The following is a 60,948-nucleotide window of genomic DNA, read 5'->3' as shown; positions in this document are numbered from 1 at the left end:
TCACTGTTCTTCTCATTGAGCTCCTGTTGTTGCCCAGGGCCTGATGCAGTCAGAATTTCGTGAGACCCAGGCCATAAATACGGTGCATCCTACACCAGTGCCAAGGGCAAGATCTGTGAACGGTGTATGAGGTAGTCTTTCTTGATGAGAGGAGCACTGTAAAAAGGGCACCTTGATCCTGAACACCCCAAAACCTGAACCAGCTACCTACCAGACTCAAGGTTCAGCCTTGTTCTTTGAAGCTGCATCAGCAATCATTGTCCCCCAATCCTGATTCAGTAGAGGTGAGCAGGGGCTGTCACTGATTGTGTTGTTGAGAGTTGGTGGCAGAGGCTTGAGATAGGGCTTCATATAGTCCAGATTGGCCTCCAAATCACTAGGTACTAAAGATGACCTTGAACTTCTGGCTCTCCTGCCTCCACACTGGGAATACATCCAGAATGTGGAGAATTGTAAGCATGTACCACCCTAGCCACTTTTCTGTAGCACTGAGGATTGAACCCGGTTCTCAGGGATGCTAGGCAAGCCGACACTACAAACTGAGCTATATGCCAACTCAGAAGACAGGGAGAGAGTGGCCGTTCCAAACCAGGCTGTGTGCTTTGAACTTACTATCCACCTGCTTCATTTCCTCCACAATCCGTGCCATAGACAATGGGTTATTTTTTCACCCATTCATGTGTGGAGAAACAAAATCATGGAGGCAGAATGACTTGCCCAAGGTCACCAATAAGTAAGTAGAAAATTACTGTCTGGCACTCACTCTTAACTGGGGTTCCAAACCAAGCTCCAGCAATGCACCACATACTCCAGCACAAAGGCCCCCCAAACTCTGAAGTGCAAAGACAGTGTCCTCTTAGGAGTGGAACTTGGGATCTGCTCACCAAGAATGCTGTGCACTGTGCTTCCCATGGCACATGGGAAGAGGTGGCACTCTGAGCCAGACCCAGAGACCAGCCTCACACCGACTCTCTGGCCCTCAGTTTCCATTTGTCGTGAAGTGGCAGGGCTTTTGAGTCTTGGCAGTCTTCTTGTGGCCTGAGCCATGATCCCCTGTGGACATCCCCAGCCCAGAATAACAAGCACCCACCCACCTGCACACACCTACACACACCCATCCACACTCACACATGCCTGCACTCACCCTTACACATACACACACACACATACAATTCTGTTCATAGTTTGGGGACTCACAGGACCCGGGACCCCAGAGTCCATGACCCTATGCTTTGGTGCAGCCCCTAACATACAAGTTGGAGAGGGGCAGAAGATCTGAGAAGGAGGCTGTGTGGAGAGAGAGCAGAGACCCTGTCCCAAAGTCCTAGTAATAGGAACAAGGACCCTGTGAACTCACAGCAGCTTAGAGGGGGTCCTGATTTCATTCTTTGGGTCAAGTAGACTCCTGAGACTGGTCCTGGACCAAGTCCACAATGAGGGGATCTAAGGTTTTCAGTTTATGCAACTGGTAAGTTCCATCCAAAGGCAGGGTTGTTGTTGTTGGTGGTGGTGGTCCTGCAGGAGGGAGACAGAGGCAAGTGTCAGGGCCAGACTCAGTAGCAGGAGATAATAGCTGTGATGTGGGTAAGGAACACAGACAGGAAGGAGGCATCAGGGAGGCCTGGCAAGTAGAAGCAGCCAACATGTTAGGATGCAGACCCTTAGTCTGGTCCTTGGGGTTGGGACCTGGCTACTAGGGTGTGGGAAAGGATACAAAGCCAATGCCCTCCATGGCAATACTGAATCGCAGTGGCCCTGGTTTTATCAGCCCCTGCCTTGGCAAATGTTACAAACTGGCAGGCTGGCAGGAGAAGGTGGAGACTGGCAGGGGATGAGGCCACTTGGGGAGGCCAGGTGAGGTCCCACAGATGGCCCAGGCTAACATGAGGCATAGAGGGCTTTGAAGATGTCAAACGGGAAAGCCAGGAGAGCCAGGCCTCATAATGACAAATTTTCTGCTGAACAACTACAAACATTGGCGGTGACTTTGGACACAGTCTGGAAAAGACTTTGTTTCCTCCCTTGGCGGGATCATTTGTCTTGTTTTGAAGCCCCAAGATTGCAAGCAGGAACTTACAGACTAAAGTTTGTCTTAATTGCAATGGTGTCACCACCTCTCTGGCAGATAACAGCACAATGAACGAGTCGATGGGGCTGAGCCCTCCAGGTCCTTCTTCTAAAGTGAGACAAATGTCCCTGCTTTGAGCCCAACAGTCCATCGGCAGCTCTGTCATTTATTTATCTCCCTAACAGCTTGCATTAACTTGCAGGGGATAAAAAGTCTCTCCTTCCCGCAGACTTAGTTAAAGGCAGCCAGTCTCCCTGTGTTGTTGGGCCCTCCTAGGACCTAATTCATTCTTTCTGTCTTTCCCCCGACTTCTGGGGCAATGGGGACAGCAAGAGCAATGGCCCCCATGTAGGAATGAGAGTCAGGTGGAAGGTGAAGGCGTTCTGAGAAGCAGGGGCTGGGGAGATGCTCAAGGTAAGAGCACTTGCTGTACAAGCATGAGGACCTGTGCTAGGATTCCCCAGCACCCATGTAAAGGCCAAGTGTGGCTGTAACCCCAGCACCACGGGGACGTGAGGCAGACAACAGGGTCATTACAGCTTGCTGGCCAGCAATTCTGACTGGCTGGAATTCAATGGGAAGTCTTCCTCTAGGGATTAAGGACACCCAGTGTCCTCTTGCACACACAGGAATATGTCACCTGCACAGACATAAGCACACACAAGCATCACAAACACAAGCACTATGCACACAGAGAAGTTCGGAGAAACAGGAGAAATCCCGTTGGTCTTGTACTGCGGGCTGAGCACAGCAAACTCCCTTCGTCCTATTCCAATTTGGTTCTCTGGCTCTCCCAAAAGGGCCTGGGACAGCACCCCCACCTCCACGTTCCCTTTATGAGACTAATGCTATGTTCCCTGGCTGTGCCAACCCCTCGCTTCCTTGAGCTGCTCCATCAGCCTGGGACATCTTCTCTGCCTTCATCCTCCAGTCCCTGCTCCACTGCACTTCCGCTAGGGCAGCCTCAGCCACCTGGCCTGGCCCTATCCCACCTGGAGGTAGAGGAGCCCTGCCCATGGGCCTCTCCCCACTAACCACGGTGTTGTTTCCTCACACCAGCTGCCTAAGGCAGAAGCTGGGAAAGAATCACAGCTGGAGAAACTGAGCTCAGACACAGGTTGGCAAGGCAGCTAGGGCTGCAGAGCACTTCTGCCCCTCCTCCTAGCCTCCCCAGAGGCACTGTGTGTGGATGCCTGCACGGCAGGGCTGTGGCTGCTCTCCTCTCTGGTTACTAGTCTGCAGGTCTCAAAGCTAACAGGATGAACAGGTGCTGTTTTATAGCAAAACGCTTTGGGTTTTGTTTCCTTTTCTATTTTTCTTGTCTTTTTCTCTTCTTTTTTTTATTTTCTTTTTTTCCTCATATATTACATCCTAACTGCAGGTTCCCCTCCCTCCGCTCTTCTCAGTCATCCCCCCAAACTTGCCCTCTCCCCTAGATCCATTCTTCCTCTGTTTCCCTTCATCAGAAGAGCAGACCCAACAGGTATAACAAGTTAAAACAAGACTTGGGCTCAAACCCTCATATCAAGGTTGGATGAAGCAACCCAGTAGAAGGAAAAGGGTCCCAAGAGCAGGCAAAAGAGTCAGAGACACCCCCACTCCCACTACTCAGTACCACCAGCCCAGTTACACAACCATACTGTGTATGCAGAGGACCTAGTTCAGACCCATACATGGTCCATCGGACTCTGTGAGCCCCTATGAGCCCTGCTTAGTTGATTCTGTGAGCTGTGTCCTGACCCCTTGGGCTCTTGCAATGTAATCCTCTCCAACTTCTGTGGGGCTCCCCTGGCTCCACCTTGAATTTGACTGTGGATCAAAATGATTTGTTTTTTAAAACAAAAAAAAATTGTTTTGAAGTAGGGTCCCATATAGGCCAGGGTGGCCTCAGATTGCCTGGAGCTGAACTTGAACTTCTGATCCTGCTGCCTCTACCTCCTGGGTTTACAGATATCAGCCATCACACTCAGCTTCAAGCTTACATGGTATTGGCATGGTGCCCAGGTCTTCAGGGTCACTAGGTGAGCACTGCACCAACAGAGCTGCATCCCACCTCCTTTATGGTTTTCTGAAAGAGGGTATTGCTGTGTCATCCTGGCTGGCCTTCAACTTAGAGTGGTCTTCCTGCCTCTACCTCTAGACTGTTAAAAGGACAGATAAGAACCGGTCACACATGATTCTGTTTTTAAACTATTTTCATCTTCCCAGCCAGATCACTGGGGAGGGGCAGTTTCTACGTATATTGGTGTAGGAGGGCCTTCTGTGTTTGTGTGTTGCTTTCATTGGTTGAATAAAGAGACTGCCTTGGTCTTTTGATAGGGCAGCCCTTAAGTGGGCGGAGTAGACAGAACAGAATGCTGGGAAGAAGGGAAGTGTGGCAGACGCCATGATTCCCCTTCCTGAGACTGTCGCTGGTTAGACTCATGCTGGTAAGCCACGACCCCGTGGTGACATACAGATTATTAGAAATGGGTTAATCAAGATGTGAGACTTAGCCAATAAGTGGCTAGAGCTAATGGGCCAGGCAGTGTTTTGATTAATACAATTTCCACGTGGTTATTTCAGGGGCTAAGCTAGCCAGGCGGCGGGACACAGCCCCCACCTCCCTACTACAGTGTACTTTCCAACACTTAAATGAAGTCCTTCTCTTTTGTCCCAAGGCCTCCATGTGGGCAGTGATGGGACAGAGTTCTGAAGGGAAGGGACTTGGAGTTATGCAGCCCTGAGTTCCAGTCTTGCGTCTCCGTTGACTCCCTATGCAACCCTGGGCAGAATGCCTAACCTTTCCGGGGCTCAATTTCCCTGTTGGGAACATGAAGTCATGATAGTTTGGGGAGGTTGCTGATGTCATTGTCAAACCATCCCTGCCACACAGTGTGACATATATAAACCGACTTCTAAAGAGTCAGTTTCCCCACCTTCCTCCTGCCAGACCCACAAACCTGTCCATATGACAGCCCCTATTGTTCTCATGGTCCCTGGGGAAATGAGAGGTGCAGCAGAAAGACCCTTCCCTGCAGGTGCTCAGGGGCTGAGGTCATCTGAGCTTCCCATCACTCCCCCCACCACTGCAAGCCTGCTCTCTTCCTCTGTGCTGTGCTGTCTGTCCAAATGGCCTCTGCTGCCATCCTCCTACGTTAGTGTGACTGAGGAAGACACAGACCGAGGAGAGGGGAAGCTGCTGCTTCAAGATGTGCCTGTGCTCTTGATGGCCTTCACTTCAGTCATGGGGACCTTAGTCACCTCTGATCTGAAACCCATGCCCCAGCTGGGGCTGCCCAGTTGCTCACTAGGAATCCCAGCAAGACTGGTCTACCTCTCTTGGGAAGGGAAAATAGCCCTTTCTTCCGACTAGAAAAGCCGGCAGGGTACCCTGACCACTGAGAGAGTAATCTATGCACATGCAAAAAAAGTGAATGTGGACCCCCGAGATCTGGTCAGTCATCCTCATCAATTTAGACCATGAAACCCAATGTGGACAAGTTCAACAGAACCGCCATACATGGGCGGCCCACACGTGCTTCAGCATTGCCAGGGCTTAAGTTTCATTCACTCATTTCATCCACCTCACATCACCAAAACTAACTCAGGATGGGCGGAAGGTGGACGAAGATGAGGAAGATGAAACCATAGCCCTCTGTTCCCAGCACTGGGAGGCAGAGGCAGGTGGATCATAAATCTCTGTGAGCTTGAGGTCAGCTTGGTCTACAGAGTGAGCTCCAGGACAGCCAGCAATACAGAGAGAGATTTTGGTCAAAAAGAAAAAATAGGGGGCGGGAGGAAGAAGAGAAAAAGCAAAATGAAAGTAAGAATGACTCCTATAACAAAATCTTTTTAAGATTTATTTTATTTTTAATCATGTGTGTGGGGGAGTGCAGATACCTTTGAAGTCCAGAACAGAGCTTTGGATCCCCTGGAGTCGGAGTTACAGATGGTTGTGAGCCTCCATGTGGGTACTGAGATTTGAACTCAGATCCTCTGCAAGAATCATAAGAGCTCTTAGCCACTGAGCCAGCTCTCCAGCCCCTAAAGCCTTCTTATATGTGATGCCAAGAGTAAAAATAAAAAATAAATTGAGTATCATCAAAACTCAAAATGTTCATATCTTAGGGGATGCTGTTAGAAAAAGCCTGGTGGGTCTCCAGCGCTACAAAGGGGAAGTTAGAGGAAAGAAGAGAGTGTGGAAAGTCAGCTCACATAGTGAGAAGCGACTGCCACTCACAGCTGACAGCGGACCTGTGTCCACAGAACACCTAGAGGACTCTTACAGCCAGGGAAGGCAATATAGCTCAGCAAGGAAAAGTGCTTGCTGCCAACCCCGACAACCTGAGTTCAATTCTCCAGAACTCGGAAGGTGGAAGGAGAGATCTGACCCCAAAAGTTTGTCCTCTGACTTCCACAGCACACTATAGTACACACACACACACACACACACACACACACACACACACCTCTTTTTTAAAAAGGTGTAAAAAGGCCTGCAGTGCCACCAAGAAGGCAGAAGCTTGCCCAAGGAGAGATTGCTTGCTCCACCGGGAATGCAGGAATGCCTCGGTCAGGAACACTAACATGATTTCAGCAGAGCTCCCCGGGCCATTTCTGCTGGACGCTGAAGTGCCCAGCTGGATGATGCTGTGCTATGTATCCACTACTTGGGTTTGTTCTTTTTCTTGCTACATACTTAATAAACTTGCTCATTCAAAACCAAAAGTATGGCTACCATAGATCATTCTCCAGACAGAACAGACCCTCTCCAAAAACATATGGAACTTTTTGAGATTCCTTAAAAGGCAAACCATAGAGTTACAAGACCCAACACGTCCACGCCTAGGTATATACCAGGAGAAATTAGGACATGAGACTCACACAAACTTGCACAAAAAATATCCATAGCAGCATCACTCAGTAAAACCCCAAATAAAACAATCGAAATAACCGCCTACATCAACACAATGTGGGATCCAGGCAGCAGAATATTGTTTGTTAATAAAAAGGAATGGAGAGCTGACGAGTCATCCCAGTTAGTAAAGGTGCTTGCCAGCAGGTCTGATAATTCAAGTTCAGTCCTGACTCTCATGATGGAAAGAGAAATTCATCTCCCACAAGTTGCCCCCAGACCTCCACGTGTGCATCATGGCAGACACGATGAGTGAATGTGTGAGTGAATAAATATAAAGTAAGAAAACTGTTAAAGGAATGAAATTCTGATACACACTATAATATAGATAAACTTGAAACCACCATACTAAGCAAAAGAAGCCGGTCGTGAAAGGGCCCTGCACTGACAGATTGGCGCCATCTGCATGAGATGTCCACCATGAGCACACCTACCTACAGAGACAGAAAGAAGACTAGAGATTGTCTGGGTCTGAGGAGTGACAGCATGAGACTTTTCTTTGGGGTGAAAGAAAATCCTAATGTGAACGGTGGTGATGGTTGCCCAGTGCTATGAATATGTGAAACTTGATGAACTGTTTGCTTTAAATCATACATGTATGCGAATGACGTGTTGATTTTGCTGCCTTAGGGATCACTGAGCCCATGTTTAGCTGATTGCCTAATCCCAAATCTTCCTCCAATTCATGTGGCATCTGGTGGTGTGCCCAGCATCCCAAAACCTGGGCACAGATTCTCTTGACCTGTTCCAGACAGGAAGACTGGACTCCAAAGACAGCCCCGCCCCCATAGAAAGTCTCAGAGAAGAGAGGGCTCAGATGTGCTGAGTTACCACTTTTGAGGTATATTTACATGGAGTGCGGCCTAGGGAAGAACCCCAAAATTTAGGAAGTACCTCCAAATTTTGCCCTCTAAGCACCTCCCTGGAGGCCCTATACTTGGCTATGTGTCACACACCCAGGGACTTATTTAGTCCTTATGACATCCCTGCAAGGCTCCGTACCAATACTCAACATTGTCTTAGTCATTGTCCAACTGCTGTGAAGAGACACCATGACCAAGGCAGCTCATGAAAGAAAGCATTTAATTGGGAGCTGGCTTAAGTTTCTGAGTATAAGTTCATGATCATCATGCCAGAGAGTATGGCAGGCAGCAGGCTGGCATGGTGATGGAGAAGTCACTGAGAGCTTACATCTGATCCACAAGCAGAAGGCAAAAAGAGAGAGACACTGAGCCTGGCATGAACTTTTGAAACCTCAAGACCCACCCCCTAGTGACACACTTCCTTCTAACAAGGCCACACCTCCTAATCCTTCCTAAATAGCCCATCACAGGGAACCAGACATTCAAATATGAGCCTTTGGGGGCCATTCTCTTCAAACCACCACAGACAGTAACAGATCTCTTTTGTTTGGGAATGGCCTAGAGTTTACTGTGTAGTCCAGACTGGCCTTGAACTCTTGACTCAGCCTTCCAAATGCTGGGATTATAGGCTTCCACTATCACTCCCAGCCCCGAGCAGATCTTACTGGTTCCAAGCAGATTCCTCAGGAGAATAAATGGAGGTGCCCCTGGGAAGGGTGCCTTTTGCAATCACCAGAAGCTCGGCAAACCTTAGGGTATCTTGCTCCAGAGGCCTTGCCTGAGTCCATGTGGGAGATGGGAAGCCCAAGACTCTCAAACAGCGCCTGAGAAGGCAGAACCCCAGTATCACATTGGGCATTGGACCCCCTACAGCCCTCACCATCGAATGTTGTTTACTCATTCATTCAACAAACATGCTGAGGGCCTACTGTGTTCCAAGCCCTGTGCCATGGACCTGGTTGCAACAGAGAATGTTGCACTCCAGTGTGAGAGACAGAAAACACAGGTAAGTGATCAAGAAGCATTAACCTAGCAGGGCTGTGGCAGCACACACCTTTAATCCCAGCACTCGGGAGGCAGAGGCAGGCAGATCTCTGGGAGTTGGAGGTCTACAAGAGTTCATTCTAGGACAGGCTCCAAAGCTACAGAGGAAACACTCTCTCAAAAAACAAAACAAAGGAGGGGGAGGAGGAGGAGGAGGAGGAGGAGGAGGAGGAGAAGAAGAAGAAGAAGAAGAAGAAGAAGAAGAAGAAGAAGAAGAAGAAGAAGAAGAAGAAGAAGAAGAAGAAGAAGAAGAAGCAGCAGCAGCAGCATTAACCTACTCACTCCTGGGTCAAAGATGAAAATAGAACAGCCAGCAGCAGCAGACAGTTTTGAGGGAGACCCTGTCACAGGGAGGGAGAAGTTAAAGCTTCTGGCTTTCTGGGCAGGAACCTCTGGGTCATACTAACTTCCTGGTGTTTTCTTACAATGGAGTAAACTTCTAAGTACAAAGAATAAATTCTTCCAACTCAAAGAAGGAGATGGAGCAGCCTGGTGGATGGCATTCCTCTTCCAGGGTGCCAGCTGGACTATGGGCTGGAACCCAACCCAGAGTCCCGAGGAAAGGGAGAGCCCCTTGGGAAAAGTTCAGGCCAGCCGGCTGCTCCTACACTCAGTCCCAACCACCTCTCCAGAGGCCTCCCAGCTCGCTGTCTGCTGGGGCAAAGGAAACCGGTCCAGCATGCCCTTCTTCGTCCCCCTAGCCTAAACTGCATCTCTACTACAGAGGAAACCTTGGGACCCAAAACCTCCAGACCATTCCCGGGGCCTCGGAGTGCTCTGTCCCTTTCTCCCCAAGCTTAAACTCTCCACAGGGCATGCTACTTGTAAGCAAATCACCCCTCCCCCCAGCTCAGAATCCCACAAGTAAGCTGCTCACAGAGGGGTGTCTGGGTAGGAATCCCTGAGAGCCCCACACTACCACCGAGTGTTGGCCAGTGCCCACCAGCCAGAGATAAAGTCTGCTGTGTGTAAAGATTTGTGGACAAATTTAACCGGACCCCACTTTTCTCCCATCAGTCTCCTGCTCTCGCCCCTCCCTGTTCCCAATGAGCAAGGTTTGCGTCAGAACCTGGAGCCTGAGCAGAGACTATCTTGTGGCCTCAGTGACACCAAGAATAAAGTGGGCCACCAAGCAGCACCTCTGTGGCTTCTTCCTCTGCATAGATGCTTACCTCTAGTAGGGGCCCAGAAGGCCCCGCCCAGTTGCCTTCTCTTTCTGGGGCCAAGGCTGAAGAACTAGGCTAGGCTGTGTCTGGCCATTGGACTAATATCCAGATATTAAGTAAACAATAAATTAGCAAAACTACAAGAAAATTCTACAGCCCTTTACATTTGGCAATCATTGAGTGTTAATTAGAAATTCATTACAATTAAAACCCTGCCTAAACAGGGCCTGCGCGCCTTAATTACATCTGATTTTTAATTCAGAATACGTGTTTACACAGAAAGCGCTACGTACCCCATGATTATCCCCAATCCTCTTTATACTGTACTAATTATGTAAATTAAACCTAATTAACTGACGAAAACTGCCGTTAATTCAACTGGTAAAAGATATGTGCTTGAGATGAGGCGCGTCAGCACAGCCCGGCCCAAGCCAGAATCCGAATGGGCGCTGGAGGCCGGGGCCTGTGTGGACCCGACGACGCCTGGAAATAGGGGGCAGCGCGGAACTGACGAGGGGCTGCGGAGAGCACAACCAAGAACGGATAACAGAGACAAAACCCTAATAATAAGAACTGGAGAAAGATGGGTCAAGGACAGCAACTCCCTCAAACTCTCCCTGCCCTGCGCAGGACCCAGAGACACCAATGGAAAAAAAAAAAAAAAAAAACAAACCAGGGTGTGTGTGTGTCACATTTCGCTTCTGAACCTGAGTTCCAGTGCCAGTTCTGCCCACCAATTGGCCTTCTGAACAGATGACCTGGGCCTAATAGGCATCTTTCCTCCACACCCAGGCCGAGGTTGCACATTCCTCCCAGTCCCTCTGCAGAGTGTCAGACAGGGCACGCTGGGTGTAGCTCAGCCTGCGCGTCGGTTTTACTGAAGGAAGAACCTGGCTCTGTTGGCTTCCAGTGCCCGACTCTTCCCTTCCTGTGAAATGGGAATGCTCGGACGGTGGCTGCTGTGAGAACAAGCTGGCGGATCTTAAAATGTGGATGACAGTAGTGTTGCTATGGAACTGGTTCGTTCTCGGGTCCCCAGACAAGCACCCCAGAAACCAGTCCCAAGCAGCGGCAATTCCCCAAGCCTCTCCATCGGAAGGCGGAAGGCCGTAGTTTATCTGGAGCTGCCACAAGGAAGACTGGGACCGGGCTGGGAGCTGTCCCTAGCTTGGTGCTGAACAGGGAGCCAGGGCCACACCGGTCGTCCGCAAGTGCAGTACCTAGAGTAGGACCCTTTGTAAGAGAGGTCCCCAGGGGCTCTGTCTCCTGGCTACCGGCACTGTCTAGAGGCCAGTCCCGGAGACGTTATTAACCCAGGCAGTACAATAGAGGCAAAACAGGCAAGCGCCCCTAGGGAAAAGGACTTTTCCTCCTCCCCTTTCTATTCCACCACCCCGGGGGCGCCGGACTTCTCGATCGTCGGCACCACCATACCGAATTCTGAGGGTGCTTTAAAAAATCATTAGGAGTCTAGGAATAATTATTGAGTGGGATTGTAATTATGGGATGGGGGAGCCTGGGCCGAGGAAGGGAAGAGGAGCAGAGGTGGGAGAGCTGAGGATAGCATCTGGTGCAGGGACGGAAAACAGGCTGTTTCCCGCCAAAAGAAGATGGGAAGGGCGAGAGCCCTGACTTGGAGTGGGACAGAGGTAGCTCCTGGGAGAGATGCCGGAAGGGAAGAGCCAAAGGAGAGGTCCTGAGAAGGTTCAACGCTGAGGAAAGTGAGAGGGAGGAAGCAAGAGAGAGGGAGAAACTGAGGGAGTGGAAAGCGAGACCTCCATCTGGAAGAAATGGAGCCTTCAAACTTGTTTGGGTGGCTTCCGAGAACAGACTGGGACCCCGACCCAGGCCTGGTACCTCCTGCCTCTGAGGGCAAGGCCTGAGCCATCTAACTGTACCCCAGGCTCCTTTCGTGGGGTCTCCTCGAGCCAGAGCGAAGAGCAAGAAAAGAGCAAGTGAGAAGTGGAAGAGAACGGGAAGTGACCCCACGGGAGCTGAAACACTGGAGAAAAGAGGACCCATAACCCAGAGCCAGAAGGAAAACGAGAGGGCGGGGGCGAGGGCGACCCGGAGCCGCTACCCGCGGAAGATTTATGGAGCCGCTCAGGTTCCAAGGACAGGCTGCACTCGCCGCTGCTGCCACCGCCAGTAGCCGCTGTGGCCGCTGCGCCCCCTGCTCCGGCGGCCCGCCGCGCCCCGGGCCATCCATGCCATTATTAACTTCTGTTTGATTAGGGTAATTGTTCAAACTTGGGTTGGACAGTATGATTAATTACAGTTTAATTAACGTGTCCATTAAGGACACTTAATGCCACGGGGGCAGGAAGAGGAGGTGAAAATGACCGAGGGGGTACCCGAAAACAGGCGAGGGGTGTGCTACTAGTAACTCATAGATTAAGATAAAAAGAGACCGGATGGGAAGAAGAGTCAGAGAGAGAGAGAGAGAGAGAGAGAGAGAGAGAGAGAGAGAGAGAGAGAGAGAGAGAGAGAGAGAGAGAGAGAAAGAGAGAGAGAGAGAGAAATGGAGCACTGTGGGGTATAGAGAAAGTACCAAGGGCGTCCCGGCGTCCAGAAAACGAACCCCTCACCAGTAGAAACCAGCAACATCGAACCCCCAGTAATTAACCCCAGTCCCCGGCCTCGTGGGCCTCGGTTCCAGGCCTCCCCCAATTATGATTTAGTTCTTGCCTTAGGCCTGTTAGAGATGATAGGAGACACTGGGGTTGAGGCACAAACCCAGTTCCCCAGTCCCTTGCCCAGTGAAGAAAGGAGAGTGACTTTCTCTGTAGTGCGCCCCAGCCTGCTCCCACAGTCAGGAGCGGTGGGGGCGGCACTGGCCCCTTCCGCCGGTCTCCCCAGTGCTCTGTACCCTATGCCATTCTTGACCGCCAGTCCGGGTCTCCAGGGCCACTCACGGTTCCACGGTCCCTGCAGCGGGAGAGTGATGTGACCCTCCCCACTCCCCTTTCTTTTGAATCACCCTCAACTCCATCACCCTGCCCCGGCCTGCCCGGCTCAGGGTCCTTGGATAGCCACGGACCCTAAGCACTTGGTTCTCAGGGGCGAACTTTCTGGTTCTCCGGCCCTTCCTCCCACTCGGCCTCTCTGGCTTGCGCGGGGCCGCAGGTGCGAGCGGCGGGCCGCAGGTGGGCGGCCGCTTACCTGGGGCGCACAGGCCCTGGGGCTGCGGTGAGGCGGCGGGCTCGGCACTTGGCCCGCGGGCGGGCGCACCCGGGGAGGGTGCAAGTAACTGCTAGGGGTGGTGGGTGTGGCGCCCCGGCTCGCAGCTGTCAGGCGCTCTAGCCTAGTGCGGGCCTCGCCACTCCCGCCAGTGACCGCGACCATGCCCGCCGCCGCGCCATGAGCTCAAGGCTTCGGCCTCTCCTTCGGGCCAGTCCCCGACCTCGGGGGCATCGGTTCCAGGAACGGGGCTCCGCTCCGGGGACCCTGGTGCCCCACGCCTGTTGAGAGCGGGAGGGGCCGCGGGTGGCAGTGAGGGGAGCGGGGTTGCGCGGCTGTGCGCGCGCGCGGGGAGGGGCCGCGCCGTCACCCAGAGAGCCCGGCGGATCCCGGACTCCCGCCCGCCGCTCCGCCCGCCGCGCACCTCCGCTCGCCGCTCGCCGGCTCCAGCCGCCGCACGGTGAGTACCCACGGTCGGGAGTCCGCAGCCCCTCGCGCCAGCCGCCCCAGCGCTTCTTTCGTTGACTTTTCCTTTAGACTCTGTGGCTGTTGTTTTCTATTTTACCAAACGACTCCACAGCCTCACCGCCACCGCTGCCTGCCTCCCGCCTCCTTACCCTCGCCAGGCTCGCCCCTCAAGCCCCGGGAGCCCGCCAGGGGGTCCCTGAGCCGCCCTGACCGCTGCTTCTTGTGGCTGAGTGGGGTCCCTTCGCGGGCGCTTTCTTCTTTGGCCCTCGAAATGCTGTTTCGTTCTTAGGGCTCCCCACTTCTCCGGGCTCCAAGACTGGAAGCCCTCTGGGAAAACCCTTTGGGGACCCAGGACCCCCAGCTTCAGGTGGACGCTCCTGGTTCAGGGTGCCCTCTTCACTGTATGCAGGCCGAGTACATTTGCCCAGAAAACCAAGAAATCATCGTCATTTCCCAGAGCTGCACGCCCTCCAGCCACCTCCGCAGCCTGTCTGAGAACCATTCCTGGGACGCCTGGCTTGCCTGGTTGACCCCTTAGCCAAGGAGTTAGGACAGTGGTTTGCCTCCTAAAATGTTACCAGGGACTTCAGTGGAAAGGGAGGATCAACTTGCTTCAGTTTGACTGGAAGACGTGAAACAGATAATAGATAAATTGCTTGATACTTGAACAAGACACAAGATAGATGGGAGAAAGGAGTGAGCTGGCAGGGACAGACAGCTCAGGGACAGATAAGATCGACAAATTAGGAGCATCTAAGCAAACAGAGAGGGTGAGAAAGAGACCTACAGATAAAAGATTCCAGGTTCTTTGCTTAAGGCTTTGGAATTCAGGCCCCCCTCTTAGGTTGAAGCTGCCCCCACCCCATGGATTTGCCTTCCCAGCCAAGTTCCGGGGAGGGAGTCCTAGGGATTAGACTGGGCTGCAAAAGCACCTGCCGCCTTGCACTGGGTTGGAGCTTTGAGTGTATGAAGACACGTGGGGTGACTAGGCGACCTAGAAGGCCCCACATATCAATTGCTGGGTCCTCTACCAGGCTAGTCTGTGGACACAGCTTCCTCTCTGTCTTCTCCAGAGATCGAGCGGGGGACCACCAGCAACTTTTTATGCCTGGAGTTTTACAGTGACTTTCAAGAGTGGCCAAGATTCTTCCTAGCCCCTATGAACTGGGCTATCAAGGCATGAAGAATACTCAAAGAAGACAACCCCACCAAAGGAGCAACCCAGTGCCTGGGGAACCTCTGTTTGGCCTCAGGAAATCAGGCATATGTGAAGGAGGAAGGCTCAGGGAATGCGTTTTCAAAAGCTGAGACTCCAGAGAAACCTCTCTGAGAATCTCTCTGTCCCAAGCGCTGACCCAGACGGGAAGCCAGCTTGAGTCTGGAATGCAGCTAAAAATGCAGAAAATGTGGTTAAAAACTGTGTGATCCTGGCCCAACTGATGGCTGGCAGGAAAGCTTCCTGTAAATCCAGCTGGACACTTTCTGCTCAAGGAACACGGGGCGCTAGGCGTCAGAAGAGTAGTCCAGGTTTGTGCAAGCCGGTACTGTTGTTCCTGGAAGCCCGTCATCCCGAAGCTAGGTGCAGTGGGGGCCACCCGAGGTCGTGGTGCACGCGACAAGCTTTGGAAAGGATAGGGTTCAGCACCGCGAACAGCGATGGCCTCCTCTAACGTTCTTCTTCAACCTACAACCCTCCTCCTTCTCCCTGCCCCCACCACAACATCCTGCAGTTTGGTGATGGGCAGTGAGTGCCCCTCCTTTGCCTCCCACCTCTCCCCTCACTGCCCCCGCCCGCACGCGTGCACGCGCGACTGAGCAGAGGGGCCGCTGGTCCGGGCTTGAGGACCCTGTCGGGCAGGGAAGGCTGCGAGGTAGCTGAAAGCAGGCGAACCTGCCTGCCGGCCGGAAAGCCTGGATTTAACTATGGCATTGCTGTGTGGTCTTGGGCAAGTCATTTTCCGTCTCTGGGTCTCACTTCCTTCCCAATCTGAAAACAACAGAATTGAGTTCCTGGCAGTCGGGGCGTTCCTGAGGTTTCTATTTTCCCTTTTTCCTCCCTTAGCACCCCCCGCCCCGTGCTTTTGTTTAAGCGCAGACACGGGTCTGAATAACAAAAGAGGCCAGTCAAAGGGACGAATGAGCTTGGACTCCCCACTGCCAAGTAACCCCCTCGCACCCCACACGTTGCGCCCCGCTGGGCGGTCCTGAACCGAGGTAGAGGCGCTAAAAATGGCTCATCTGCTCTCTGCTCTCTCTATTTCGCAGGAGCGGCGGCATGGAGACTCTCACCACTCAGCTGGGGCCGGGGCGCGAGGGCAGCTCTTCTCCCAACTCCAAGCAAGAGTTGCAGCCCTATTCAGGATCGAGCGCTCTGAAACCCAACCAGGTGGGCGAGACGTCGCTGTATGGAGTGCCTATCGTGTCGCTGGTCATTGACGGGCAGGAGCGCCTGTGTTTAGCCCAGATCTCCAACACCCTGCTCAAAAACTACAGCTACAATGAGATCCACAACCGCCGCGTGGCTCTGGGCATCACGTGCGTGCAGTGCACGCCGGTGCAGCTGGAGATCCTGCGTCGGGCCGGGGCCATGCCCATCTCCTCTCGCCGCTGTGGCATGATCACGAAACGAGAGGCCGAACGCCTGTGCAAATCATTTCTGGGTGAACACAAGCCACCCAAACTGCCCGAGAACTTCGCTTTCGACGTGGTGCACGAGTGTGCGTGGGGTTCTCGGGGCAGCTTCATTCCTGCTCGTTACAACAGCTCTCGCGCCAAGTGCATCAAGTGCGGTTACTGCAGCATGTATTTCTCACCCAACAAGTTCATCTTCCATTCGCACCGCACACCCGACGCCAAGTACACGCAGCCCGACGCCGCCAACTTCAACTCGTGGCGTCGGCACCTCAAACTCAGTGACAAGTCGGCCACCGACGAACTGAGCCACGCTTGGGAGGACGTCAAGGCTATGTTTAATGGCGGAACGCGCAAGAGGACCTTCTCGCTGCAAGGAGGCGGCGGAGGTGGCGCTAATAGCGGGTCCGGTGGTGGAGGGAAGGGCGGCGCTGGTGGCGGTGGCGGTGGCGGTCCAGGGTGCGGCGCAGAGATGGCCCCAGGCCCACCGCCTCACAAAAGTCTCCGCTGCGGTGAAGATGAGGTGACTGGGCCTCCGGGGCCACCTCCACCGCATCCGCAGCGTGCACTAGGCCTGGCGGCGGCGGCTAGTGGCCCTACAGGACCTGGAGGGCCTGGAGGCAGCGCGGGAGTTCGCAGCTACCCGGTGATTCCAGTGCCCAGCAAAGGCTTTGGCCTCTTGCAGAAACTGCCCCCGCCTCTTTTCCCACATCCTTACGGTTTCCCCACAGCCTTCGGCCTATGTCCCAAAAAGGACGACCCAGTGTTGGTCACCGGAGAACCCAAAGGCGGCCCTGGCACCGGGAGCGGTGGGGGCGCCGGCTCTGCCGGTGGTGCCGGTGGTCCGGGGGCTGGCCACTTGCCCCCGGGAGCAGGGCCCGGCCCTGGCGGCGGCACTATGTTCTGGGGACATCAACCTTCCGGCGCAGCCAAGGACGCAGCGGCGGTAGCTGCAGCAGCGGCCGCCGCCACTGTGTACCCGACGTTTCCCATGTTCTGGCCAGCAGCCGGGAGCCTCCCGGTACCGCCTTACCCGGCCGCACAGAGCCAAGCCAAGGCCGTAGCGGCCGCGGTGGCTGCTGCTGCTGCGGCGGCGGCGGCGGCGGCTGGCGGTGGCGGCCCGGAGGCTTTGGACGGTGCAGAGCCAGCCAAGGAGGGCAGCCTCGGTACGGAGGAGCGTTGCCCGAGCGCTCTATCCCGCGGGCCCCTGGATGAGGATGGCGCGGACGAGGCGCTGCCTCCGACCCTGGCTCCCTTGCCCCCTCCGCCACCGCCACCCGCCCGCAAAAGCTCCTACGTGTCGGCCTTCCGACCCGTGGTCAAGGACGCGGAGAGCATCGCTAAACTCTACGGCAGCGCGCGCGAGGCATATGGCTCGGGGCCTGCTCGTGGGCCAGTGCCGGGCACAGGGACGGGAGGAGGTTACGTGAGCCCGGACTTTCTGAGCGAGGGCAGCTCCAGCTACCATTCTGCCTCGCCCGACGTGGACACCGCGGACGAACCTGAGGTGGACGTAGAGTCCAACCGCTTCCCCGACGAGGAGGGCGCCCAGGACGACACAGAGCCCAGCGCACCCAGCACGGGAGGTGGCCCAGACGGCGACCAGTCCGCTGGGCCCCCATCTGTCACATCCTCAGGCCCAGACGGTCCCACAGACTCTCCTGATGGCGATAGCCCTCGTCCTCGCCGCCGCCTTGGGCCACCGCCCCCTGGCAGAACCGCTTTCGGGGACCTGGTGGCCGATGATGTAGTGCGGAGAACTGAGAGGAGCCCACCAAGCGCTGGCTATGAGCTACGAGAGCCTTGCGGGCCCCTGGCAGGCCCTGCGGTGGCCAAGGTGAGCCAGGCTTCCCACGGGTGGCGCCTCCTCCCTTACTCGGTCCTGTCTGTGCACAGAAGCCCGGGCCGGATGCGGGAACTGGGATTTTGTTCTGCTCAGGCGTTGGAGCAGCAGGTCCCAACTGCTCTTCGCAGCCCCAGCTTAGGGCTGTGAAAGTAGGCACTCTGGTCCCCCCCCCCCTCTGCGGGATTCGGAAAATCCGGGGGAGGGAGCAGGCCTGAGAAACAGCGAGGGCATTTTGTTTTCGTTGATGGAGTAGGGAGGAGATTTACAGAGGCCGCTATGCACCCAGAATGACAAACAAAAGAGGTCTGAAGGAAGAATAGAAGAGAAAAGGGACCCAAAACTAGAAAAAGGCTCCCTGGAGGCCGGGCCCAAAGTGTGCCTGCATGCATGAGGATGACACCCAAGGAACACCAGACAGTAGGGAGAGAAGAGAGCAGTCTCTTGCCAAGAAGTCTCTAGACTCCTCCATCCTCCTAACTAGCAGTTTTCAGAGTCTTTTCCAGCTTGGGCCTAAGGAACTCCCCAGCTCTTGGCTGGAAAGCCTAGGCTCGCGGCCTCTCTGATTGGCAGGGAAGTGACTGGGGAGTGAACTGTGACTAGGCCGTACGGGTTGGCTGTTTTCAAAGTAGATGCGCACACCTGTACGTTGGCATTGAGTTTATTAAAACAGGAATTGTTGACTGTGTGAGAAAGGCGTCGTTTATGCAGGGAACGACCTAGGGAGGGAAAATAGCTTTAAAAAAAAAAAAAAAGCGAGCACTGAACGTGGGTGGATTTGAACAGCCAGAAGCTTGAGAGCCGCTTTGTGTTTCAAGCCATTTGCTGGCGCGTACCAAAGATTATCCCAAATCAACTACGATGTGTCACTGCTGCCCTGGGAGCCCAGGTCTACAGAGCCCACCAACCTCTGCCACCCCTTCGGCCTTCCATTTAGCCCCTGGGCACGATTGTCCCCCTAATCTCCTGTCATTTTCGGCCGCCGCAGGTGTATGCGCCTGAGAGGGACGAACACGTGAAGAGCGCAGCTGCTGCGGCGGCACTGGGTCCCACGGCTTCGTACCTTTGCACCTCGGAGGCCCACGGTAATGCCTCCCGAGGCCTCTGGCCCTTGTGATCTAGGGAGCACAGCCAGAACCCAGGGCCAAGTCGGGCCTTTCAAGGAAGGGAGGGAATGAGGGGAAGGGGCCCGGCGGACTTGGGGGCCCCGTAAAGAGAGAAAGAGGGGGGGAGAAGAACAATAGAAGAAAAAGGAAACTGTGGACTCCCAATGCTCTGGTTTTGGTTAGTTAACAACAATCACGACCCATCCTCCTCACTTCCACCTGCACACACAGTCCAGCACACCTCCTCCGAGATTTAAACCTTTCAAAAAACAGCGCCTGGAAGGCCTCTCCTTCAGGTCCTTCATTTATCCAGAAACGCGCTCAGTCTTAGATTGCGTTGTGGCGAGGCCTGAACTGGGCGCAGGGTGAGGGCTAGTGGCTGCGTGCTTGGGTACCCCAGAAGCTCAGGCGTAGCTGCGGCCCCCCATCAAGGAGCAACTCTGCATTTGCATTTGGGACTCGGTTGTTAGCGGGGGAAGAGCAGGTGGGGGGGGGGAACAACAGAAATCCAAGCAGGCCTCTGCAGCCGGGTGCCGGACAACGTCCCCCTAAACTACCAGCACCCGGAAGGTCGCCCTTGGAATGCGCTCTCCTCTGGAGTCGCGCACAAACCCGGCAGCTACGCGCTCTCCCGGTGCCCCAGTATCTGCGCGCGCAATGTAGGTCGCTCGTCCCTGGTGGGCTCAGCTGCTAGTCTTGATCTTTTCCTGGGGGCCAGGGGCTAGGGCGGGGGCGTGAAGCTGGGATGGAGCAGACCTTCTGCGGGGGGAGGGGGTGCAGAGCACAAAAGCCTCAGGGCGCGAGCCTGGGCGCACAGCCGGGAACCAGAGGCGGCCACGACGTTTTTAATTAGGGCTTGGGCGCCCCAACCGAGGCCGTTCTGTAGTATCCGGGTCACAGTTTCTTTGCCTCTCCTTGAGACTCAGTCTGCCTTTTAGAGCAAGACAAGGAAGACAATCACTCGACGACAGCCGACGACTTGGAAACTAGGAAATCCTTTTCAGACCAAAGGAGTGTCTCCCAGCCAAGCCCTGCAAACACAGATCGAGGTGAGCCCCAACAGACCTCGCCTGCACCCGTGGCCTCGAGCTGAGATCCAACTCATCCGGGTCACCACAGGCTTGGAGGAAGGTTTTAATTGTAAGCAAATGATGCCATTGAAGAGATAGTTAATGTCGTGGGGGAGATGCAGACCGGCTTTCAGGACCTGTTTCTCTCTAGTGGGCTTTCTGAGAAAGGGAGGGGGCCCTACTGAAAGGAAAGGGAAGAGGGACCACTCAGTCACCTAGAATAGATCAAAGGGTGCTTCCTGCCAGGGCTCATCTTCCTGAACCCACTTTCCTTCTTCCCGGGTTAGTGTCTTGGAAGGTGTTCAGGTCTGGCATAGGTCCTTAATTTGACAGAATTCCCAGTCTCTCTCCAGGACAGAATCCCTCTTACCTGCCCTTGTATCCTAGGTGATGATGGGCTCACTTTGGATGTCACAGGAACTCAGCTGGTGGAGAAAGATATTGAAAACCTGGCCAGAGGTGAGGTTCAGTCTGGGAAATGGAACTATGAGGTGCTTAAGGTGGGTGGGTTCTTAGAGGAGAGGGCCTGTATTCTTGTAGTGGGTGCGTGCCCAAGGCACCACTGGGGGAGAGGACATTCGTTTTCATCTCACCCAGCAGAAAGGATAACCCTCTGGGTACATGGTACAGAGGTACACTGTGAGCGTAGAGAGAGTTTATTGGAAAATTGAGTTCTTACAGTCTAGTCTTGAAGGGCCCAGTGAAAAAGAAGAATGAGCTTTGATTCTCAGAACTTGTCACTGGTGACAATTTGTTTCTCTCTCTAACCCCATGAAAACCCAGAACTTTTTCTGAAGAACAAGATGGTGGACAGGTATTTATTTCAGGAGCGTGTCAAAGGCTACTTTTCCCTCTGGGATCAATGCATAACCCTTCACAAAATAATGTAGCTGGAGCTCATTTGCAGAACAGGACACTCCTCCTCCTGTTGCTTTAGTCTGACAGAGGAAGATGGCATAAGCCACAGAGAACAGTGGCTTTGGATCCCACTCTGGCGCTTCACTTACAAGGCTGTGTTGCAAAGGAGCCTTCCCATGGGAGGACCTAGATACTTGTGGCCTCCTGTTGGGGGCAGCTTGTCCTTCCACTTCCCAGAACAGGCTTCTGGGGATATTGAACTGAGCCTTACCCACACTGACCAATGGCAGGTCTTAGAAATTGCGCATGGGATGGGGAGGAGGGGAGTAGTCTTCCTCTCCTCTTAGTTGCAGATTTTACAGGATATGCCCCAAATTGAAAGCTCTGGTCTCTTAATCTGGTTGTTCAGCACATGGATTTGGGGGTCTACATACCCCTTGAAATTGTAAACAAACTTTCTGTGTACCTCTTTATCTCTAGGAAGGCTGTCCTTGAATCTGATCAGATTCTCCCTGATTTATCTTTAAAGGGGAGAGTAAGTCTCATTTGAAATGGGGAATCATGTTTTGTGGGTCCTCTTCTGAGGTTGGAGAGTTAGGAGCAACTTAAAGTAGATGTCAGGCTCCATTTGTTTCTTGGAACCATGGTCCAGAAATGCAAAATAGTTTCTACCTTCTTGTATTTGAATATTCTGGGACTATTCCCTAGGCCCTCAGCTACCATCAAAGTTTTGGGGTTCAAGTGAAAAGTAAAAGACCAAGTACTCAGGGGTCAGGACCTTTGGCCAGGGCAGAACCTTGGGCCGGTGGGTCCCCTGGATTTCCTCAGTCTCCCCTTTACCTCTCTCCCAACCCTTCACAGAAGAATTGCAGAAATTGCTTCTGGAGCAAATGGAGCTTCGAAAGAAGCTGGAGCGGGAATTCCAGAGTCTCAAAGGTACTTCTTTCCTTTCCCGCCCCACAACACCACTTCCCGAACCTGCTTCGGGAACTGGGTGCAGACGGTGGAGGCCACTGGCCCCGGGGGAGAAAAGAACTCCAGTCTCCAGTGTTTCCAGCGAAGGGAAGGACTGGGTGGGGGTGGGAGTAGGGGCGAGGACGGGAGGGAGCGGAAAGTGGAGCTGGGAGAGGAGGCTGTGCTTAACAGCTCTCACTTAATCAATTTGCACAGATAATTTTCAGGATCAAATGAAGAGGGAATTGGCTTATCGGGAAGAAATGGTGCAACAGCTGCAGATTGTCAGAGGTAAGACGGGAGTCAGGTGAGCGAGCGCACGCAGTAACCGCCTCTCGTCTGGCAGGAGCCGCAATGTTGGCTCAGTCATTTGGATTTAAATTGAAGGTAATTTAACAATTATTTTTTTATTTAATATCCTTTGTATAGTCTGATTAGCCTCAGAATGGCAAGCGAGCCCAGCAAACGGCTTGCAGGCATCATTACATGGAGTGATTGAACTTCTTAGCGCGGCAATTTCCATGGTTTCTAAATTAAAAATCGAGGCGTAAAATTACCTGGGAAGTAATGCCTAAGTTTGCTTTAATTTTGGTTAGATCCGTCTGCCTTTAAGCGCCATCCCAGGCCATTTCCTCCCCCACTCTCAGCCTGCAATTTGAAGTGTTAGTGTCCCCTCCCCAGTTTCCGGAGTTAGTTCTGCCGGGGAAAGGCTGTGACCCTAGCCACGACTTCAGCCAACTGGCTGGAGGACCGTCTGGGTTTCCTCAAAGTACTTCTGTGTCTTTCAGATACCTTGTGTAACGAGCTGGACCAGGAGAGGAAGGCGCGCTATGCCATCCAGCAGAAATTAAAAGGTGTGAACCCAGAAACAAAGATGAATGTGTGTGTATGGAGGGGGTTGGTTTTTGATTGGATGGATGGATGGATGGATGGATGGATGGATGGATGGACGGGTAGATGGGGTGGTGGATGATGGATGGGTGGGTTTGTAAGAAAGGAGGCCCTGGGCCCCCATGGATCAGAAGGGAACTGGGAACTGAATGAAATGAGGGGAAATTTCCATACTGTGAGTAAGAAAAAAGGGTCCCTTGAGCTCTGGGCATCTGAAAATTTGCTTTCTGGTCCAACCCTGGCTTTGGACAATTAGATCTCTTTGTGCCTCCGTTTCCCCTTCTGTAAAATGGGACTAATGGACCTTAGAAATGGTTCTGATTGGCCCAGGTCTCACTCTTGCCTCCCTGCCTCCCTTCTGCCCCACTGGGAATTCCTGTGCCCAAAGGGCTGAATGGAGCCTGCGCGGGGTGGGGGGAAACTGGTGCACCTCGAGACCCAGCGAGGCCGGCAAGGCGGCCAACGTGGTTGGTGCAACTCTCTCTCCAGAAGCTCACGACGCCCTCCACCACTTCTCCTGCAAGATGCTGACACCCCGGCACTGCACTGGCAACTGCTCCTTCAAGCCCCCGCTGTTGCCCTAGCGCAGGCCTGGCCGCGCCCACGCGCCCTCAAGCCATGCTGCTCCTTTCTGTAAATACCCGCTACCGTGGCGGCCCAGAGCGAGGAACAAGCCATTAGGACCTGACCGTTGTAAATACAGCCGCCCGCCCGCCGGTCCCTACTCGGGCCCGGCTCGGTTTCCCACTGTAAATACTGCCTCGCCCCTCCTTTGAACTCCAGGGTATCAGACCTCAAGTGGTAAACTGGAACTACCTGGGGAAAGAAACGGGAGAGGGGAGACCTCTTCCACACACACCCCACTCCGGCCCGAGTAGGTCCTGGGACCCTGATTGTGAATATAATGTAGTATCTTCGCTGGCTGCAGCCACGCGCTCCCTGTCCCGTCCACTTCTGAAACTCTTGTTCCTAACGACAACGTGGCTATGTGCAATGGATATAAACGGACTGTGAGTCTCTTGGTTCAGTATTAGGTTCACTTTATTTATGCTATAAGTTATTTTACTTCCTCCGGGCCCCTTTCCAGTCCTCATTTTGCATTCATTTCTCTTTGGATTTTGTTTTGTGTTTTTTTTTTGTTGTTGTTGTTGTTGTGTAACGTAACAGCACTTTAAAAGGGCGACAACTGACTCACGAGATGGCGACCATCTTGAGCCTATTTGGGGAGACCTGTATCCGTGACTTTTGTTTTTAATAAAAAGAAAAAAAAATTGTCACTCTTCGGGGCTGCGGAGTTGGGAATGTGCTCAGGTGGTGGTGGAGAAGGGGGAGGGGCCGGTGAAAGACACTGCCTCCCAAAGATGGGGCGTGAGGACGCAAGAGCGAGGCGTGGTCAAGGTTACAGTGGTGGTGCTCTCCCCGGGCTCCTGACCTCTCCGCAGACCCACCTAGACACACCCAGTTTCCCCCACAGGCCTCGGGGGTAGGACCCTGGGCCTCTGGGCTTTAGTTGCGGAAGAAAACTGCCGCCTGGTTCCTTGGACAGCGGTCCCTTCTTTCCCAAGCTTTGCCAGTACAGCCGGAAAGTTTTTTTTTTTTTCTCCTTTCGATTCCTGTGTATGAAGTCACCTGCGGGGTTTGGGGTATACTCATCAAGGGAGTCTTCTAGGCTCCCAGGCTGCTAGGAATCTCGGGTTCAGTCGGAATATCCTGCTTGTTGGTGCGGGCCCCACAGACCTGACCCGGGAGTGCTGGCAGGGTGGGGGTAAGGAGTGAGGGCCGTAGATTAGATCTTGGCTGGACAAACATGGAAAAGACAGAGGAGTTCTTGAGGTCGCTGCAACAGACAGATGCCCTGCCACCGGCCTGTCGCTATCCGGAAGGATAGCTCTGTACTAGTGGATTTGTGCAACCAGAGGACCCCAATGAAAAAAGGAAGGAGAGGACTGCTGACCACAAGTGCAGAGGCCTGGACACCCTCCCCACCCCCCAGACTGTGGCCCAGGAGTGTGAAGTCTCACCTAGTGGCTGCAGGAAACATACCCCTCCCCCAAGCAGTATGGAGGATGGAATGGAGAAAGCGGGTTCTCTTACGAATTTTTCAGCCAAGACTGGATTTCATGCCCTCCTCTGGCTTGAAAAGACCCTGCATTGTGCACTTTATTTTTTTTCCAGGGCCTCGTTTTCCAATCTCCATTAAATGATATTCGTTTGTGCCCTGAGGCTCAAGGAAGCGCTCCAAGAAGGAAGTCCATCTACAGGCCTCTGCCAGGATCATCTCCTCCAAGACCAGGCTAGCTGAAGTCGGGTCCCCGAAGTTCCAGGGATTGTTTTGGGCTCTGAGCCCTAGCTGCACACACCAGGGAGCTTCACTGGAGGCCTCTTGAGATGCGGGCTAGCTAGGACAGTCTGGGCGGTGGGGGAAAAGAAGCAGCTGCTGAGCCCCAAGCTCAGATGAGCCAGGCCAGTCCCTGTGTTGGGGCTGCAAACCTTCAAGCCTGGGATACTGTCAGGGCCGGCAGCTGAGAATGAGGTGAAAGCGGGGGCGGTGAAGGCTCCAGGCAAACTGTGAGGCTCCACCTTGCTACTCCCTCTCTGGGACCCTCCAAGGGCCTGGAATAGTTCACCTAAGGGTGAGGTGAAGAGGGCATGCTTACTAGCCCTTTCACGTCTGGGGCTGCACCCATCTTGAAAGTGAGATCTACAGAGAAAGCGATTTGCGTTCCCACGGTGCGCCAAGGACAGGACCCTACAGCTCACGCAGGCTTGTAGGTTGCTCGTGTGCGTTTCCCACGGCCCAAACGCACAGTTGGAAGCCGCGCAATCCTTTTAGGTAAAATGGGCAGGAAGGTCCTTGGTTACACACCAACAAAGAAGACTGGAGAACATGCTTTTCTTGCCTTTCCCTCCAAACTTTCCCAAAGCGGAGAAAAGTATACAGGGACCTGGGGTTGGCCAAAAGGGGAGCCTCGGGTGGTATGGAGCCTCTGAGGATTGGACGTGTAGGCGGATCCGACCTAGAAAGTTCTATCGCACAAAAAATAAAAATAAAAAAACACACACACACAAAAATGGAAACCCTCCTGGGCTCCACATCACTCGAAATGGCTTGTTCCCCCCTCAAAATGTTAATAACCAAACGATTGGTATGGATGTAATTATCAATAATTATACGAATTATTGCTGATTGCAGGGCTCGTAGCTACTTTAATTAGCTTACCAGATTCTAATTAAGTTAAATGAAACATTAATAGAGAAAATATGCTTTAAAAAAACACCCAGGATTTTTAATGTCTATTTCTCGCCACAATGTTGCCACCTTGCGACAAAATATAGGCATTACAGCCAGTGCGCAGGGCCCAGACTCGGACTCCTTCACTTTGCATAGAAAGTGTGGGCTTGCAAAATTAAGGGAGACTGGGCACAGAATATCTCACAGGAGATTTCCTCCGGGTGTTTGGCAAGGTACCCATGTTTCCCCGAGTTATCTACAAGACTCTGGCGCTGGAATACAGTTCTGGAGGTGAGGAGCCATGTAAACATGCCCCACCTCCCCACCGCTCTCGCCGGAGGAATTCCATCCCTTCTGAGAGCAGTGTGGGACAGATTGCCTTTCTCCACCAGTGCGGCAAACCCTGCAGGAGAGTCTGAGTAGATAGTTTATCTTATGCTCCTGAGACACCATACATTACATCCCACCTCTGCTTCCTCTGACAATGGGTTCCTCACCTCCTTGGTCACAGGTAACTTCTGTGTTCTCTACTTGCCTCCACAACCGAGGTCACACCTTGTCCTTCCTTGCCACCTCCAAGGGTACACCACAGACACAGAAGTGCCCACGTGGAATAACCACGTGAAAGGGTAGTTTATCTAGGTGCTGGAACCGTCTGAGGGAAGGAGTCCCCAGGTGCTTCTGGACAACAGCCACTGAGAAGCAATTATGTTCATTTACATAAGGTTAATTAAACACAAGCTTGCTGCTCACAGAGAAGATCCTTCATCAATAGGTTTAGTGTTGGGGTAGGGTATCAAGTCATTTATTGTCAACCCAGGAAAGGAAGACCTTCCTCCTGTCCCAATTGTGTCTCAAAGACACTACCTCATCCATGCATTCCCAGCTACCCTGCCCTACGGTGTAACCTTGATCCTTTGCAGATATGTAACTGCTCCCCCAGAACCCAAATCACTAGGAAAAGCAAAACTGCATTGCACACCCTCTCTATGCTTCCATTCTTCTAAACGGCCTCATCTGCCCTTCCCCAGCCAGAGGAGCCACAGTGTGTACTGAGAGCACAGATTCTGTAACCGTGTTCACTGTCTCCACTGCTTCTCGTTGTTCAGTGTGGGATCTGTTGTTGGAACTCTGTGGGTTTCTGCTTCATCCATAACATGACTTCATACAACTGGTTTGAGCATGTAGTAAGATAATGCATGTAAAGCCTGGAGTACCGCCTGGAAAATGAAAGCCGGCACATTTTCCAGTCTGTGGCCTTCCACACCTCCAGGGTCCAGGAAAAGAGACAAATCAGTGCTCCCTCCAGCCCGACCTTCTGGACTTTCTGGAGACAGCTGAAAACAGCCACCAAGGCTGGGTTGGACAGATATCCTAAGTTATCAACATTGGTTGGCTACAGGTGGCCAACGGGGCAATGGATTGGCCCAAGTTCTTGGAGCAAGTTAGAGCAGAGCCAGGAAAGACATCCAGGACTTTAGATTTTTTTTTCTAGCCCTAAGGAGTGCATGCCCCAACAGAACGACCGGTCCTGTCGTGAAGAATGAGGGATTGCCTTGGAGCAGTTGGGTTCCTATACCATTTCCAGTCCAACATAAAGATCCGGCCAGTCTTTACTACAAGAGAAAGCGCCAATCTAGTATCAGCAGTGTCTTTGACTGGTGGCACTCCGGGAGAGAATTTAAAACTATTGACCCAAAGAACGGGGTCATCTGATTCCAACAGAATCGGACATGCAAGGAGTCCCCACAGATCTTAATTCGCCGCTGTGATCAGGAAAGGGTCATGTCACCTGCATAGACGAAAACAGAAATAGTTACCGAGCGGACACTGCTGCAAAGCCTGTGGCGGCCTGAGGAGTCCACCCAGTCTGCCCGGCCGTCCGAAGCCAGGAGCCGCTGGCGTCCCAGGGACTGCAGAGCCCACGCGCGGGCTCGGGAACCAGCGAAGCACAGACACCATTTTCCTTTGTGGGGAAGAACTGGACATTTTAGAAAGCATTGAGTAAGTCAGCCCAGGAAACTTGAACTTGGGGAGGGTGGTCCCTCCTCCTTGCTCTTGCTCATTAGGGTTTCTGTGTTATTCGTTAGTTATTTGGCAGGTGAATAATGCGAGGACCAGGAAATTCTACTTTCGCAGTTAGTGTATCTTCAAAGGTATCGGGCCTAGTTTTCAAACCCTTGCTAGTCTTGCCCAGGGGACTCCACGTCATTGTGGTTTGTGGGTTAGTGAGGAGGGAAGCAGAGGCCAGCTGGAGCTGGTGTGGAAGTGCACATCTGTAATCCCAGCAACGGGGAGGTGGCGGCAGGAAGATCCAATTTGAGGTCATCCTAGACCGCATAGCAAATTCGAGGCCAGGGCGGGATGTGTGAGACCTATCTCAAAGATAAAATAAATCACAACTGCAACCGAAGCCCATGGATAAGGCACATTGCAGAGATGGGTCTGTCTAGGCCCTTCTTATTTCTCCCTTAAGGACTATAGCTCCACTGAACCAAGCAAAAGGTAAAACATGGAAGGAACGTGTTGGGGATGTTGTGGACATGAAATTTAAGAATAGAAAATAAAATATGGAACGCTTCACGAATTTGCGTGTCATCCTTGCGCAGGGGCCATGCTAATCTTCTCTGTATCGTTCCAATTTTAGTATATGTGCTGCCGAAGCGAGCACAAGTATGCGCTTTTCTCGGGAAGTATATAAGGTCAAAACTGTCATATCTTTTACACTTACGGTGAGAATTCTGTGGCTCATGTTTGCAAATCCAATATCGCTACAAATTAATACCGTCTTAATTCTATATTTTAAGTTTGTAATTTTTAGTTCAGATTTAGAGTAAATTCAATTATGTCCTCAGCTTCTTTTGTATATTGTATATGCAAATGAGGGGACGATGGGAAACAGACCCGTTCCGGCCGGATCTGTGCGCGGCCCCGCAGTCACAGTCCGCCACGTGACTCTCGCTGTGCACGCGCCTGGCCGCTGGGGGCTGGCCCCGGGGTCTTTCAGCTGCGGCGCGGGACATCGGGGTATTCTGGGGACAAGACGCCGAGGTGTCCACCAAGGTCCCTTGGAAGGATCACTTGGAAGGGCGGGGCAGAGGTTGCGCGAAAGGCTCATCAAGCCGGCCTCGCCTCTGAGACGGCTGCCCACGGGGGGCCTGGTCCGGGTGTATAGGGCTGTGAACCGCCTTTGCCTCAGTTTCCCCCGGGCTTGTAGAAAACAGCGCCCTGCCATTGGAGCCGAGGGAAAGAGAGGCTTCCACTACTGAGCCCTGACTTTTCCGAGTTTGGCCCGCGGCTGGCGGTGGTTGGGGGAAGCGCACGCTCAGACTCCTGCGTTTACTAAGGGCCTGGCACTTTAATGAGTATGGTTCCCCCCACTTTGCAAGATAGGAAATCGAGGCAGATTTGGATGCCGGCCCAGTTCAGAGGCCGGTCTTTTATCCGGACACTGAAGGAAGAGCCCACCCCACCGCTCCCGGTTAGACTTTACCCCCAAGCTTAGCCTACTCTTCCTCCCTTCTTCGCTCTGACAAACCCGGAGCGGGGACGTGTCGCCACCCGCTCTTTAAGGTGTGAGAGTGAGTCGGAGCTCGGGTGCCAGCAAGGACAAGACAGAGATGGAGTTAAGAGACTGTCGGGGTGTGTACGTCACTGGGTGACGGCCCCTGGGGTGGGTGGCCACAAAGGGAGGCGACCTTTGAACAGTGACTCGATACACAGGCAGCCCTGAGAGGACAGGGACAGAGACTCCCAGGCAAGAGTCACCGGAGTCACTTCCACTCACCAGAGCCAGTACCACAAGGGAGCCACCAGCGTGGCTTTAGGAGAGTGCACCCCCTGCGAGCGGTCAGACAGAAGGACCCTTCTGTCCGTCAGCTGCGGCAGAGAAGCGCCAGGCCTGGCTTTTGGAGCTGAGTCCTCTCCCTCCCTACCTGTTTTCAAGGAGATGGAAATCAGGTGCACGCTGCCCAGCTTCTCACGTGACCTCTCTCTAAATAAGCAGTAAGCAACTGCAAAACTCGGAATGCTAATAATGGCCTTTATTGAGTGAAAAGAGCTAATTTGGGCAATGATGTTTCCCTCCGATTTGCAAAAGGGAATTGCAAATAACCACCAGTAATAGCATTGATGGGAGATGATGCTAAACTTCAATCAGCATCCGCGTTTGTTATTCACGTATTTAGAAGGGGAGCCTTTCCGACACAGTGGCTGCGCACACGTGTCACGGTGACAGGTACAGCCGGTGGGTTCATAACTGCCTTATTGTGCAAGCCAGCAGGAGACAGACCCGGTTCTTGCTCACCGTTCCTGGCTATTTTAAGCCCAAGCGGTCTGTTTGGTTTGCTGTGTGTTGGCCTTTTCTGGTTCTGAAGCAGAGGAAACTTTCCGGGTTCTAGTTCCACACTCTTTCTGGCTCTAGTCCTGTTTTAGCTTCTGTTAACTGCTAATGTCTTGTTCCGCCCTGACATGCTGCTCTTGTATAACTGAAGGGCTTTCTGGAGAAAATACAATTAGCAAGATGCAAAAACGCCAAGATGGCTCAGGGGTAATCAGGCTGATGACCTGAGTTTGATCCCTAGGACCCACATGATGGAACAGGAGAACCGACTCACTCTGGCAAGTTGGGTTGGCCTCTGACCTCCACACACAGGTGCCACGGAGGCACTCACCCAAACGCACACATACACAAAATAAGAAGGGATAAAATTTTAAAACCAACATTATTTCTGTGTCCTGCCTTACAAGGGTGCAAACATCCTGGTCTTCCCGGAAGTGTGACAGCCTCAGAAGGTTCTGCAGTGGTAACGTGGTAATGGCAGACCTAGCTCTCAGGCCTGCTGAGAACAGTGCTCCCCTCAGCCTGGAAGGCCCATCATGGAAGAAAGTGGAGGATACTACCGTGATTTCCGACTAAAGCTTCATTTAGAGGCGGGGAGGTAGAAGGTAATTCAGTCACAGGGCACCACCACGCCTGAAGCGATGAATGTTTTCCTCCTGGAACTGAATGATAGCTGTGATGGGTGGGACTGGTGAAGGGCTGGATTATTTACCTTGAGAGAAGGTTGTTCTACCAGTTTGGCGTCCTTGGCTTCCTGGCACCACGTATCTTTTATTGCAGATCATGGAAGCCTGCAATAAAAGATGCAATAAAGGATGCTGCCCACTGTGTGGTGATGCACCCAGATCCCTTCAGCAAAGACCAAACAGTGGGGCTACCCAGTCATGGACTTCAACGCTCCAAAACTGTAGGCTGTATAAACCTTTCCTCTGTACAGATTCCCAGCTTTGGGTGCTTTGTTATAGCATCAGAAAACAGACTAAGATAATGGGCCAATGGAGGAGATAGAATGGATACGGAATGAGACTGGAGGAGAGATCTCATGAAAGGGACCCCTTAAAGGAAGAGCCAAGTAGATCATGACTTCCCAGGAAGTCCCAATCCCCCAAGACAGAGGCATAAAGCAGAGGAGTGTGGGTGCCACCGAGGACTGGCTCTGACCAGCCATCTCGGAGCTAAGGTGGCAGCGGAGCTCCTGTAACCTTCAGGGTTATTGGCTTCTCTCCACTCTGCAGACCTGAGGGGACCTGGCTGTCTTCCCTGAGTGTCTTGTGCCACAGAAAGGCAAGAGATAAGGTATGGAAACTTGGTCCTGTTGGGGGCAGGGGTTCCCACGACTTGTGTGAGAGAAAGCAGACCAGGTTTGGTTTTTGTTCTGGTTTTTTTTTTTTTTTTTTTTTTTTTTTTTTTTTTTTTTTTTGAGACAGGGTATCTCAGTGTAAGAACCCTGGCTGTCCTAGAGCTTGTTCTGTAGAGCAGGCTAGCCTCCAACCACAGAGCTCCTCCTCCCTCTGCCTCCCAAGTGCTGGGATTAGAGTGGTACACCACCACATCTAGCGTTATTATTAGATTTTAATTATTTAGTGTATAAAGATCACCCCCAGTTACATAAGACCCTGCCTCAAACGCCAGGAAAAAACGGTGTGTGGTGGGGAGCTGGGGAGGTTATTGAGCGGCAATGTGCTTGTCAACCGCGTTTAAGCCCTGGAAACCACATGGTAGAGGGAGAGAAATGACCCCCGGAATTGTCCTCTGATTCCACATGTGTGCTATGGAACATGAACACACCCCCATCATATATACACAATGATAATAAATGTTAAAAAAAAAAAGAAGAAAGGAGAAACTGAATCTGAGGGCAGACCTGCTAGCCTCTCTGCCTGAGTCGGCATGTCTGTCTCATTTGCAGGGTGTGAAGAAACATGGGGTGTGCCTTCATGGCACCGCGGACTCTGATGTCACTCACCCCCTAGGCCTCACTGACAGTGGCTGGTACACAGGAGGAAACTGCCTCCTATAAGTCCCAGAGCCCCTCTGCTGACTCTGGATCACCCTGAAGCAAGCCTTTCCCAAGTGCCAGGCTGCTGACATCTCTTCTAGGATGGAAAACATAATTCTTGCCCTTGCTGTGCAGGGCTCAGGGAGCGGACAGATGAGAAAGAGCATTGGAAACTCCAGAGAGGTCCCTCTCCCTGGGAACCACTCCTCTTACCTGGTGAGGAGGCCCTTGCCCCCATCCCCCATCAGGAAAGACTCGAAAAACCAGAAAATGAGAGTACCGAGATGAACCATCACATCGCGTTAATATTTTCACACCACTTAACTCTCATTAAAATGTACTTTGCTGAATTTAATATGTGATTTCAAATGACACAACATATTAACTGCTTAATATACTAGAAATTATGAAACTATTATAGTCGATGCCATATGAAATAATTGGAGTGAATTAAACTTTAGCAGCCGAGTGAAGGCTTCAGCTTCTCACGTCTGCAAGTCGCTCAAGCCACCGCTGTAATCCCCCCAAATAAATGTCCAGAAAGTAGGCTCTTTAAATAAAAACCGAGTTTCATGTGTACTTACACCACAAGGTCTTCTGGGCTTTGGTGACATGGAACCTGAATGCATTGGGCAGGAGGTAAGGGGCTCTGGAACCCACCTTCCCACCCAGGAACGAGCTGTGGGGCTTTACTTGGCTTTGCCCCACTGGCATAACTCGAGTGGCACATGATATCAAGATGCATAGGTTTCTTTATGTCAGATCAACGTACTGCCGAGTTAAAAATAGAAACACGCCTACTCACCTCGCAGGGTTGCATCTGTACCAACTGTTTCCTGTGCAGCTGATCACTCAGCCTCACGGCACATCTGTGGTATAAGCCACCATTTTCTGCTGAAGGAGCTCGCTTCAGCTTTGGTCCGAGCCATCGTGCTGATCTATACTAGTATATGAGCACATGCACCACAGTCTGTGTGTGTGTTTGTGTGTGTGTGTGTGTGCGCGCGCGCGCGTACGCACGCGCGCCCACGTGTGATATGCGCATGTATGTGGAAGTCAAAGGATGTCCTCAATTGCTCAACACAGCATTTTTTAAATAAATTTTTTTAAATAAAATATTTACTTGAGACAATATAAACACAGGTTTCTATATAAACAGAGGTTTCTCTATCAAACTCTGTCCTGTAGCCACTTCCTTTTTATTTTTTGTTTCTATTGAGTTATACTTTTTTTCTCCACTCCCTTCCCTTCCTTGCCTATTCCTCTCTACCCTGTGTGACCCCATGCTCCCAGGTTACTCAGGAGGTCTTGTCTCTTTCTCCTTCCTATGTAAATCCATGTATGTCTTCTTAGGGTCCCCTTTGTTGTCTAGGTTCTCTAGGGTTGTGGATTGTAGGCTTCTCCACGTCTTTTTAAAAAAGCTTTTTATTTATGAGTATGAATGTGTGTCTGTTGGGCGTATGCTCTCAGAAGCAAGCAGAGGGCCTTGAACCCTGGAGCTGGGGTTACTGTGAGCTACCCGGCCTGGATACTGGGCCTCTGCAAGAGCAGTACCTTACTCTTAGCTGCTGAGCCATCTCTTGGGCTCCTCCACTTTATTCATTTGAGGCAGGGTCTCTCACTGAACTGACTGGGCAGGACTAGCTGACTAGCAAGCCCCTGGGATCCTTCTGCCTGCATCTCCTCCACAGTGGGATTCCAGGCACAATCTGCCTTCCCTGAGTTTTTACAGGGGTGCTAGAAATTGAACAGCAAGCTCTCTACTCATCTTCCCATCCCTGAACATCCCTGATTTTAATCCTGTGGCCAATGACAGCAGTGTCGGGGCCCCTCCTGCCTTAGAAAACATCCCTGCCTCAACCTTTTTATTTTCTTACATTTACTTATTTATTCACTTATTTATTTATGTACATGTGGAGGTCAGAGGTCACCTGGCAACAGTCAGTTCTTTCCTTCTACTTGCCACGTGGACTCAGTGGCAAGCGCCTTTATCTGCAGAGCCATCTTGCTAGCCCTGACGTACATTTTTGAGGATTCACGTATATTTACTATCATACACATCTTCCCTGGATAAATGGATTAATCTTTGAAGAATCCCTGTGGATAGGTCTATAATAACAGAACAGATAGATGGATAAACAACACGATAAAAGGAACGACTAATAGGTGACCATGAAGGATAAGAAAATAGGAGGGGGCTGGGCAGTGGTGGTGCATGCCTTTAATCCCAGCACTCGGAGAGGCAGAGGCAGAGACAGGTGGATCTCTGTGAGTTTGAGGCCAGTCTGGTCTACAAAGCAAGTTCCAGGACAGCTAGAGCTACACAGAGAAATCCTGTTTCAAAATATAAAACAAAATCAAACCAAAAGAAAGAAAATAGGAGGGGTCTGGGTATGTGGCTCAATTGATAGAGTGCTTGCCTGGCTAGCACACACACCCCACCCCACACATGTGCATTCTGGCATGTTCAACTTTATGAAAGGACCATTAGCAGAAACAAGTATGGTGGTACATACCTGTAATGTCAGCACCTGGGAGGATGAAGTTGGAGGATCTCTGAGCATCACAGTGAGATCCTTGCTCAGATTTTAAAAAAGGGGGGTGGGATCTGGCTCTGTTGGTAGAGAGCTTATCTAGCATGCATGAAGCCCTCTGTCCAATCCCAGCCCTGGGTGTGATGGTGTACACCTGTAATCTCAACACTCCAGGGGAGGAGGCAGGAGGGTCAGAAGTTTAGGGTCATCTGGGAAGTGGTGGCACATGCCTTTAATCGCAGCACTCTGGAATCAGAGGCAAGCTGGATTTCTGAGTCTGAGGCCTGCCTGGTTTACAGAGCGTGTTCTTGGACAGCTAGGATTATGCAGAGAAACACTTGTAGAAGGAGCGGTGGGGCTGCATCCCGCCACCCTGCTAGCTTTACACCCGAAATAATTACACGGAAACTGTATTCATTTAAACACTGCTTGGCCCATTTGTTTCAGCCTCTTATTATCTAATTCTCACATCTTGCTTTAACCCATATTTAGTAATCTATGTAGCACCACGAGGTGCTCACTTACCAGGAGAGATCTTGACCTGCATCCATCTCAGAGAGGAGAAGCATGGCGACTGCCTATGGCGACTGCCTGAAGCGTCTGCCTCATTGCCTTCTACCCAGCATTCTGTTCTGTTTACTCTGCCTACCTAATTTTCTGTCCTATTAAAGGGCTGAGGCAGTTTTTTTATTAACCAATGAAATTAACATATAGACACTCCTTCATCAAACACTGGCTTGGAACTTCCCTCTCCCCCAAAAAAGAAGTTGAAGAAGTTCAGTGTCATCAAAGATGTTTGATACATAGTGAGTTTGGGGCCATAATGGAATACATATGTGAGATAATTTCTCAAAAAGAAAAAGAAGGCAGATTACATAAATCAAACAACAACAACAAAAAAAACACAAAGCTAAGCCCCCCAAACTTCCAAACCTCCAAAGCAAAGGCAATGACAATCTTCCTTAGCTCTGCTTTCCAGGGTTAACAGTTTCATATTATGGCCACATAGCTTTTTGGTACAGTTTTGGCATGTATTATGATGCCAGTCAAGAACCTATGATGCCATGTTGCTTTGAACAATTCCTGGCATGAAGTCAGCCTCCTCCCTGACTTCTGTGCATGCTCCTCCTGCAGCCTTCTGGCTGCACTCACTGGTTAAGGCTGCTTCATGTCCAAGATCAGGTGATGTTCTCACCCTTGAAGAACAAACTGGTTGTGGGAGAAAGTAGGGTACACCTCTTTCTTTGTTAAGATATGTTATTTTTGTTAAGATATGTTTATTATTATTGTTATTATTATTATCATTATCATTATTATTGTTGTATGTATGTGTATGCATGCATGATGATGTGTGGGCCATGTCACAGCACCAGGTCAGAGCACAACAGTCAAATCTCTCTTTCATCCTTCCATGGGTCCCAGGGATCAAACCCAGGGTGCCAAGCTTAAGATGCAGTGAGCACCATTACCAGCTGAGCCATCTTGCTGGCCCCTACTTAAGATATTTTAATTGATATATAATAAGTGTACTTACTTAGGATCACAACTTTTCACAGTGGGTCCAACTGGCAGTGTAAACGTTTGAGGATCTACAAAAATTCACCTTTTATAGTTGCCCCACATTGGGTGCCAATTTGTTAGTTTGTTCCCAGCTGCTCAGCCCTGAAATAATCACACAGAAACCACATTATTTGCAATACTGTTTGGCCAATAGCTTAAGCATATTTATAGCTTGCTCTCATATCCTAAACTAACCCATCTCCATTAATCTGTGCATCACCACGAGGTCATGGCCTACTGGCAAAGTTTCAGTGGGCTCCAGCAGAGGTGCCTGTCCCTGGTGGTGGCTACATGACTTCTCTCTGACTCCGCCTACTTTCTTCCAGCATTTAGTTTAGTTTTCTTTCCTACCTCTATTCTGCCCTATCACAGGCCAAAGAGGTTTCTTTATTCATGAATCCATAAAATCAACACATATACAGAAGAACTCTCCACACCAACGTGCCTCTCCCACTTTAACAGAGGACAGTTCTGTCTTTATTTGTTTGTTGGTTTCCATATTCCTTTTTTCATTTGTGCATGGAGCTGTGCAGTTTGTAGGTGTGGTGTATGTACCTGTTAGTGTAAATGTGTGCTTGTGTGTAGAGTCCAGAGATTGACACTTGAGTGTCTTCCCCAGTTGCTTTTCCACTTTCTTTTTTCCTTTCTTTTCTTTCCTTTCTTCTTTCCATTATTTCCTTTCTTCTTTCCTTCTTCCTCTCTCTCTCTCTCTTTCTTCTTTCTCTTTCTTATTTCCTCCTTCCCTCTCTCCTTCCCTTCTTCTTTCCTTTCCTTCTTATTTTGAGACAGGGTCTCTTTCTTTATAACCCAGGCTGACCTAGAGCTCTCTATGGAGATCAGTTGGCTTTGAACTCACAGAAATCCCACCTGCCTCTGCCTCCTGAGTGCTGGGATTAAAGGTGTGCGCCACCACCACTCAGCTTCACTTCCAGCTTTTTATGTGAGTTCTAGGGAATCTGAACTCAGGTCCTCATTCTTGCATGACAGCTACTGACTGAACCATCCCCCATTAAACATATTTTTGATCCATGTGGTGAAAGACCTAGATAAATTCAGACCCCTCTAGAAGACAGAGTAGAACTAAAAAAAAAAGATGTATCAGGGAGAGAAGAACCAAAAATCTAGGTTAGCCGGTTCGGTGACTCTGTTCCAGGAACTAGCTGACCATAAAGTTAGATTATAATCTTGAGAATAATCTTGAGAAACAGGGAGTTACCCCCTTGTGATTATCACTGGTATTTTCGAAATTTTCCAATGACACCCTCCCTACCCCCTTTGGGTTATAGTTTCTCCCCTTAAATACCCCTTCTCCCAGCTACTTGGGGTCGAACTCCTCCCCTGTGTGGGGTATGAGTCTCGGCCCCAGTGCACTGGTCCCTGTCCTGTCAATAAGCCTCGTGTGATTGCAGCAAGGACGGTCTCTCATAAGTTCCTGGGGGGGGGGTCATGTTATCCCGAGACTTGAGTGAGAGTCTCCCAGCTCCGGGGGTCTTTCAGTGGGAGTCTATTCTTTCATTCTTGTTTGAATCATTTGGCATCAGGCAATATGCTGTAGCAGTCACGAGCTGATCTATCGGGCAGTAGAACACAAATATGTGAATGCAGAAGGGTTAGATTAGAACTGTTCCACATTCACAGATAACAGACTGGGAAAGACACCTAAGTTGGTCTGATATATTCTTATTGTATTTCTGCCAAATCAAAACGCTATGGGATAGTACTACTATGTACAGGCTCATGACTGTCTTACAACATAAAGTGCACCCAACTTTAAAAATCCTGAGAGTCAGGGATGGAGAGATGTCTCAGCAGTTAAGAATCCTTAATTTAAGAATCCAGGCTGTGGTGGCGCACATCTTTAATCCCAGCACTCGGGAGGCAGAGGCAGGTGGACCTCTGTAGGTTCAAGGACTTCCTGGTCTACAGAGTTCCAGGACAGGCTCCAAAGCTACAGAGGAAGAATCCTGCTTGCTTTGGCAGAGGACTTCATGGCTGCTCACAGTCATCCTGAACTGAAATCATCCTGGAATCTTCAGGAGATCCAACACCCTCTTCCTTCTGACCTCCAAGGACATTGCATGCATGTGGCTCACAGACATATAAGGAAACACTCATACACATAAAACAAATTAAAACTGATAAATTTTAATACTTTAAAAGTCCACACCTGGGGCTGGTGAGACAAGCCAGTAAATAAAGCACTTGCTACACAGCCTTGAGAACCTGAGTTTGGTCCCTGGCAACCCAGTGGCAGAACTAACCGGAGATTCTGCCTGAAAACAAAGTGGAAAATGAGAATCAAGTCCCCCAAATCTTCTGACCTCCACACATGTGCGAGTACATGCATGTGAGTAACACACACACTGAATAAACAGTTCCTTTAAAAAGTCTCTTATAGTGTTTAAAACAAGTTACATACCTCTGACATATAATGAACCAGAGTAGACAATCTTTTTCTAAGGGGAAGAAACAGCATATTCAAGGAGTGATGAGACCAGAGCGAGGCCAAAATCCAGCCAGGTAGACACCCAATCCTGCTGCTCCATCCCCTGTCCCATGGAGGCTTTGTCTCATAGGCAGAATCTAGAGTTTGGAAAGTGGACATGTATGGGAAGCCAGCATGAGGGGGTGAAGGACAGTAAAGTTTAACTATTGGGGCAAATATGATCAAAGTACAATGATAAACATGCATGAAAATGTCATAGTGAGCTGGGCAGCGGGGGGGGGGGGGCACACACTTTTAATCCCAGCACTCGGTGTATCTCTGTGAGTTTGGGGCTAGCCTGGTCTACAGAGCATGTTCCAGGAGAGCTAAGGCTACACTGAAAAACCTTGTGTTGAAAAACAAACAAAAAAACAAACAAAAAACAAAAAACAGAGCAGAGAAAAATATAGAGCTCAATAAAAAAACAAAAAAGGGAAAAAAGAAAATATAATGAAACCCATTATTTCATATGTGTTGTAGGATATTATTTTAAGATGTGTTACATGTGTTTATGCAGTGGAACATTTGTTTTAATGAAGCAAAGATGTTTTGCATTCTTTTTAAAATTTATTTAACTTTATTTTATGTGCATTGGTACAAAGGTGCCGGATCCCCTGGAGCTGAAGTTGTGAGCTGCCATGTGGGGACTGGGAATTGAACCTGAGTCCTCTGGAAGAGCGGCCAGAGCTCTTAACCCCTAAGCTGTCTTTCCAGCCCGTTTTGCATTCTTTTATGTTGCATTTGTTTAGTTCTGTGAAGCCGTGTTACTTTACCTGTCTAAGACACCTGGCTGGTCTAGTAAAGAGCTGAACAAGCAATAGCAAGGCAGGAAAAAGATAGGCGGGGCTAGCAGGCAAAGAGAATAAATAGAAGAGAGATCAAGGAATAAAAAAAGAAGGGGGCAGCCACCCAGCCGGCCACGGAGTAAGAGTGAAAGTCAGATACACAGAAGTAAGAACAGGAAAAAGCCAGAGGCAAAAGGTAGACAGGATAGTTTAAGAAAAGCTGGTAGAAACAAGCCAAGCTAAGGCTGGGCATTTATAAGAAAGAATAAGACTCTGTGTGCCATTTATTCAGGAGCTAGGTGGCAGCCGCTCCCTCCCCCCAAAAAAGAGTAAAGAGTAAAAAAATCCATCGACCACACATATGCTAATGAAAAGAGTTAATAATGAAATCAAGTCTGGGCAAGGGGCACTGCCTAGGCTGCCATGCTGGCCTCCTCTCCTTGGGTCATCCGCACCTCCCTGTTTAGCTGGCATCTCCTGCACCTGAAGCTGGGAGTAGAAGTGGGTAGAAGTACTGGGGGGAAGACGCTGTTGCTAGTCTGTCTCCCCAGATTTAGCCTCCTCATCCACCTTGATGGGGCTCCTCCTGACACTGTTTTTAACTGTTTAATTTTTAACTCCAGGGCAGGGTGTGCATTAGATCCTCTGAAGCTGGAGTTACAGGCAGCTGTGAACCACACCGCGTGCAGTTCCTGGGAACAGAACTCTCTGCAAACATAGTGTGCTCTCTTAACCACTTTTCGAGAGTCCCCTGTACCCTACCTCACTGTGTAACTGAAGATGACCTCCTCTTCCTTCCATCTCTGAGTCCAGGTGGGCAACACCACTCGGGGTTTTATGCATTGCTGAAGATCAGTAATAAGGTAGGCAAATGCTCTACCAACCGAGCTACATCCCCAAACTGTCTCCTGGGACTCCCAGAGGCCACTGTGAGGAGATCCTGTAAGCTCAGCCCTCCTGCCTGGCAGGTCCCCTGGGCTTGAAAGCACTTCTGGTTTTTAAAAGGATTTTCTGAGACCCAGAGGAGGCTGTGGGACCAGTCACAGGGCCTCCCTCTCTGAACAATCAACGTCTGGCCCACCTGGAGCAATCTAGTATATGCCTCTATCCAACCCCATGCAACCCCAGGGCTCAGTCTGGCTCCTGCCTTGACTTCCGGTGTCTGTGTTAAGAATCTTCTTTCTGCTTAACAATGGGACCCAGAATCCCTTTTTCTCTCTCTTTTTAACGTGTGTGTGTGTGTGTGTGTGTGTGTGTGTGTGTGTGTGTGTGTGTGTCCCTGAAGAGGGGCTGGATACCCTGGGGCTGGGGTGGTGAGTTGGGTTCTGGGAATTGAACTCCAGTTCCTCTGGAAGAGCAGTAAGTGCTTCTCAGCTCCTTCTTCTTCCTCTCATAAATGAAGATGTCGGGGTTTTTTTTTTTTTTTTCTGTTTACAATGTTTGGCCAAAGCAGCCTGCATAGACACTCCCACTGCTAAATCGGGGCTCCAGGAGAAAGCTAAGGAACAGACCACTTTGATGTGCGCGGTCCGAGAAAGGGCCGTCTCCACACTTCCTTCCTTCCTATTCCTATGGAGGTCTCTGGTGACTCTCTTTACTCGCCTGTCTAATACTCCAGCCCCCTTTCCTTTTGTTTTAGACATTTCTCATTAACAAATGTTCTCCTTATTGCAATAGCCTGAGCAAATCTTAAACCTGGGACGTTTATTCTTCATAGTTTCTGGAAGTCCTAGTAAACGTCAATTGAATGGGGGCATTTACCCGGAGTCCCAGGTTCCAATTCTGCCTCACTCACGTCTTCCCTTTCTAGCAAGTTCTGGGCTGAGGAGGATGAGAGGGGGAGGTGGGGCTCAGCGAACAGCTGTACCTTTCTCAATATGCCACCAGAGGGCGATGGCTCCGCGCAGGAGGCCTCTCTATGCTCCCGCGGGCAGTGGATGCTTGCGAGCCTGCTCGCTCGGGGTGCGACGCCCTAGAGTCACCTCCTGCTGCTCTGCACACGGCCAGCTACGCTTTCCAGAGGCCCTTGAGTGGGTGGGAACAGCCCTTCAAGGCCAACCTCCTGCCTCTGCTGCTAGCTCTGGTCGATGATACTTTCCTCCTCCGGCCTATCCTCTTTAGCTGATAGACTGAAAGATCCCCAGTTCTGCAGGAAATGGGGAGGAGGACCAGGACACAGGGGCCTCGGGGACCACTATTGTCCCTTAAGAGGACCAGCCGGCTGAAAGGTGGGATCAGGGAACATGAAGGAAAGATGTTAGCCTTAGAAGGCAGGGAGCGGTGGGTCAGAAGAGGAACTGGGATTTTCTCTGCCGAACTTCCAGCCCTTGGGCTGGAACCGTGATTTAGAGATGGTTTCCCATTTGGGGGGGGGGACCCAACCGGGGCAAGAGAAAGGGGCCCCTCGGGACAATCAGTCCCACACCAAGTTCAGTCTCTTAAAGGACTCCAAATGGTGAGTTCACTGGCTTGGGAGGAGTATGGCATTTGCTTGAAAGTACCTCTGTTCCCAGACAACACTTTAAAATGTTAAGCAGAGAGCTCCACCTGAGAGCCAACGCTAGCAATTGGATTAACCTTGGAGGGAAAGGTTTTATTTTCTGTGTGCGGTTCAAAGTCCTCCTCAGTAGCATCTGTAGTACCAGGAAGCCATTCACTGCAGCTGGAAAAAGCGATACAAAAACGCAAAATGGAAATAACTAAACAGGAAACAAAATACCTAAAAACCACACAAAAATAAAACCCCCAAAACCAGTAACTTAAAGTCAAACAGCAAAGCCAGGCAAGGTGCCACATGCCTAAAATCCCAGCACTCTGGATGCGGAGACAGGTGGATCTCTGAGTTTGAGGCTATCCTTAATCCACAGAGAGAGTTCCAGGACAATCAGGGTTACACAAAGAAACAAACCAAAAGAGACAACAAATGAGCAAAAATCTCCCCAAACCCAAAAGAACCAAGAAGTCACCTCTTTCAAAAGAATTGGGAATCAGGGCCTGGAGAGATGGCTCTGTAGTTAAGAAGAGCAATGGCTGCACTAGGTGGTGGTAACATAGGCCTTTAATCCCAGCACTTGGCAAGCAGACTCCAGTGAGTTCTGGAGTTCTAGGACAGTCAGAGCTGTTACACAAAGAAACCCTGTTTTGGGAAAAACAAAAACAAAAACCAGAGATCTAGATCTCTGGTTCAATTCCCAGCACCCACATGGCAGCTCACAACTGTCTGTAATCCAGCTCCAAGTGATCTGATACTCACACAGTCATACATGCAGGCAAAACACGTGCATATAAAATAAAAATTAACAAATCTCTTCAAATTGTTTTAAAAAGTATTGGAAACTGCAGAAGAGGGTCAGGAAAATATTCCTACCCCCCTCCCCAGCCCACAAACATCGGTACTGTTCTTCCTCTATAAAACGAGGATAATGGTGTGAACAGGACAGGAATGTCCCGAGGACTTTGGGAACGTATGTAACAGCAATAGCAGACATTCCAAGAGTGTGAGCTATCTTTATATGGAAAGAAACCAGCCCAAAATTGTACAGATCGGTTATGTGCTGTTTCCACTTATGCAACTATCCAGGCAACTATACTTCCAAAATGATATTTTTACTGATTGCACGATATTTCATTCCATTTTAGTACAATTTATTTAAGTTAGCCCCTGCTGCGGCGCCTTTAGATTGTTTCCAGTTTTTGCTGTTAAAATAACAGTAAGATTAACATCTTTAAACATCTACCCTTGTCAGCATTTCTGATTATTTCCTTAGGCAGATTTTTTTAGAGGTAGGATTACTGGGACAAAGGGCACAAATATTTTGCAGGCTTTTGAGTCAGGTTACAGAATTGCTTCCCAGAGAGATCTTGCCAATTCCCCCTCCCACCTGCAGTGTGAGAGAGTGTGCACAGCACACAAAAGAGGGGTACTGGGGGTGGGTGGGGTCTGAGGGTGCCGCTGGACTGAGGAGGAGGCCTTTCGAGAGTGGGGACATGGGAGCAGAGCAAAGGAGACTACGTGGATTTAGGAGTGTGATGAGGCTTTGTTTGTTAGGGTAGTTTTTAAAAATTATTTATTATTTATTTGTGTGTGTGTGTGTGTGTGTGTGTGTGTGTGTGTATGTGTGCACCTGGCTGACTTCTGCATGCAGAAGCAGTGGAGGCCAGAAAAGGTTGCCTGATGCCCTGGAACTGGAGTTACAGGCAATTGTAAGACTTTGTGTGGGTGCTGGGAACTGAGCTCAGATTCTTCAAAAGAGCAATACATGCTCTTGACCAGAAAATAATTTCTCCAGGCCCAAGATACAAGAAAGAAAGGCAAAAACTAGCTTTCCTTCTTTTCTTTTTCATGTGGTGTGTGTGTGCATGCGTGCATGTGTGTGTATGTTAAACAGGGTCTCACTGTTTGGTTGGAAGCATCACCTCAGCTTCCTAACACCCCTTTATACAAAAAGTTCAGATTGTTTAGCTGGGGCTTCACCTCAGCTCCTGGCATAAGCTCCCTTCTCTGGAAGTTGCCTCAATCCAAACTCCACCTCTGAGAAAGCCTGCCAAATGGTGACCCCCTCCCCAGGGAAGGTCAAGAAAGCCCACCAAAAGGTAACCCCCCCACAGACTATTTAAACTGCCCCCTAGAGAATGAATATGTGGTCTCCAGGTTCACACGGTCTCCCCTTCTCTCTCTTTCCCTCTCCATGTTTTCTGCGGGGCCACCCAGAAGCACTCCATTAAACATGGGTATCTTTTAATTTGGTTTGATTGGGATTATTTGCATCGGCTGAGAGGTTTGGGGTCTTAAGAAAATACTTTACACTCACCATACTGCTCTGGCTGGTGGCCTGGAACCCAGAGAGATCCACCTGCCTCTGCTTCCTAAGTGCTGGAATCAAATGAATGCACCTGCCACCCCTGGTAGGAGTGTGATGGTTTTAACTGTTGACTTGACACAGGTTAGGATCATCTAGGAAGAGTCTAATGAGGGACTGCCTAGACCAGCTTGGCCTATGGGCTTGTATGTAAGGGATTGTTTTTGATTGCCTTCGTTATGTGAGGAGACTCATTGCAAGTGGGAGCCTCCACTCCCTGGTTTAGGGTCCTGGGATTAGGAATAAAGATAGCTAGCAGGGCACTAAGCATCATTGGCTCTCTCTCTCCACGCTGATGGGGATGTGATGTGAATACATGCTTTTATGTTTCTGCTTCGATTTCCCACTGGGCTGCACCCTGAGCTGGTGAGCTAACACAAGGCCATTCCTGCTAGGTTTTTTCAGGGTATTTATCACAATGGCAGGACTGAAACTAGAGCCCAGCGAGCTAGCTTTGTGCTTTAGAAAGGAGACCCCCAAACCCGGCATGGTGGCACACTCCTTTAATCTCAGCACTTGGGAGGCAGAGGCAGGAGGATCTCAGTGAGTTCGATGTCAGCCTGGTCTACAAAGCGAGTTCCAGGACAGCCAGGGCTGTTACACAGAGAAACCCTGTATTGGGGAGTGGGAAGAAGGGAGACCCCATATTCTGAGAATGCTGGAAAGAGGTATGGTTAGGTGTGGATTTAAACTCAGTGTAAGTAAGTAGGTGGTTGGTACTCAAGAGGTTGGTCCCTGGCGGTGTGTGTGTGTGTGTGTGTGTGTGTGTGTGTGTGTGTCTCCCTGGGGATCTACTCTGGAAAGTGCGGCTCATCCATTTGGAAGGACATAAGGCGAGAGTTTGTTGCAGTCCGCTCAATCCGATGACCTTCAGACTTAGAGATTTCATTCTGCATGGTGGAAGGTGAGCTTTCCCTTCAGTGCGTAAGCACCTAAGTCACATGAACGTCAACCAACTCTTTCAAAACACATGGTAAACAGTGAGAACAGTGGGGATGGGACAATTCATTGTGGTGACAAGGCTTCTGTGTCACTTCTGCAGTCAGACCCCACTTGCAGGGAACCACTAGCTTATATCAGTGGTTCTGGAAAGCTACTCCAAGCTGCCAGCTCCCTTGGTTAAGCCAATGTAACTCAGTTCCGAAATTAACCAGGCAAGACAAGGCAATGCTCACAGAGACAACACTCATTCACCTCGAAAGACGCAAAAATCATAAATAAGGTATGAGCTGTGTTTTTAAAAACACAATCACCGTTCAGGTTTACCCCAGGAGCTCCATGCTGCCTCAGCGTTGGAAGGTCAAATGACAAAAGCCAGCAGCTGATAAAGTTCACCTGCTTATGATTTAAAAGTATCTTGATGGCAAGCTGGTGGTGGTGCACGCCTTTAATCCCAGCACTCGAGAGGCAGAAACAAGCAGATCTCTGTGAGTTCGAGATCAGCCTGGTCTACAGCGCGAGTTCTGGGTCAGGCACCAAAACTACAGAGAAACCCTATCTCTAAAAAAAAAACAAACAAAAAAAAATCAAAAACGAAAGCAAAAGCTTCTTGGAGAACTAGGAGAAGTGTCCTGATTTGGGAAATGTCATACAGCAAAGCCTTGAGGCAAATGTGATACAAACCCAAAAAAATGTAGATTCTCTCTAAGAGCTAAAACAAAATGAATCCAGCTCCTGCTACCAGTTAGCATACAGCAACGGAAGCTTTAGACAGAGGTGTGAGGCAAGAAAAGACTGATGGGCTAGAGGAGGACTAGATCTATCGTGATGGGAAGATAACCTTTTAAAGATTTATCTCATGTGTATGAATATTTGGCCTGCATGTAAGTCTGCATACACGGTGTGTCCCTGATACCAGCAGAAGTCAGCAGAGGACAGCTGATCTCCTAGGAAAAGAGTTAGCGATGGTTGTGAGCCCCTCTGTGGGTGTTGAGATTAGAATCCAGGTCCTCTATAAGAGCAACAAGTGTTCTTAACTGCTGAGCTGTCTCACCATCCCAAGAAAACTTTAAAAAATTATTTATGTATGTGCCTTTGCATGTGTGCATGTATGCATGCATGCTTGCATGAATCCTGGCACATGTATGGAGGTCAGAGGACAACTTGTGGGAGATCAGACAATAGGAATTTCCAAAACTGAGAAAAGAATAAACAAATAAAAAATAACAAAAGTAAGTTTCTCAAACCAAATTAACAATGAACTCGACTATTGGAGAACCACGGGGCCACAAACACTAAAACATGTATGACAGCAATAATGGAGGAAGGAAGAAAGGAAAGAAAATGGAACAAGGAACTGAGGGCCTGCGAGAGGGATCAGTGGGGAGAGTGCTTGCCTCGTAAACCTGGTGACCCGAGTTTGATGTTCAGAACTGATGCGAAAGTACAAGGAAAGAATGTTGGAACACTCATACACACATACACACATCACATGTGCATACACAGACACTAATAAATTTTAAAAAGAAATATTTAAAGAAATAGTTATTGAGACTATCCCCTAAATTAATGTTAGAAACCAAAACTTAAGCATAGGACACTCAAAAAGCAGTAAAAGTTTGGGAATGGTGGAACACACCTTTAATCCTGGTACGCAGGAGGCGGAGACCTCTGTGAATATGAGGTCAGCCTGGTCTACAGAGAACGTTCCAGAATAACCAGGGTTACACAGAGAGACCCTGTCTCAGAAAACAAAGGGAAGCAAACACTAAGCAGAATAAAAATACCAAATAGATAAATAAACAAACAAACAGACAGACAAAATTAATCTTATGCCCAGACATTCACAGTCAAACTCTGGAAAATCTTATTAAGAAAAACTTGGAGTGCTAATATGAGGGTGCTTATGGTAAATGTCCCCCATAGCCTCTGGCATTTGAATCCTTGGTCCCCAGATGGTGGCACTGTTTAGTGAGTCTTAGGAGATGTGGCCTTGTTGGAGGAAGTGTGTCACTGGAGGCGGGCTTTGAGAGTTTAAAGTTCTCTCTCAGCTTGCAGTTGTGATGTGAGCTCGCTCTCAGTCCCCGCTCCAGCCACTGTGCCTGCTGCCTGCTGCCTCCACTCCACCATCATAGACTCTGGCCCTTTAGAACCATACACCCAAACAAACGTTTCCTTCTGGAGGTTGTCTTGGTCATAGTGTTTGTCACAGCTACTGACGTGGTGCACGCGTGGCTGCCCAACATGCAAGATTGTCGAGTTGGTGTTAGTATTCAGTCAGAACAGGCTTCAGGGCAAGAAAATTTATCAAGGATATAAGGGGCATTATATGAAGATAAAGTTGAACTCCTCAGGGAGGTATGGAAATATTTAACATATAGGTCACAGAAATAGAGTATCAAAATACAGGAGGCAAAAGTTGAAAGAATTGCAAAGGCAAAGAGATGACCCCCGTCACAGCTGGAGACATCAGCTCCTTCTGTTAGAAAAGATCCATTGGGGAGTGTGTGTGTGGGTGCTGGAGATGTCCCAGTGGTTGAGAGCATAGACTGCTTCGGGCAGACCTGAGACCTATCCCAGCACCCACACCGCCATCTGTAACTCCAGTTCCAGGAGACCCAACACTCTGTTCTGGCCTCTGAGAGTACCTGGCGTGTGAGTGGTGTATAGACAGCTATGCAGGCAAAATGTAAGTATGCATGATTTTAAAAAAAAAAACAAAGCAGATCTAGCAGCTAGCAAATCAGTAAGGACATTGCTGAACTCAACAACACCATCAATCAAGCAGACATCTGTAGACAACTCTATCCAACGACCATGTAATAGACATTTTGCTTAAGCAAAATGGACTGTTCACCCAAATAGCCTACAATTGGGGCTATAAAACACATCTAACAAGTTTCAAGGAATTCAAATCATAGTGTCTGCTTTCAGAGCATGATGGAGATACACAGAGAGAGCGCCAGGAAATTCAGATACTCGGAAGTTAAGCAGCAGATTTTGAAATAAAGCCCGAGTTAAAAGAAGAAACCTCAAGTGTAATTAGAAAATATTTGCAGCTAAGTGAAAATAAAAACAAAACTTATGAAGATTTGTGAGCTGTTACAGAGCCATACTTAGTGAGAGATTTACAATGCTGAATGCATGCATTTGGGAAGGAGAAAATCTAAATCAATAATTCAAGCTGTTCTCTTAGGAAACCAGAGGAGGGGGGGGGACCCAAAAAACAACAAACTAAACCACAAGATAAGGGAGCCTGAGGAGATGGCTGAGCAGGGGAAGGTGTTCCCCTCCCTGAGGCCTGGTGGCGGGAATTCAATCCTTAGGACCCATAGAAAGGGAGGAGAGAGTTGACTCCACGGAGTTGTGCTCTGACCTTCGCAGGCTGTTGTGGTGGTCTGAAGGGCACTTGTCCCTCACAGCTCGGGCACCTTAGAGAACTTTTGGTCCCAGTTGATAATACTGTTTGGGGAAGTTTGGGAGATGCAGCAGCCTTGCTGGCGTCACTGAGTACAAGTCATTCTCTGGCCTCCACAGTGCACATGTGTGCACAACCACACACGTCATATAAATAAGTAGATAAACAAAGTGTATTTTGAAAAGAAATCATATAAGAGTAAAATGAAGAAGAAAATGTAAACCAACCTCCCAGGTGCCAAAGTCATTTGTAAACCCATGACTATTGATTGTAGTGCAGCCATGGGGGAGGGGTGCTAGTCACTAGCTGGGGGAGGGAGCATGAACTTGGGTCATAGGAGACCTGGGAAGCTCACAGAAGCAACCACATCTCTCTCTGCTTCTCAAGGACACAGATGTCTCTCATCAAGGAAGATGACCTCTTAAGGGAGGTCACTTATACCTTGTTTCTCACTTTCTTTGGTGCTCTGACAGAAGTAGCTTCCTTTTGGCTCCCAAGTTAAGAGCACAGTAGGGGAGTCATGAAGGCTGGAGCAGGAGGCAGCATGTCACATGGCAATTCCAATTAGGAAGCAGACAGAGTTGAATGCTGGCACTCAGCTCTCTTTCTCCTTCCTGTTCAGTCCACCAAGACCCCAGCCCATGAGGTTGTGCTGCGTACATTTAAAGTGGGTCTCCCCATCTCAATTACCCTAATCTAGATAAACTCTCACAGGCATGGCCAAAGGTTTGTCTTTCCCTGATTCTAGACCTTGTCAAGGGTACGATCAATATGAGCCATCACAGGACCTTAATGAATTGGTTTTTTGTAATTTATTTTATGTATATGAGTGCCAGCTGTATGTGCAACTTTATACCAGAAGAGGGCATCAGATCCCACTATGGATGGTTGTGAACCACAATGTGGTTGCTAGGAATTGAACTTCGGACCTCTGGAAGAACAGCCAGTGCTCCCAACCACTGAGCCATTTCTCCAACCCCCATGAGTTCTGCTTTTTTTCAGCTAGATGGTGGATTCATTTTCAGCTGGCAAGTATTTTAGGAAATTAACTAGTATAGTGGCCATGTAGCTTGAAAGACACAACATAGGATCCTAGCTAAAGTTCCCTTCTGAAGGGAAAAAAGCCTCCAGCTCCGTTTTATTAATGTCTACACTATAACTTTCATTTTTAACAAGTAATGTTTTAAATCCAGCTGTTGAATCAGCAGTCAGATTTATCTGTGCCTGCTCTGATGGCCTAGGGAAGCTCCCCCTTCATAAGACTGCAGAAGACTATGTTTCTTACACCCTTGAATTTGTGAAATAATGCTGTCTGACAAAACACCAAGACCAAGGCAACTTATAAAAGAAATCATTTAATTCGGCACCGTGGTCCCAAAGGGTTAGAGTCCATGACCACCATGGTGGGGAGCATGGCAGCAGGCATGCAGGGGGGCCTGACCCTGGGGCAGTACCTGAGAGATTACATATGATTTGCAAACACTAAGAGAAAGAGAGTTAACTGGGAATGACATAGGCTTTTTAAAACTCAAAGCCCAACCCCAGTGACACACCTCCTCCAACAAGGCCACACCTCCTAATCCTTCCCAGAGAGTTCTACCAACTGTGGACCAAGCATTTAAATATATGAGCCTATGGGGGCCATTCTCATTTAAATCCCCACAAGTACTATTCCCATTGTGTAAGTTTCCTTAGGACTGTAGACAGTTCATCAGTTAAGAGTGCTTGCTTCTAGAAGATGAGTTCTTTCAACTCACAGCCACCTGTTATTCCGCCTTCAGGGGATCTGATACCCTTGTCTGGCCTCCATCAACAGCTGTATGTATGGACCCATACACATATAAATAAATAATAAAATAAATCCTTAAAATATTGTGTATTTTACATGTACGAGCCAGAAATTAGCACTGGATCAGTAGAACTGGAGTTACAGAGAGCTGTGAGTCACCATGTGGGTGCTGGGAATTGAATCCAGGTCCTTTACAAGAACAAGTGATCTTAACTGCTGAGCCATCTCTCCAAGCCCAATAAAATAAATTTTTTTAAACCTATTTCAGTACTTTTCCGTGGTTGGATATATACATGTGAACAATTCAACATTAAGGAATCTAGGAGACTATAAATGCAAGCCAATTCTCTTGTCCATCCCCATCCTCAAACCATTTATGATTCCTTCCAGGAAGCAGCTACATTTTTTTCTAGGGGTATTCTACATATTATACACACACACACACACACACACACACACACACACACGTGTCACAGGTGGCCTGCTCCATGCTCACCCTCACACTTGAAGTTCAGAAATGAAGAAGCAGGAAGGTAAAGGACCAGGATGGCTAAACATGGGCCCCCGGTATCTCCCGCTGTCTCCTGTCTACATCTTGTGACCACAGTGGCGTCGTGTGGCTGGTTGGAAAGAGTCTGGGGAGTGGGATACTATATCTGGGCCCACTGCTTCTCCAAACAACATTTTTCTAGAAATGAGCAACAGTAAATAACCGCACACTCCATCTGCCTACCTTACCTTTCAGCAACCAAACATCCTGAAGTACACACCTCAAATGTCAGGTAAATGCATTTATTTCCTAATATATCTAACCAAAGAAGAACATGTAGTTTATTTTTGTGCTAGAGACTAATTGTCTTGCTATATTTACTTCTAATTTTCTAAAAGCATGTATTTTTTTTTTAACCTGGACATGAAGCCACCCAGAATAAAACTGCATTTCCAAGCTTGCTTCCAGTTCCATGTGGCCATGTGGCTGGGTTCTGTCCTGTGGCTTGAGAGGAAAGGTAACATTCGAGCCTCTGTAAAGCATACTGTGTCTTCCTCTTCCTCCTAGTCTCCTTCCTTTGTTTAAAACCAAATAGATTCAGAGTTTTCATACATGGCAATCTACATTAATGGGACTCAGTATGTGAGCCTCTTCATTTCTGAACTCAATAGCTTTTCTCCTTAAATGAATCCCCAGCCCTGATGATGCTCTCTCCATGAGTGACACCGTTGGCCTGTTCTGTGTAGTCAAGAGGAGTTGACACTCTCTTCTCACTTCCATGCGCATGAGCATGCACACATATGCACACACACACATATACATACACTGGGAGAGAGGAAGAAGGAGGGGGAGGGACAAGGGAAAGAAAGGGAGAGGGGGAGAGAGATCTTTACAAAAGAGGGGTTTGGAAAAAAATCTAAGTGGCTCAAGTAACCATAGAGATTCATCAAACATTTACCAACTCCTTCACTGTACATATGTTTTCTTTCTCTTCCCTGGGCAGGACCACTTTCATCAAAACAGCGGCAGGCCTCACGCGTCCAGGAAGAAGGCAGCTCTTTAACCCAGAGGAGGCTGGAAGGGCACCGTGAGGAGACAGGAACTGTGATCTTTGGCAGCAGGACCTCTTCTATGATTATAACTTAGGGCAGCTGACCTGCAGCCTCCTCTGCCGTCTGCACGCAGACTCCGTGAGAGAGAGAGTGTGTGTGTGAGTGTGTGAGAGTGTGTGAGAGTGTGTGAGTGTGTGAGAGTGTGTGTGCTGGGGAGCATCAGTTCCATAGGCACAGACCAGGAGGTGGATGGGCTCCAGGAGAGACTCCACAGCTGGTGTGACATGTCATCTGTTACTCATTACACCCTCACAGCTTGACAGCGCCTCAGATTACCAGACAGAGTTGGCTCTGGAGTGTGTGGAGGGAGGAAGGACTGTCCTTCAAGGCTAGCCTGCACCATCAGTCCCTGGAGGAGGCCATGTTCCTGGGAAATAGAATGAAAGCAGACAGGCAAAGCTAGGGGGTGTAGCCAGGTGGAAAAGCATGCTTGCCTAAAGTGTGCAAGGCCCTAGGTTCAATCTCCAAAGAGCACACACACAAGCGTGTGCGCATGTGTGCACACATACACACACCACACACACACAATTTCAGTATTTATGAGATATTTTGGCAATAACCATCATTCCTTAGTAAGAATTATTAGTCGAAATCCCTCTCTCAGAAGTGCTGTGTGAACAGCAAGGTCCTTCCCAATTTCTTTTTACTTTTATTTGGATTTATTTATTTATTTATTTATTTATTTATTTTTGAGGCAGGATGTCACTGTGTATGTCTGGCTGGTCTGGACTCACTATGTATACCAGGCTGGCCTAGAACTCACAGAGCTTGGCCTGCTGCTACTTCCTAAGTTCTGGGAGGCCCCTGCCACTACACTGGCTTTGTTTCCTTTTAATGTTATAAAAATGTATGTATTTTCCATTGTGGTGGTGCATGCCTTTAATGCCAGCACTTGGGAAGTATAAACAGGCAGATAGATCTCTATGAGTTTCAGACCACCTTGCCCTCCAAGTCCCAGGTCAGCTAGGCTACACAGTGAGACTTTCTCAAAAACTAAATAAATGTATTAGTGTATGTGTAGAGGGCAGAGGACAGCTTTCAGGATTCGGTTCTCTTCTCCCACCATGGGTTCCTGGGAGAGAACTCAGGCTTATAGGGCAGGAGCTTTTTGCCTGCTGAGACACCCACGCACTTTTCATATTTTTGAGACATGTTCTCGCTGTATAGATCATGCTGGTTTTAGACTCGCTGTGTAGCGAGGAGAGACTCCTACACACACTCTGCCTGCCTCAGCATCCCGAGTGCTGAGCTTACAGGCGCGCGCCACCACACCCAGCCGGCAATGTCGGGATAAGTACATTTATCTGAAGGAAATTTGAAGGGCCACCGGAAAGCAGCCGCGGGAAGGCAGTCTCTGCAGTTTAAGAGCTGGAAACCCTCCAGCTGTCTGCCTGGGTTTACATCAGGATGGCCACTGGGGAGCTGTGCTCGTCCACAAAGGACTTACCTGTCCTTAGCTCCTCTTTCCCCATTTTAAAGCGAAAATAATAGTACACATTTTACTACTGGGAGGGGCCTGGAACAGCCATTCCGTGATCAGAGCATCTGCGACGATGTTCGAGGGGTGTGGGTACCCAGGGAGAATTATCCCACTAATAGTATAATTACCTTATTACGTTAACAGCACCTACTTCAAAGGGATATTGGGAGGTAGGAACTTGCAGAGGACTTTATGCCAGGGCCTGGGAGGGAGTGCTGTCAGCATTATTCAGGTCCCTGACTTGCAGATGAAGAATCAAGCCCCTGCTGCAGAGCATGCCACTAGTGGGTGGCAAGGCTGGCCCTGGAGTCCAGGCGGGTCCAGTATCCTCCAGCTGCCCAGCTGGGATACAGACAACCCTCGCCCCCGCCAGAAGGCACCCTGGGAACGGAAAGCTGGCCGCCCTCCAAGTCCCTGGGCGCCCTGGAGCCGGGTCCTGCTGCCCCTCCCCCACTCGGGAACAAAGTGCACTTCTGCAGTGGGGGGAACATTCCAGCAAAGCGAAAGCACTGAGGTGGTGGCCCAGTGGCTGCTTCCCGCAGAGGGGCGCGCGAACATCGTGGGCCACAGGGACCGTCCGCGCCTACCGGGGTGTGCACACACAATTGCACGCGCGGAATACTCTGTGGGGTCAGCGATGCTCGGACAGGACAGGCGCGACATCAAGCGCACACACAGCTCGCTCCTGCTAGTATTGCTTCCCCTAGCCCATCCTGTTTTGGAAATTAAGGACAGAGAGAGCCTGCAGAGCGAGCTCCTGTGATCCCACTGGAAACAACCCACCCACCATACTCCCCCAGTCCCTGCACGCATGACCACACAGATGTCCAGTGCGTTAACAATGGGGTCCCTCCGTTGTGCAGTTGGCCTTTAATCCACTTTGCAGAGCAGTTTTAGGTTAACAGAAACTTGTTAAGATTCCTCCACCGACCTCTTTCCCAGCATCCCCAGCTCCCCTGGTTTGGCCTTTTGTATTTGTAAGCCCTGATCAACAGTATTCCTCCGTTTCCACTAACTGCTCATATTAAAGGCCCTCTGAACTGGAAAGGCATCGGCTTTTGGCAAATGCAACGTCACGCAGCCAGCACTGCAGAACCCTTCTCCCTCTTCAGCCAGTGCTGGTCAGTGTTAACTGTCAACTTGATGAGATCTAGAATTACCCGAGGACAGGCCTCTGGGCTTGCCTGTGGGGATTATCTAGACTTCTTTAAATGGACAAGGAAGACTCCAGCACTGTGGGCAGGACCTGTCCTCGGCTGGGATCCTGGCCCATGTTAGGGAGAGAGGGCGTTGGACAGAGATGAGCTCATCTTCCACATGAGCTGCTCCCTCAAGCTCCGGGGTCTTGACGTCACCTTGAGCTGTGAGCTAAAATAGACCTTTTCCCTCTCAAATCTCTCTGGTCAGGGCAAACAATAACTTAGGCCTAGCTCCAGAGCAGTACTGCGGGGGTTTTGTTTTGGTTTGTTTTTCTTATTTATTTATTTATTTTCAGCTCTATGTGGTTTTGCTTTTTCCTATGTGATTTTTTCCAGTATGGCTTCCTTCCCTAAGCAATGTGTATGCTGCTCTTAAGTTTCTTTCATGCCTTTTCGTAGCTAAGAGCTTATTTATTGTTTCTAACTGAATAATATTTCATAGTATCATTGTACCACCGTCTATTCATTCCCCTTTGAATTATCTACAGTTTGCAGCAATTATGCTATTTTTTGTTTATTTCTATTTTCAACTACACTTATGTGCTATCTAATTTTTATGTCAATTTGACCCAAGCTAGAGTCATTTTGGAAGAGTGAACCTCAGTAGAGAGAACGCCCCCACCAGACTCGTAGACTAGCCTGTGGTACACTTTCTTGATTAATGATTGATATGAACGGACCCAGTCCATTGTGGATGGTGCCACCCCTGGGCTGATGATCCTGGTCATAAGAAAGCAGGATGAGCAAGCCACGAGGGGCAAGCCAGTGATCAGCGTCCTCCATGGCCTCTGTAGCAGCCCTTGCCTCCAGGTTCCTGCCCTGTTTTGAGTTCCGGCCTTGACTTCTTCGTAATCAACACTGATGTGGAAGTGTAAGCTGAAATAAGCCCTTTCCTCTCAAGTTGCTTTTGGTCATGGTGTTTTATCACAGCAATAGAAACCCTAGGGAAATTTATTCATTTGATTTGTGTGAGGGGAAGGTATGGACACCCCAGTACTGCAAGTGTGGGGGTCAGAGAATGACTTTCAGGAGTCAGTTTTGCCTCCTGCCACAGAGGTCCCAGGTTCAGAACACGGGCTGTTAGGCTTGGAGGCAGTGCCTTTCCCTGTGGAATCATCTTGCTGTCCATTTTTGATAATTATGAACGAAACTTCATGATGTTTTGAGACAGGGTCTCATGAGGCTCAGGCTGGTCTTGAACTCACTATGTAGACAAGGATGACTTTGAACTTCCCATCTCCTGCCTCTACCGTAACCCAAGGGCTGGAGTCTGCCAATGCGCCTGGTTTATGTGGTACTGTGGATTGAAACAGGGCTTCATGTATGCTAGTTCCAGCAGAACCACAACTATGAACAAAATGTCTACAAACATTTGTGTGCAGGTTTGTGTTAATGTTTTCTAGCTTGTTTCTTTCAGTTATGCTACAGTTTGGCTTACAGTCTGTAGATCCGTGTCATTTTAACCATTTCTTAAGACACTGTCATGGTTTCTTTATTGTTAACACTTAGCGTGGCGATTCCAATGAGAATTAACCTCATAAGCTCATATATTAGAACACTTGGTCCACAGTTGGTGGACTCTTTGAGAAGGATTAGCATGCGTGGCTTTGTTGGAGGAGGTGTGTCACTGGGGGAGGATTTTGAGTTGTAAGAAGCCCTTGCCTACCCCAGTTATCTGTCTTTCTGGGCAGGCTTTCAGGTCAGCTGTGAGCTCTCAGCTGCTGCTCCAGCACCATTTCTACCTCCCTGCTTGCTTGTCTCCTGCTGTGCTCCCTGCTGATAGCCACGGACTAACCTCTGAAACCATACGCAAGCACCCAATTAAATGCTTTCTTTTTAAAGTTGCCTTGGTCATGGTGTCTCTTTATAGCAATAGAACACTGACTGAGACACAGAGATTGCTATCTTTTTTATTTTGACCTTATAAACCTCCACCAGCTGGCTGGTCTACATTTGATGGCTTCTTATACTTTCTCAGGCCTTTGAGTGCCTACTATGTGTTCTGAAGTGGGCATTGTGGAATTTACCAATGACTAAGCACAAGCAGAATAAAGTCCAAAGGGATTTGTTCTTTGTGTTGTTTCCAGAGTTAGGCTGTGTGGGCCTCCGAAGCACCAGGGCTAAAATTCAAACATAGGGTCTGCACCACACTGTCTCTCTGTGCAAGTATCTCCAGTTCAAAACACAAAGCCAGGTGAGTCTCAACAAGTGAATTAGAAGAGCTTTGAGAAGTCAAGGGACCCAGTGATGGCACACAGCTGGGCAGACCGAGAGCAGTGTTAAAATTAATCCATGGAGCTTTTGTGCATCAGGCACAGCCTTAAGCATTAGACAAATAAAGACACAAACCAAATTAATGAGGATCATATGATCCAGCCAGAGAGACAGGAAACAGACGCAGTGAGAAAATGTTTGTGGGAGGCTGTGTCCCAAGCTGCAAAGGAAACACAGGCTTCTGTGATGGGTGACATTCTGGGATGTGGGGCAGGGTGGAGCGCCACCACCTGAGCCAGGACAGCCTTCAAGGAGGTAACTTTGAAGCCTTGGATATTTGGCATGAGGACCAGCCATGGTAGGAGTTATGCAGAATATTCTAATATTCTAGAAGCTAGAACAAGCAAAAGCTTGTAAGAACAGGTTCTTGCTGTATTCCAAATGTTATTGGGAGCCGGTATGGGAGGCCACAGGAAGCAAGGAGAAAGTAGTTCAAGGGAAGCTGCATGGTGGCTAAGGTATGATGGCACATGCCTGTGGTCAACAGTGCTAGGGAGGCAGGAACAAGAGGAACAAACACAAGTTCCTGGTCAGGACTACATATGTTGTGTCAAAACAACAACAACAAAATAATAATAAATAAAATAGAAAAGATGAAGTTGAAGACACATCTTGCTTCCACAAACTGTCTGATTTCAAAAAACTTTCTCTGGAAGTGGTGGGGAAGGCTGGGCAGCCAGGCCAAGGCTACCTGCTCTGAATGCACCTGTTACCATGTGATACTCAGTTCTTCTACAGCATACGTTACAGATGAGGGGACCAAGGCAGGGTTTTATTGATGTGCAAAGGGAAAGTTCCTTTGTTAACTTACCTCAATCTAGAATCACCTAGGGAGACAGTCTCAGGGAGGGATTGTCTAGGTCAGGTTGGGCACACCCATGGGGAGTAGTCTTAACTGTGAGGATTGATGTGGGAAGACCCACCCCACTGTAGGCGGCACCATTCCTGGGTTTGGGTCCTGGGCTGTGTCAGGGAGAAAAAAGTGAGCAGAGGGGTAGGCACATATTCATTTCTCTCTGCTCTTGACTGGGGTGTGACTAGCTGCCTCAAGCCCCTGCTTTGGCTTCCCCACAATGAAGGTCTGTGATCTCACACTGTAAGCAGAGGGAACCCATTTCTAACCCACTTCTAACTAGCTCTTACATCTTGAATTAACCCATTTCTATTAATCTCTGTATTACCACGAGGTTGTGGCCTCTCCATAAGGTTCTGGTGTCTCTCTCCTTTAGCAGCTACATGGCATCTCTCTGGCTCTGCCTTCTTTCTCCCAGCATTCAGTTTAGTTTTCCTGCCTAACTCTATTCTGTCCTGCCACAGGTCAAAGAAGCTTCTTTATTAACCAATGATAATAAAACATATTCACAGCATAGATAGGGGAATCCCACATCATCTCCCTGTTTCTATCAAAATAAAAAGGAAGGTTTTAACGTTAACATAGTAAAATTACACATACAAAACAGTTATCAAACAAGAATTATAGTTACAATATTTAGTTCATTTACATTTGGCAAATTAAGGAAAATACTCTATCATCTATCCTATCTTTGTGAGTCTAAAGTTTTATATATAATTTATCTTTTATCATAACTAAGGAAAACTATAACTATCTGTCTTAAACTCTTTAAAGACTCCAGAAGGATATAATATTACTTAAGTAAACAGGAAGTATATTATAAGCAACTTCTAAAACGCAAAAATCGAAGGAGACATCTTTCTGCCTGGACAGTCACCCAAAGTTCTTCTGTAACACTGGGGCATCCATCTTCAGCCTACAGGCCCATAGTATCTGGCAGACTTTTTCATGAAGCAGGAAATTTGAAGATCTCTTAAGCCTTTTAATGGCAAAGTTTATCAATTGCTTTCTACTGTGTCCTGCAGAATGTCTGGCAGATTCTTTCATGAAGCAAGAACCCTGAAGGACCATCTCATCTTTTTGAAAGTTTAGCAGTCACTTTTCTGTGAGTCCTGCATGTCCATTTCATACCACATACCATTAAGCAGTCCAAACAAGAACAGTTTCTTGACCAAATGGCTAACCTTGTCACATGGAAGGCAAATTCCATAACGAGTTTCTTCAGTGCCCACCAACCTCTTGAAGTAGATTGGTGCTGCCTGAAACAGACATGTCTCACTGTCGAGAAAAGTCTAAGTTCTTAAAACCTTTTAAATACCATATTCTATAGGTCTTTGAAGCATTGAATATTATCTATCTATCTAGATATGTCTCTATCTATCTAGAAAACCTAACATGACTACAACTAAACTATTATAGATGACTATATGTTAATCTGTATTTCTTAATTAAACATTACATTTTTAAGTAAACTCCATAAACATAATACCTTAAACAAGAGCAAAAATACATATACACATTGTAACAAATCGATCTTAAATTTGTATCAATAGACCAAGATCCATATCAATGCAAAGTATTCATCTTTATATATTCCCCCTTTTTTAGAAAGAGATTGACTGTAACCACTTAACCATATATAATCAACCCCCTTTAAGTGAAAACAAACATTTATAAATAATCATTTTGGGAATTTGTGCATAGTTTTCTCCAAACTGCTTCCTGCTGTAGTTGGGTGAAGTAATTTTAGGCTTCACAGAGACCTTTTGGGTGGTCTTGTTGCATTAAGTCATATTAGTCTGGAAGGAATCCGTTGGTTCTCATCTTCTGTGGAAACAAAAGTACAATCTCTTTTCCAAAGTAACATATCATTAGACTCAAAATTTAAAGTCAAGATACCTTTAAAATATATATGTTGGTTTAGCTTAGCAGCCCCTAGAATCAAATGTCTCTCTTCAGTCAAAAAAATTAAAGGAAAATACAATAATATGCATAATCCAGATTCACTTTATATATTCTATCTTTATGTGGCTTATTTTTCTTTACTCCTTTAATCTTTGACTGTCTGTAGTCTTTTTTATTACTTTTACTGTTTCTTTAAAGACTTTTCTATTTTTAAAAACTATTTAGTTTTATAACTGTCTATACCCTTTTTCCTCTCTCTCCCAAGCCTACTTACATTTTTAAAACACATTATGTTTCGTTTAGAGGTCTTTTATATCTGAATCTGTCCTATTTGTGTATCTGAAATCCTTTTCTGACAAGGAACATTTAAAAAAATGCTAAGAGGGCTTGTCTACGACCAACTCCATGGCCCTGTTGTTTGTTCTGCCCATTCCAACATTGTGGAGGCATGTTCACTACCTCTGAGAGCCATGCTCATTGCCCCAGCTGCCAGGATGCAGTGGGTCTACGTTACCATTAATCAATTTGTAATTCACTGCTCACAGACGCCACTGAAGTGCTCTACAACAGGACCAGCCTGAACCAGGAAGCCAACTTTTAAAGGAACCATATAGTTTTTACTGCTAACGCTGAGCCAGGAAACCTTCTCGTAAA

General features: G+C 49.2%; 1 protein-coding gene and 1 non-coding gene across 4 annotated transcripts; one reads left to right on the top strand and one right to left on the bottom strand.

Annotated features, from left to right (window-relative positions):
• The first annotated feature begins 15,609 nt into the window (after positions 1-15,609).
• Skor1 (SKI family transcriptional corepressor 1) lies at positions 15,610-23,623 on the top strand. 3 transcript variants are annotated; one of them, XM_038323815.1, is made up of 9 exons: positions 15,610-15,632; positions 15,952-18,154; positions 19,149-19,245; positions 20,205-20,315; positions 20,724-20,795; positions 22,056-22,130; positions 22,365-22,439; positions 22,937-23,002; positions 23,532-23,623. In XM_038323815.1, exons 1-9 carry the CDS (start codon positions 15,610-15,612, stop codon positions 23,621-23,623), a joined length of 2,814 nt encoding a protein of 937 aa, XP_038179743.1. The 3 variants fall into 3 exon arrangements, with proteins under 3 accessions (XP_038179743.1, XP_038179742.1, XP_038179740.1); XM_038323814.1 differs by having other exon boundaries at positions 23,529-23,623; XM_038323812.1 differs by having other exon boundaries at positions 15,610-15,719; positions 23,529-23,623.
• A 5,212-nt stretch (positions 23,624-28,835) lies between these two features.
• Positions 28,836-28,942, bottom strand: LOC119810990. Its single transcript, XR_005284911.1, has one exon. It is a non-coding gene; the product is annotated as a U6 spliceosomal RNA (small nuclear RNA).
• Positions 28,943-60,948: the final 32,006 nt, after the last annotated feature.

This window comes from Arvicola amphibius, chromosome 3, assembly GCF_903992535.2.
Source record: "Arvicola amphibius chromosome 3, mArvAmp1.2, whole genome shotgun sequence".
Lineage (NCBI taxonomy): Eukaryota > Metazoa > Chordata > Mammalia > Rodentia > Cricetidae > Arvicola > Arvicola amphibius.
The sequence above is the reverse complement of the archived record's forward strand: the minus strand, read 5'-3'. Positions and strand labels throughout refer to the sequence as shown.

Excerpts from the sequence above, each read along its gene's own strand:
- Skor1 (XM_038323812.1), top strand. The coding sequence starts at position 15,610 with ATGGCATTGCTGTGTGGTCTTGGGCAAGTCATTTTCCGTCTCTGGGTC. Across the intron at positions 20,796-22,055 it reads TATTGAAAACCTGGCCAGAG|AAGAATTGCAGAAATTGCTT; the intron begins GTGAGGTTCAGT and ends AACCCTTCACAG. Across the intron at positions 23,003-23,528 it reads CATCCAGCAGAAATTAAAAG|AAGCTCACGACGCCCTCCAC; the intron begins GTGTGAACCCAG and ends CTCTCTCTCCAG.